Source organism: Catharus ustulatus, unplaced genomic scaffold (assembly GCF_009819885.2).
Source record: "Catharus ustulatus isolate bCatUst1 unplaced genomic scaffold, bCatUst1.pri.v2 scaffold_92_arrow_ctg1, whole genome shotgun sequence".
Classification (NCBI taxonomy): domain Eukaryota; kingdom Metazoa; phylum Chordata; class Aves; order Passeriformes; family Turdidae; genus Catharus; species Catharus ustulatus.
In genome coordinates this window covers 1-53,061 of record NW_024879556.1, presented here as the reverse complement: position 1 = coordinate 53,061, position 53,061 = coordinate 1, and the positions used below count along the sequence as shown (strand labels likewise).

Below are 53,061 nucleotides of genomic sequence, written 5' to 3'. Positions count from 1 at the left end.
AGCGCTGGGTACCACTAGTCTGGTGAACAGTGTTTGGCTGCTCAGTTTTTATTCTTTTTCCTCCTGTTTGATTTCTGTCAATTTTTGTCACATTTCACTTCTTTCTTTTCTTCTTTGATCTTAAAAAGCCTGATCCTTCTCCCTCTACAATGAATTTTCATACGCCTTCAAAAGCATCAGACCTTTTTTCCCCCTTTTTAGAGCATCAGTTATGGCACAACATTAAAAAAAGTTACTGAAAATTCAGCACCCTATACCACTATCATCATTCTTGCTTGTGCTGTGAAAAGACAAATCACTTTCTCGCTCATATTTAGTACTCATTCACTCATCTGAAGAGCATCTCACCTTGTTCTGTTGCAGCGCATCATCTGTTCCTCACATACTCTTATCCCCAAGTCCTTTTAGTTGCTGCCTTCCACTAATTTCTCATTTGAAGTAAGCTCACACTCCTTATTTCTATAAGGCTCACTTTACATTCAGTGTATTTAAAGTTTGTTTCTGTTTCAATGAATGCCTGTTTATTATTCTTTCAGTTGCTGATTTATCTAAATGTTTTCTCCATATTGATTTTATAGTTACTGTTGCAAAAACGTTATAGCTGAGTCATGATAAACTTAATAGGATGATTCCATATAATCAATCGTGAGTGTTGGAGACTGCTAAAATCCATTATAGCACAGCTGGAAAAGGCCATTCCATCATGCCTATGTACTTACTTGGGTGGAAATTTGGAAGCGGGGAGCAAACTTGCACTTGATCTTTGCTGTAACATAAAGTAATGGCAAGAGAGCACTCTATTGCACAGTCGACAGTGGTACATGAAAAATAAAGAGAGATTAGGCTACCTAAAGTCTTTGCAGGATTGGCAAAGAGCCCATGGAACCCTCAGCTGCTGCACTGACACTAGCTTTACACAGTTAATAACAAGAATTATTTGAATTACGTTTTTTTCCCCAAACAACTGCATAAGATTTCAGGCTGGATGGACACACTTTGTCACCAGATGAAGCCATGAAATGATTCAAGGGGAATGTGAGGAAGATTAGTTTATGCTAATCCTCAGTCCACCTTGCAGGAGAGGGAGTGGGTGATATCCTCAGACTCAAAATACAGTAAGCCACCAGACAAGCCAAGCACCGTTCTATTTGCCATGTCTCTTTGACAGAGATGAAGAGTGTTGCTTCACAATAGTTATATTTAATTTCATGATTCATAGTCACACAGATACCTTAGATTTGCTCTGCCCTACAGAAAACACTACATCAATATATTGTTTCCTCTGCTTACTAGGGATTTTGGTCAAAAAAGAGAGACCTACACTGTGCTTGAATATAAGTTTGATGAACTGGCTTTGCTCATTTTTACTGTGCTCTTAGTAAAAATAGCAGATAGAGGAGGATCCTTTAAAATGGTCATTAAAAGTCCCGAATTTCTCTGGGTCAGCTGCGTACCTGGAATCACTGCCGTACATTATCTATCTGACCCCCTACTAAACAGCTAAGACTTACAAATGCACTAAGAATGTACTAAAAAACTGAAAAGCATGTAGAAAGAAAACATACAGACAGCAATCATTTATAAACAGACATTGAATAAAACAATTGTTACTTCCAAGGTGGGAACATTTTCCTCATTGCAAGACAGAAAAGTGAATTTAGAGATTAAATGCTTCTGCATGTTCACCAGAGAAACTGATTGTCTTGACACATGTTGTTAAGTTTTTACTTATATCTAACAATCAGAAGCTCAAATAAGCAAGTTACCAATACTTTACTAAAACTATGGGTTAATGATACCAGTATTCAGAAAGTTTAAGAAGACTTCTAGCTTTCTGATGCACACAAACTCTTCTCTGTGATTTAAGGAACTTGATATACAAAAATAGAACATCCAAGAAGTTTTATTATTTTTTTTTCAATACCAAAGCTAATCTCTTGTATCAGAATAATGGAAGAAATAAGATCATTTCATCATCTGCTGAATATGAATTTGTAGTGGTTCTTGTCTCAGTGCATAAAACCCTATCAAGCTTTCTCCAGAAGTGAAGGATGAAAGTTGTAACAAATGCCTACTCACCAGTGAGGTTAAACTATTCTGAAAATGGGATCATGAACCACAGTGTCAAGTTTACCCTCCTTCAAAATTCACTAGAAAAACATTTTTATTTTTTCCCTGATGTTAACGTACAAAGAAGTACTCCTTTCATAACACGCTCCTTCCCATTCTTTATTAAAACACATATCACCTTTTCCCCCTTTCTTTAGTGAAAAATGCTGTTGTCTGACAATCTTTGAAAACATCTTATATATAATGGAATTCTCTAAATCCAGTTTTGATACTTTGCAATCACAGTAGTTAATACTGGCAAGACTTGTTCATGACACCCCTGCTGTTGTCCTTGATCTTGTTGCAGGCTTATGACATATTTACATTTGCCAAATATTTAGCAGGATTCCTTAGACATGCTCAAAGTTCCTTTTCTATGAAGCAAAGAACATGCCATGACAGGTAGCGTGAGACACAGCAGCAGTCTAGCCACAGAGATACATAACTGATTGAACTTGACCTCAATTTCTTCTGGCAGAATTTCCCCTCCTAGTGGAAACACTAGACCTAGTCTTTTAAAGGCAGCAAGAACAGGGTGAGTGAGCTAAATATTATGGCTGAGGTAGGGAATCTCCAAATGATGCTATTTTGACAGCTTTGAAAATACAACGGACCAGCCAGGGGCTGCATGATCATGCCAAAACTATCACTACTGCAGCAGTAAAAGGTCTTGGGTATATGGTCTCTTAACAAAATTACCAAAACACCTATAACATGAACAGTCAATTTGCTTATAGAAGTAGTAGTGGCAGCTGGCCAAAGATAAGGCAGCAGACATCAGCACTCACAAACTTCAACTTGCAACCAATTTCATCTTGTGACAGCTTAAAATGCCTGAGCTGTGCAGGTCCCACAGCCAAGGCCAAGAATCACAAGGTAAATGTTCTGTGTCACCACCATAAGCCTGGACTAACAGTTCACACACAAAAGATGTTATCACTGAGCAACCTGATCTAATGAAAGTGTCCCTGGTCAGAGCAGGGGGACGAAAGTCAAACAGCTTTAAAGTCCCTTCCAACCTAAACAATTCTATGACATCTGAGGCATCTGAGTGACGACAGACATGTAATGACCACACTTCATTTTTTCCTCTCAAAATAAAATTCCTGCCTTTTTGATTACCAAGTCCAAATCCTCCACCAAAACTTTAAAACTGGATGCGTATGTTCCTCCAGAATCAATGTCAGGTACAAGAGCGTCCTTCCCACCACAGTTCCTTGTCTCTTTCCAGAGAATCACAGAATATCCTGTGAAAGGGACCTGCAAAGATGATCAAAGTCCAAGTCCGGGTCCTACATAGGACAACCCCAAGAATCACATCATGGATGACCACCAGAATGGGATTCATAGCAGGAAGAAAAGATGCAGGCTCACAGGTCTGACATTTTCCCTACTTTTCTGGAAGTGGCAGAATAAGCCCAAGGTGCAGGCTCTGCAGTCTCCAACATTAATGCACACTCATAGGTAGCACTTTGGCAAATGTCTCATTGCAGCCTTTATTTCATGAAGGCAGTTTTTGTGGCACAGAGCTGGTTGGTTTCAAAGAATGCTACAGGAATATGTCTACCCTTTGACTGACTTTGTCAGAAAGGTTAACACATTTAGTTTTGAAACCTGCCAATATTTCACAGCCTCTGGAACAGACAAGTTGTCAGATTTCCTTCGGGAGGAAGAAAGGAGGAGATGTACATCCACTGAATGAAAATTAACACAGAGTTGGATCCAGGCTCACATAAGCCAGTCTTTCACTGAATGAGGGCTAAGGGTTTTGCCTTACTGATTTTAGCTGAAAAACAGTTCAAGGACTTGGCATTCACATTTAAGCATAAGGCTATTTTATTGGACTTACCTGCCTAAAACCAAAAAATGACTGAAAATCTGCATGAGCACAAGATCCGTAGAGAAAATCTTCAACATGTGAAAAGTAATTCTGCAGTGCACAATACGCAGACCAGCAATGATTGCAAGCTTGTATTGTTCAATACAACAACAGCATAATTTAAAAAAAAAAACTTGCAATGGAGTAAAATATGACAGAGCTTTGTAGTTATTCCTCCTCTGACTTTTGAATGCAAAACAACAATCAGTAGTTGTCAAGCTGAAGTTTATCAGCATGAGACAGCACCCTGACACAGCTGTTTCAGGTTTTTTGACAGAACCAACTGAACAGCAACCAAATGAACAACATTGTAGCCACAGGAAGAGGTGGGATATATCTACATCATACATAGGCAAAGAAAAATAATTTCAGCATGTGTTTTAGTGCAGTGTTTGGAAAAGCAAGTCTCCACGTTCACTGTAAAACTCACCTTTCTTGTCCAGGAATTGTGGGGACTGTAGGGATATTCTTGAAGTATGAAAAATAATTCCACAAAGACAACCAAGAAATGAGCTGCTGAAAGAAGTAGCCACATCAAGGTTTACCACAGTCTCTCAAAAACCATATGCTTACTTACAATTCCACCACTCTTAATAAAACCACATCACCACCAACCTTTTAAACTGACTAACCACACCCCAGGAAAGGAGGATAGAAACCCAGTAGCTGTCAGGCACAGTGTTACATAAGAAGGAGACTATTCCAAAGGCTTCTACTAAACAGAGGAAGAGTAACAATATTTTTTCTCTCACATAAAAATAAAGGTTATAATAGTGGAGGGTTGAATAATAGCAAGAACAGTTACAGAAGAAACTGATGAATCAGGAGAGATGTGCTGCTGGGGCTGTAAATTTAGAAAATCCTGCATGGGGCAAAAATTTGCTACAGTGGAATATCACTCACATATCTATATAGCTAATGCCATCAGCCAGCCATGTGTGAGAAGTGAGAGCTAATGTGCACCATCCAGAGAACTCCCAAAGGCACCCAGAAGAAAAGAGTCTTTTTATCTTTCTTGTCTTTTGCTGGAGGAGAGGGATAGAGGAACACAGTAGAAGGCCAAAACATTCAGTCCGAAATACTAAATGCTAAGCAAATGTCTTGCCTCTGTAGTCACAGGTGATTTCCATTAAACTGAAGTACAGTAATTTCACGATTATAAGCCGCACTGAGTATAAACCACACTTCCAAGTGCCAGCAACTTTTCATTTTTTGTCCATACATAAGCTGCACCTGATTATAAGCCGCAGGTTACAATACAGGGTGTGATAAAAGGTATCTATTCTATCACCATCTGTTGAGGGTGGGGGCAGTGATCATTATCTCAATGGTAGATATTCTGCTAATGGGCCATCCATTGAAACCAGGCAGGGCATTGTTCTTTATCTTTTCACAACCCATCCTTCCTCCAGAGAGTCATTTTCTGCTAATGGCCATTGAGTCCCACTGTGTGACTGATAAAATTACTGCATCCCATTGGAAGTTGCTCCAGCCAGGGGGAAGAGCCCAACATTTCTTACTAAGATAAAAACAGAAGTTTTGGGACACTAAGGACTCCAGAGGAAAACTGGATTTCTCCACATAACTGCTGGACCTTTAGAGGGAAACTGCACCTTGCACAGGAGCACTGCTTCAACTGAATCACATCTGTCACTGCAAGAGGATGCAGCCACCATTTAATGGGACTGCTACCAACACCCTGCCTTACAGGGTGTCAGGTTGTATCTGACTTTGTCAGGGTTTGGAGTTTGTTTCTTTGTAGTACTGTATTTCTATTTTAATTTCCCTAGAAAAGAGCCGTTATTTCTAATTCCCACATCTTTGCCTGAAAGCCCCTTGATTTCAAAATTATAATAATTTGGGGGCGGGGGGGCAGTTTACATTCTCCATTTCAAAGAGAAGCTCCTGCCTTTCTCAGCAGACACCTGTCCTCCAAACTAAAACAGCAACTTTTCGTTCTTTGTCCATATATAAACCACACCTGATTATAAGCCGCACTTGGGGTTCAGACCAAAATTTTAGTCAAAATGGTGTGGCTTATAATCATGAAATTACTGTAATTTAGCTGCGAAGCAGTGTAGCCTACTTGGTTGACTGCCCCCCTGTAGATTCAAGTATGAAATAATAGATACTCTGAAAATAATGAATTCTTAGCTCAAAGAAGCCTGAACTACTTCAAATTTTTCAAATTCCTGGTTTTATGATATATTTCTGTAGGTATGTTCATCTGGTGTTACCTGTAGTATACAGCTCTTGAGCCTTTTTTCAAAACACAGGGTCTTGCATAAAGAAGTCTCTTCCTTATAATGGCAGAATTGTCAAGATAATTACAGGACAAGGAAGCAAAGGACAGTCCAGAAGCAAGACTGTTTGTAGCCCCAGGCTTTGAGAGGATGCAGGCACTAAAGTAATGTCATGGAGGTATTAAGCATTCCTTTTGCTGGATACAGTGCTAAGTAAGAGAAAAGAGATAAATATAATCCATTTGTTCTAAATCAACGCAAAATATCAAGAGAATTCACATTTGTATCTGAGTACAATATTTAAATTATCAGTAAGCATATTTTCTTGACAGATGACTTATTGTAAGCCCTGCTCTGATTCAATGTGCAGTCACTGGGGCTATTCATATGCTAAAATACTATGATGCATTGGAAGATGCATTGGAAGATGCATTGGAAATAGCATTTGAAATAAGAAATAAAATATGTATTTTTGTGTCAGAAAGGCTACATCACACTCTCAAGAATCCTGATCGCTCAAATTTCCCTCAGCAACTGAGCCAGTGAGACAGCCCCCACCCATCCCTTTTGTCTCAGGCCATTAAAAGCTAAGGGAGCCGCCCCAGCCAGCTTCCTTAGCATAATGGGAAAAATTCTCCACCAAGGGAAAGAGTAAAACCCCCCCAACCCCTATCAATAACATAACATAACATAACATAACATAACATAACATAACATAACATAACATAACATAACATAACAAACATAACATAACATTACATTACATTACATTACATTACATTACATTATATATATAATATGTATTTATTATGTTATTTGAACTCTAAAATACATATTTTATAAATATTGGATACATATATTTATGTGTGTGTGTATCGTTTTCACACAACCTCGTTTGGAAGACATTACTATGCAAATCCTATGGAAGGGATACACATCATACCAACACACCAACTGAGACCTGCGGGACATCTTCGTGTGTGCAGGAATTTTTAACTTTTTTTAAGGAGTCAGCATGAGGCAATCATGCTTGCTACTTACTCTTCCACTTTTTCCACTGCATAGCTTTTTCTGCACAACCAGTCATGAAATGTCCCATATGCTCTCAATGCCAAGGAGCTGCCAAGGGCTGGCTGGCATCTTAATCACTGCATAAGTCCAGTGTTGCCCTGGAAAGGCTCACTGTCTGTTGGGTTGTTTTAAAGCTGGTAATGAACAAGAATACATTTGATTCACTGTGAATGGAGAACAGAGGACAATAAAATCTGGCAACACGAAATCCTCTTCTCATTGTCATTCTCTTCTAGTATGGGATTAAAACACTAACATTCTCAGACAGTGATGTGCCCTGAAAAATATGGTAACCATTTTTAGAAATGCCAGTGAATAAATATAATTTACTGCAACAAGATTTATTGGCAACACAGTACATCAGCAAAATTCTGGAAGTTCATCTTCACTTATTTCCTGATTTTCATTATGGTCAATGGGATGAAACCTATATGGCCTGTGTGCTGATTTCTGTTGAATTATTCTAAGAGCCTACACTAAATATAGTCAGCCACAAGGAAAGTAGAAGTTTTACATAATTTTATGAATTTTTTCTTCAAATTATGCTATTTCAAATAGAAAAACGAAGGTATTACATAGTTATGTAATAGTTAACTTACTGTTAACCGACATACCAGAATTCTGTTTGTTCAACAGTGTGTCAAATGTTCTTGTTCTTCATTATCATATTATATAATAGATTTTTACCTTTAGTTTTCCACTTTCTATTCTCTATTGATTTGACTATGATGTGGCATTTCACTGTAAATGAAATCCCAAAATCATTAGGCATGTATTTATCACTAGATATAGACCATGTGTCTAGGTAAAGTTTAGGTATGTACTTTTCTTGTTTCAAGGACACAATTGAGGGAAAGAAGTATTGGTATGCTCCCGGAATCACAAATTACCATACATTTCTTATACATGTCAGAACATGCCCTCCCTGGTGACAGACTAATCTAGAGCTTTTGTCCCACCGGGGCAACGTATGCATAACACCCCAAATATGCTCGGTACAGCCTAGAGTAGAACAACGCCCCACATTCCAAGGTACCCTGACATTAAAAGGACAAAAGTTATCCCTTGTCAGTCTCACAGACACAGAGGCTGTTACTGTTATCTCCCCAGCCCAATGGCCCTCACAGTGGCCCTTTGCTGAAGTGCCCCAGGCACTTTCAGGCACTGGGGGAAGCAGCCTTAGCTGTCAAAGCCACCACTTGATCCAGATCAATGGCCCCAGGAGCACCTCGCCTCAGTCAAACTGTTGGATTACCACTTGCTTGGCTTTTACTCCAAAGTTTTAACAAGTTTTTATTGTGAAACTTTCTGTACAGCTATTTAGTAATTCAAGTGCAATTATTCTTCCTTGCTATGTTTCAGTATATGAAGCACCACAAATAAACGGCAGCTTACTCTTTAGAATAAACTGAACTCTTAACTTTGTAACTGTTTGTATGCAAGGATCAGTCTTACACACCCACTAAGCTAACCAAGTTACTTGTGTAAAACTCATTCTAATTGTTACAGCCTTCAGTATTTATATCTCATTGCTTTTATTAGGCCGAACTCAAATCTGTCGTACAAGCTGCAGCAGTTGAATTCCTACAGTAAATTCATGTTGCTACTATCTCAATACAGTTGTTTACTTGCATGTTTAATTGCTGTACGACAAATTGTCAATAACTTTTTGTAATGATAGAATCAAAATGAATTAAGATTCTGTTAAGGTCAAATACTGTTAAGTTAATTTTTGTTAAGATTAAGTATTAGACTAAGCAAAATTAAATTGAAATGCTATTTAATTTATGTGTTTTTTATTTTAAGTTCTGTTAAGTGCTATTAAGATCAATTCAGTAATGTTAACTTTGAGTTCTCTTAAGTGTGCTTCTATTATATCTAAGTAAGGTTAAGTTTCAGGGAAATTAGTTTTAAATTCTGTTAAAATATAAGATGCAATTCTAATGATATAGAGATGAGTAATGTGAAGTTTGTATGGAGTTAACTTCTGTTAAAATCTGTTCATTTGAACTACAAGATAGTTATTTTATTGTAAACATAAGACAGAACCAGTTAGTTAAGCTGTTTAGTACAGTAAATTCACGAATACAAGCCGCACTGAGTATAAGCCGCATCTCTGGGTGTTGGCAAATATTTCGTTCTTTGTCCATAAATAAGCCGCACCTGAATATAAGCCGCTCTGTCGTTGGCAGCGAGGACCCGCGTGCAACAAAGTTGCCAAATACTAACAGAACCACGGTATGGCGGGGGGTTTACTGGCTCAACTAAGGCTCTGCAGGCTCATCCCGCTAGGGGCTGCTGACGGGGCCAGGTGGCCCAGCTCGGTGGTGCCACTCAGGGCTGGCCACTGCCTCTGGGTTCGCTCGCCCTGGCCCCGCTCCCACCACGGTGCTGGCCGGGCACGGAGAACGCGCCCCGCTCACACCGTGGCGCCGGTCGGGCATGGAGCACCGCCTGCTCCCGCCACGGCGACGGAGGTCGGGGTAGAGCCCCCGCCCCAAGTTGTGGCAATGGCAGCGCGGGCCACACCTCCTCCTCCCCGAGCCGTGGCAATGGCGGCGCGAGGTCCCCCCGTCTGTCCCCCGGGTTGCGGCAGGGGAGGGAAGAAGAGAGCTCTCCCGCCTCTCTCCCCACCCCCCATGCTGCCTGCAGGGAGCCAGGGCAACAGAGTAACACTTTGCAACAATCGCGAAATGCCAGCTTTTACTGGCAGGTGCTTGGCTCGGTGCCCTGGCTGGCATGTCTGGGGTTGTAAATGTCAGAAAATTTTTCACATATTAGCCGCCCCCAAGTATTAGCCGCACTTCTGGGTTTCCACCAAAATTTTTGTCAAATTGCTGCGGCTTGTATTCGTGAAATTACTGTACTTTCTTTTTTGCTTTTTTGCGTTAATGTCATGATGGATAAATGTCTAAGAACATATTACCTCAATTTCTTAAAACAGTTATTTCTGATATATTAAAAATCCTGATTATGTTATTAATCTCATGATGTGAATTCATTGAGTTTTTGTACCAGGCATTATCCATTAAGATATTATTACATTACTAATTTGCTATTTGTCTGTGGTACCATTGACTTTAACTGAAGATAAATTACAAAGTTTGTTGCTTTTCAGACTTTAATATATGCTTGTTCAGCTATCTAAAAACTTCCTAACTACTATTACTAAGAAGATTTTAGAATATGTTAGGGAGACTCTTGCAGTTAAGGCCTGGACCTTGGCCACATCCCAGCCTTTCCTGGTCGAGGGGTATGCCAACAACCTGGGTTTCTTCTGCATCAAAATGATACTTAAGTCATTTTGAGTTGCTGAATTTGGACCTATAATAGCTGGAACCCTTTTTGGATTGAACTTGGAAAATCTTACCTGGGAATGGTTCTCCAAGCCCTCACTCTAAAAGGAGGCTTGCCAGTTACTGCAGACTCTGGGTGATGGTACAATCTTTAGGGAACTGATAATACATTGTTTTAAATTACCGTGCTGTCTTTCACGTATTACAAATTGTGTGTTTTAACTAATTTATTTTTGCTTGTTGTGAATTTATGGTTTTGCCACGTGGGTTTGTTTTATTTTGCTTTTTATGTTTCCTTCACTTTCAATAACAGGAGACACACTGTTGTTTAAAAACTAAAGAAGAGGGAATAAGACCCCTCAAAAATGTTTAAATAATGCAATATTTATACTAAGAATTTTAAAATTAAATCAAATCAAATTTAATCCCTAGCAGAGTGAGACTGCTTTGAAGATTTACATGTGCAGAGGCACTTTCTAAAAGTTTCTATGTAAAGATCCCTAACTGAGTGTACAGCGATGAAGACTAACTGATTTACTGACCTAGGGAGAAGGTGAGCATGTGTTTTATCACCAGAAGGTCTGAAGTAGTCACCTGCTTGTCTGAACAAACATGATTGCCTTCAAAAGGAATGTGGCCTAGAGAAAAGAAAAAATTAGCTAATTGCAATCCAGCCCTGACACTGAAGAGTTGTGATTTCACCCTCTGGGGATGCCTGTGAGAAGAACCTCATCAGCACCCGTTTAACCTGTAATAGACTTATGGACTTAGTAGATGGATAAGAAATTTAGTTAAAATAGGCTTATATGTATTAGGCATTGTATTATGTATTGTTATAGTCATTTCTTGCAATTTACAGTGTGTAAAAAAATTAATAAACAAGTCACTTAAGAGTGTATTTTTAGTTGAAAGGAATGGGGGAGATGAGGGAACTGAGACTGATAGCACTGTGGATTTAATTGGCATATGCAGTTTGATAACCAGGATGCCTTGGCCAGAGCAAACAGAGCTATGAAGATTACAAGAAGATTGGATCAAGACTGGTGACAGGAAAGAAGATTGAACTAAGTAGAAATATAAAGGTTGTCCGTGTGATGTTCAGCTGAATGAATGTAGTAAAAATTACGAGCCTTCCTAAAAATGGTGTATATGCATGTGTAGTTCACAGTAAATTCGGATTCTGATCACAAACAGGTAGTCCCCCTCTCTCTCTCAGTCATCGATATCTGACTTTGGTGGAGTTATGCCCCACATATTCAGCCAAATAAAGAACACCTGCTTTCTACAGGAAAACACAGCAGACATTCCTCAAACATAGAGTTGAAATGCACAAAAAAGAAAATGCTCACAAAATGTCACCGAACCATTTCCAAGCCACTAAAATCCCTGAAATGTAATCAGACAATTTAATTTAAACAGCAGAATGGGTCAGACTCCTTATCTTTGCTTTGCAAAGAACAAGAAGTACAGTATGTCCACTTAAGACAATTCCTTCTGGAATAAAACATTCCTCAACTTCCCCTGAAGCTGGGATTTTGTACTAAATTTTGTACTAAGACATGATGAAGACTTTTTTTCCCAACCTTTCATGGCAGTTCACTTGTGCCCTGTGAGTCTCACCTTAAAGAGCTTTTGAAGAGATTGTTTTATCTGCAATGACTTTGTGCCTGTAATCAGGGAGTATTTTAATTATTCTTTACCCATTGCTGCCCTCACAGTGGGCTTGCCTGAGGAGAATAGAAGCTCAGACATGTGGGTGTGAGCAGGCTGCTACCCCTGGAGAAATCAGAGCAAACACAGAGCTCACATCTGGGATTTGAGAGGTCCCAGCTGGCTGGAAGCTGGTGAATGTCATCCCAATTGTCAAGAAGGATAAAAAAGAGGACCCCAGACACTCCAGACCAGTCAGTCTCACTTTGATACCTGTGATATATGTTATAATTCGTGTTTATATAAAAGGATTGTATGAAATAAAATAAAGTAAAAAGAACCTTAAAACACCAAGCACCCGGGGCCATAGACAACGGCCGTAATTAGCATATCAACAAGACCTAGCTCAGCGATCTCCACAACGGACGGGAGAAGGACCTGTTAAGTACCACACATCAGACAGCCGATCACCTCCGCTGGTTCCCATAAGCACTCCCAAGGAAAATTACACATCAATGCAGAGCAGAAACAGCCTTCATCAACATGCAGGAAAGACCTTTGTCCAGGGCAGCACCAGAAAAAAGATTTAATCTAAATATGAGAATCTGCAGCAGAAACAAAGGAAATTCTCGCCTCAGGCCAGGAAAAACTGTATAAAGCTGGACTCTCTGCGATGGCAAAGGGTGAACACAGGGGGATCTGATGCGGTAGAGATCAGATCAGCGTGTGTGTCCATCCAGTGCCGACCCCGGGCTCGGCGCTGTCGTGTTTTCGCTTGTGGCTTCCCAGGACCGTATTTTCGGTCGCAAAAATAAAAATTGCTGTTTTGCTATTTAATTCGACTTGATTCGGTTATTATCTATAACAATTTGATGACCCCGACGTGATCCTGATTTGGGGTTCGGGGGGGACCCGCTTTCCGTCCAGGAGGCGCCTCGCTGATTTCAGCGACCTGGCGGGAGCGGGGAACTCCCCAGCACCATTCAGGAACCCGAACTAAAACCAGAAGCCACAAACGAAAAGGGGGGAAATGGGCCCAGAGCTCTCGGATAACCGCGGCAACTTTTCACTCATAAAACTCGACGTGTACGAAGAATCCACGCAGGAAAAGGAACCGTAAGTATTGCGTGGTTGAGTGAGGTGTGACTGAGCGCATGGGTGAGACGTGATTTATCACGAAGCGAGTGCGGACCCCGAAATCGCAGTTCCACCATCCCGCGAGGGACGTGGTCGGTTGAGGGGGAAGCGAACGTTACGTGTAAAAACTCTTTCTCATGTGTCAAGCCTAAAACTAAGGGTGTTTTGGGGGTCGGTCACGGGGGGATCGGGAGGGAGGTACGTTTCCTAGGATTTGGAAAACTGGTAAACCTCTCGATCGGGGGCTAGTTCAAGCCCAGGAAAAGAGAGCTCGTCTCCTTTCGAAAAGCTCCACGGAACGGTTCTCTGTGTGAGGTGAGTATATTGGAAAAATTGAAATAAATAAAGTTTAAACTGCAGTTCAATACTCCTCAGATTCGGAAGGTCCCAGCGTGAAACACGGTAAGAAGATATACTAAGGTAGCTTGAGATTTTTTTGTAAAAGAAATGGGACAGAAAAAGAGCAAACCCCGGAGAAAAACCCCGGAGAAAATGAAAAAGAAAAAAAGGTAAGTTGCCCGAAATAACAAGGGACAGCCCACTGGGTTGGATGATAGAACACTGGGAGGGGAGTCCCGATAAGAAAAAGTAAGTCTAAAAAAAATTAATCCATTATTGCATAAAGATTTAGGGAACGGAGGGAGCAGCTGCGAGTCCCCTGTGTCTTCCACTCCCAGAGCGAGTGCGGGCGGGCAGTGAAGGCGATCGGGAGCGTGTATCGACAGTGGCGAGGGGGAGCGAGTGGTGTCTGTGTGTTAAGCAGCCAGACCGAGCGCGGAGGTGCGGGTCTGGGAGCGTGGCCTGTGGGGGCTGGGGAGGCTGAAAGGCCCCGGGGACTCAGCGTCCGAGCAGGAGCGGCCTGGCCGCTGGTCCCTGTGAGGCTGCGGGATGCCCTGGCCCTGTGCTGCTGCCCGTGCTGCTGCCGGGGCCGTGCTGCTGGGAGCACTGGTGGGGGAGGAGCGGTGTTTAGACTGTAACAGGACAGAGACTGGCCCTAAAATACAGTGTCTGATAGAGAGAGAACAAGGGTAGAGAAATATCTGGGAAATGCAAATTGTAAGCTTCTGTTTTCTTGTGAATTCTGCTAGAAAATGAGAGTAATACAGAAAAAGTCGTGAAAGTTTGCTGAATGTATGAAATGAGTTTAAAAAGCATGAGTTTCTGATTGTGTTTGTAATTTACCGGGAAAGTATTTAACGGAACATTGAAGAGTGTGGTGAGGAGGTGGAAGAAAGGGGGAAGAGAAAGATTCCTTTGTTCCATGTTGGAATTTTGAGTGCTTGGGAGAGCGGTTGAGGCAATCTGGGGAGATGATGTGGAGTTCGCGCTTCTCATGTGTACTGTTCTCTGTGAATCAATCCTGCTCCCCGGCACGCGTAAAGAGAAATGCCTGAAAGAAAAGAGAGAGAGACCTGGTCCTTCCCAGGAATGTGTGCTGGTGCTTTATGCTCAGGGAGAGCGCTGAAGTGATTTAAGGTTGTGAGCAGAGCAGCTGGAAAGGGTGTTACTGTTTTATTTTGCTCCTCTCAGAAAAACTCAGCCCCTTTTGAGGAGAGGGGCGTCCTCACGGATGGTGCTCGGAAATGTCCTGGTATTTAAAATGAAAACCGATGGTGCTGCTCCACTGTGACCAAGTGTGGGGATGAAACCTCATTCCCAGGTGTTGTGTGAGTGCAGGGTCCCAGCTCCAGCAGCTCTTCCCAGCCCTCTGGAGCTGTGTGTGCAATGCTGGTAGTGACACTTGTGTCCCTGTACTCCCCAGGACTGTCAGAGCCAGTGGGACACTTGGATTTCTAATATAGTCTAGTTGAATTAACTTTGTTCATTAACAAAAGCTGAATTAAGATGTTCTTAGGAGTGTTTCACATGTGTAGCTATTCCTAAACCAATGAAGTTGCAGTTGTTTTTGATATGTGTGAAAAGGATGTAGAAAAGAGCATTCTGCTCTGTGTCTACTTCCTCCCACCATCCTGAAGGAATTTCATCTTAAATCCAGAACTGTCTGGATGTGATGTGTGGCAGGTGCAAAGCAAGTTGTAGAGCTAAAGTTTTTACAGGAGCTGTTGGTGTGTGAATTTTCCCTTCTCAAAAACCTGTGCTTTGGTTTTTCCTTTTCTTTAACCTGTTTAAGTTAAGAAGAGATGTATGTTTTAGTAAAGTAAGATGGCCCAGGAAAAGATCTGGTGGGGCAAAAGTCAGAAATAAGATGTTTGGACCTGGGAGAGAATGTAGTGTCTGTGTAAAAGTAGAAAAGTTTTATCAAGATATGAAGTTTTTATCTCTCTTCTCTGGGAAGGTCTTTTTCTTGTCCTTTTAACCACAGACACAGCAGTCCGGACAGCAGAAAAAGCTGGACACACGCCTCCAGAATGAAGAGGATAGAGACAACTGAGGAAACACCCAAGTGGAAAGTGGTTTCCTCCCCTGGAGACCTCAAGATGAAATTGCGCCGATAAGCAACCTAGATCAAACATGGTGTATAGCTTCCGGGTGCAAGTGTTTTCCTTTTGTTCATTTCAGGTGCCAGATCTGTCGTGGGGTTTGGGTTACACATTGTGTATGGGGAGGTCCAACCTGGAGGGCTCTGTACTAAGTGTTTTGAAAAGAGCTGTCTCTGACTGACCGAATTCTAGTACTTGCCACTGAATTGAATATTGTTGAACTAAATTCTGTAGAGCGATTTCTCTTATACCAACACGGGATTAGTGGGAAACTAAATTGCAGAGCTGAAATTTTAAGAGTGCCAGAGAACAAATAAAATACCTCGTTAGACAGACACGATAAAATTATTGAAGTGGGATGTCTTTAAGAGGCAACATGCAGCTCGGACTTTGCTTTGGTCCCCTGAAGAATACCTCTGCTGCCAAGAAGATGGTTTCCCTCGCTGCTAGCAGCAAACTAGTGGGCGTAGGCAGAGGCAGAGAAGTACACCTGTGGGGAATCCTGGTGAGCCTGAGCCTAGTCATGTTCCCACCGATTAACGCATACCCAAGGAATTCTGCGAACTCTGCGGCACAAAGCCGTAGCAATGAGTGTGGGGGATGCCCATTAATTAGCACCCCGACTCGCTCTGTCCTGGCCAACTGCACCCGTAAAGGAAAGAAAGAGTACTGTACCTTTAACAGCACTCAGTATGTGAAGTGTAAATGGGGAAAGAAAATGATATGCTATGATCTCAAGGCAAGACATGGGAAAGGGCAGTCAGAGACATTCGCTCACAATATCCAGAAGAGAAATGCCAATCAAACACCTCTTCCCACTTGTGGACAATGTAATCGCTCGGTGTAGGTAGAGGGAAAACAGAAGTCTGTGGCTTATTTTCGAGTGAATGAGTTATGCTATGACAATACCCGATTAGGTATGTGTGTCATGGAAGGGAAAACATATTGGGTGGGCAAAAATCTTAAGTTTGAGAATAGATTAATCTCGGATGGTAAACCAATCATCATCGACCTACTTGAAAAAAATGATGAATGGGTTTGTGCCCAATTCAATAACACTTTTTGTTTCTGCAGAAACAAGAAAAGCATAGAGCCTAAAAGCAAAATAGATCAAATAACCTTAGAAAAAATGTTGTATTGAAATTGATTATGGAGAAACTATAAGACATCTTGATACAAAAATAAAAAGGGTGGCACATGTCCCTGCCCAGAAGTGGAGTTTCATTCTCCAGGCATCTTAGTAGGAACAATTATTCTTGGGAGCATGGTGATCAGTAGCTAGAGTCATCTTCCTACCATGCTTGATACCTTGTTTCATCAGATTAATACACTCAGTGGTGCATGGCATGCAAATAGCTACTATGCCCATGGACCCAGAAATTGCATCTGGGAGAGCAAATGGCAAGGCATCCAAATTGCTGAAATTGGAAGAACGAGAGGTAGATACTAGTGCAGTAGAGGCACTTGCAAAATTTGAAGAGCAAATAGGGAAAAATAAACGCCCTTACATAGATTATCGAGAAGAGTCAATAGAGTAATGGGATAGCAGTGATGAGTCTGAAGAAAACTGAGAGGGGAACATGAATTAATTTGGTTATATAGAAGGGGAGGGATTGTGATATATGTTATAATTCGTGTTTATATAAAAGGATTGTATGAAATAAAATAAAGTAAAAAGAACCTTAAAACACCAAGCACCCGGGGCCATAGACAACGGCCGTAATTAGCATATCAACAGACCTAGCTCGGCGATCTCCACAACGGACGGGAGAAGGACCTGTTAAGTACCACACATCAGACAGCCGATCACCTCCGCTGGTTCCCAGTAAGCACTCCCAAGGAAAATTACACATCAATGCAGAGCAGAAACAGCCTTCATCAACATGCAGGAAAGACCTTTGTCCAGGGCAGCACCAGAAAAAAGATTTAATCTAAATATGAGAATCTGCAGCAGAAACAAAGGAAATTCTCGCCTCAGGCCAGGAAAAACTGTATAAAGCTGGACTCTCTGCGATGGCAGGTGGTGAACACAGGGGGATCTGATGCGGTAGAGATCAGATCAGCGTGTGTGTCCACCCAGTGCCGACCCCGGGCTCGGCGCTGTCGTGTTTTCGCTTGTGGCTTCCCAGGACCGTATTTTCGGTCGCAAAAATAAAAATTGCTGTTTTGCTATTTAATTCGACTTGATTCGGTTATTATCTATAACAATACCCAATAAAATCATTGAAAAGTTTATTCTGGGAAGCATTGAAAAACACCTGGAGGACAATACAGGCATAAGTGAGAGTCAGCACGGCTTCATGAGAGGAACATTCTGCTTGTGAAGTCTGATTTCCTTCTACAACAGGGTAAAACCCACTTGGTGGATGCAGGACAGCCAGCACATGGAATCTTTCTGGATTTCAGCAAAGCTTTTCGTACTGTACCTCCCAGAATGCTTCTGGACAAAGTGTCCAGCACACAGCTGGATAAACACATTGGAGGATGGGTGAGCAACTGGCTCAGGGGTCAGGCAGTGAGGGTGGCAGTGACTGGGGTGACACCGCGCTGGCAGTGGTCACCAGTGGGTTCTGCAGGGCTCCACTGCCAGCCCCGGCTCTTCAACATCTTCCTTAAGGACCTGAACACAGGACCTGAAGGGATAATCAGTGAATTTACTGATGACACTAAACTGGGAGGAGCTGTTGCCTGCCTGGAGGGCAGAGAGGCTCCGCAGAGAGACCTCACAACTGGAGATGGGCAATCACCAACTGTGTGGAGTTTAACAAGGGCAGTGTCGGGTTCTGCCCCTGGGATGGGGCACCCCTGCCTGGATGTATGCCCTGGGAAGGTGAGGCTGGAGAGCAGCTGCGGGGAGGGACCTGGGGGTCCTGGCCAAGGGCAAGTTGAACATGAGTCAGCAGTGCCCTGGCACTCCAAAGTGCCACCGTGTCCTGGGGCAGCAGGCCCAGCAGCAGCAGCCAGGCCAGGGAGGGGATGGTCACACACTGCTCTGCACTGGGGTGGCCTCTCCTTGAGTGACAGCACAACATAGAAAAGACATAAAGCCATTGCAGAGTGTCCAGAGGAGGTCACAAGGATGGGAAAGGGGCTCTGTGAGGAAGAGCTGAGGACACTTCGTTTGTTCAGCTGGAGACGAGGAGACTCCGGTCAGACCTCACTGAGCTCTTCAGCATCTTCCTCAGGGGCAGTGCAGGGGCCAGTACCAATCTCTTCACTCTCATGAGCAGGGACAGGACTCGAGGAAATGGCTGGAGCTGAGTCAGGGGAAGCTTAGGTGGGATATCAGGAAAAAGTTTTTCACCTAGAGAGGGCTTGAGCACTGGAACAGGGTCCCCGGGGAATTGGTCCCAGTCCCAAGTCTGTCTTGGGACAAGAAGCATTTGGACAGTGCTCTCAGGCATTGTCTTAGGTGGAATTGTTGTGGGGTCCTGTGCAGGGACAGGACTTGGACTCAGTGATCCTGATGGGCCTTTCCAACACAGCACATTCTGAGCTTCTCTGAAATTGCTTCTACATCCAGCATTCAGCTTTAATGCAGCAATGTATTGCCTTAGTTAAGGCCATAGTTTATAGCAGGTGAACCAGCCAAGCCATTTTTAGCTGTTTTTCTGGTGTTTTATCAAACACTCTGGAATTCATCAAGGCTACTGAAACATAAATTGTGCTAAATTGGGAAGAAGAAGCCGAAAAACAAAACACCAAGATTAGAAGAACCAAGACAAAGGTGGGCAGTGAAGCGCTGGACTGTAATCAATCATATTTATCGCAAGGTGTGTGCAGAGCATGTGGACAAGATAGAGGCACCAATCAAGTGATGCGTGAGCTCATGGACAGTAGTTTTAGAATGTATAAGTAGGGTAAAAGTCAACAATAAAGGGCCTTCTGCATAATCACATTGATTTGTCTTTCCGAGGTCCTTTTTTCCTGCACTTGCACTCCAGAATAAAGCTGTTCCAGCCTGGTGAACTCAGTCATTCCACTCCTCCTAAGTACAGCACCTACAATATTGCTCAACTTCTCTAGATGAATGAAAGAAATAAACTGCATTCAAGTGTCATGGTAACAATTCCATTCTCTTCCTTACTGGCTGCTTGTAAGGGAGGCCATTTACAGGGCAGCTCGGCAGGGGTCGTGGTGTGCCCTGGCCATGGGAGGGGACAGAACAGGGTGTGCGTGCCCCCCCGTGTTCCTGTCACCCATGAGCGGTGTGGCAGTGACAGGGGACATGCAGCCTGGCCACATAACCAGGGGTGCCAGGATGGGGGACAGGTGGCCATGGAGATGCCACTGTGCGTGCAGTGACACCAGGGGACAGGCAGCCATGGAGCTGTGTAAGGGTCAGTGCAAAGATTCCCTGATCTGCCTCACGACCATCATCAGACACTGAAAACCCCAGGACCCCACCCCTCGTTCTGGACAGGAGTTCCTGGCCTGGCCAAGGTGGATGTTTGCCAAGGGACTGTCTGTAGGTGCGCTGGGTGCTTTGCCATGGTACGCTGCTCTCCAGCAGAGCACTGGTTACAGCGTCCTCTTCCTGCACCTGTTTCTTGCAGCAATGGGCCTCTGCACACAATAGTCCATAAATCTCCCCACCTTTTGGCCAGAGGCCACTCGCCTTGGAAAAGGACTATAAAAAGTGACTTTCTGAAGAGATTTTTGAGATCTCTTTCTCCCCACGGACAGAAGACGTGTCTATTGGCGGACGACTCGAGGACGATGTCCCATCTGTTGGCAGCTATTCCCCCATCCTTTCTCTCTCTCCCTCTCCCCTTTTACTTTGTTTCCTTTCACTCTGTCTCTCCTCTATAATAAACTAGGTTGTTGACACTCAATAAAGTGCATTGCTGCTTGCTGCAGAAAAAAACTTGAGTCCCTTGCTGTTTGTCTTTTGCACCCTGGGGCTGAACAAACCATCACGACCCCCTCTAAGGTTGGTATGGTGACACCAAGGGACAGGTGGCCTTGGAGGTGCCACCTCAGGTGCCAGGATGCTCATGGAGGTGCCACCACGAGCATGGCAGTGCCAGGGGACATGTGTCCATGGGGTGGCAAATCCAGTGAGCGTGGCAGTGTGACAGTGACAGGTCAGGCACAGGGCCAGGCTGGGGTGGCTCCGTGCCTGCCCCATGGGTGGTCCCACCGGTGCCGAGCCGGTTTGGCAGGGTCCCGGTGTCAGCGCCGGGGGGCATGGCCCGGTGCCACCGTCAGTGCCAGCCCCGGCACAGGGACACATGGGGACATGGGAGTGATGGGGGGACCAGGCACCCTGGGGGGTTGTGCTAGGCAGCACCTCCCCACACCCCAAAATTCATCACTCCCCAATCATCATCATCATCATCCCAAAAGTCATCACCCCACCAAACCATGACCCCCAAACCACCCCCATCATCCCCTACTCATCATTGTCACCCCAAAATTCATCACCCCCAACCCCCATCATCACCCCCCTCCCATCATCACCCCAAATTTGATCACCCCCCACCCATAATCATCACTCCATCACCCACCACCCCCAAAATCATCCCCATCACACCTCACCCATCATGACCCCCCCACCCACCATAATTACCTCAAAAGTCATCAATCCCCTCCCATCACCCCAAAATTCCCCCCACTCTCCCAAGCCCCCCAGTGTGACAGCTGGGGGACCAAAGATGCTGCGGTGACAATTTGGGGGCTGGCTGCACGTTTTGGAATCTCCAGGGTGGGTCCCAAAGTCCCCTCCTATCACTGCAAAGTCACCCCCCCAGGCTCGTGCCTCAGTTTCCCCCTTACTCCGCAGGGACCACCTGGAGCCAATGTTCTGATATTGGATTTGTTTTGGGGGGTTTTGGGGTTGGGGCTACTGGGATGGGTTGGTGGACCAGTGGGGTGGGCCAGGGTGTGGTCAGGCTGGTGGTCTGCACCACCCCCATCTGCGCTGGGGGCTGGCCAGGCTGGGGGTCTGCAGGGCCAAAGGCTGTCCACACCAGTGTCCAACTGGGATCAATCCAGACCAGTGTCCATCCAGAGTGGGATCCATGGGTCTGGTGACCATCTGGACCAGTGTCCAACCTCTCCTGCCCCTGTCCATCCCATACTCCCTGGCCAGGGCTGCTCCTCACTTCACAGTGGACAAGACTCACGGTCAATCCCAAGATGACCCCAAACCCCCTCCCACCAGGAAATGCTTTGCCATGGCCAAGATGAAGGTGCTGGTGGCACTGTAGTGGCACATGTGGTGGCACTGATGCCATCCCACTTCATGTCTCCATCCACGTCCAAGTCTCCTCATGTCACTCTCAAGTCTGTGTCCCCCCATGCCCACATCCATGTTCCCCATGTCCTTACTCATGCTCATGTCCCCACCCAGGGCTGTGTCCTTACATGTCCCCACACGTCCCCATGCATGTCCTGTCTTGTCCCCAACCATGTCCAAGTCTCCACATGCCGCAACCCAAGTGAGTGCTGTCCACATGTCCCGATCCATGCCTTAGTTCATCATCTTTATTCCTACTGCATTTTCAGGGCTTTCAAAGGGATGAACAGAAACCTTGACATTTCAAGGCCAAAACAAAAAGATTTACGTGTTCCTGCTGGCAGAGCATCCTTGTGCTTGGCTGGGTGGGAAGAAGCTTTTGTGGAGGGATTTCCAACCATCTCCAGAATCGTGGGGTTTGACTCCATTTGTCCCCATTTGTCTGTGGAAGATGACGGTGGGCAAGAGAGAATTAAAATGCAGGACTTATGTTGGAGAAGACCTCCAAGGCTATCCAGTGTTGTTTGATGCTCGCAGAAGATGAAAAAAGTGAGATTTTTCTGGAGTCAGAAGCCAACAAATCTGCTTCCCACAATGGATTTCTGATGTTGGTCTGAGGATGTGACCAGGTGCCCATGGCGAGCCCAGAGGATGTGGAGCCCCCCAGCCAGGTGTGTTCCCAACACGGATCAGCAACACCAGAGATCACCAGGGCTCTGCTCACCAGGGGTCACTGGGAATCATCCAGCGCAGATCCTGCCACGGGGGATGGAGCTGGAGCAGCACACGAAGCTCTCCCCACACTTGAGGCACTCGCAGGGCTTCTCTTAGTGGTGCCTCCATTGGTGTTGGATCAAGGTAGAGCTCTGTGAGAGCCTCTTCCCACACTTAGGTCTCTCGTAGGGCCTCTCCCCAGTGTGGATGTGCCAGTGGGTGATGAGGGTGGAGTTTGCTTGAGGCCCTTCCCGTAGTCGGGGCAGCCGTGTGAATGCTAAAGAGCAGGAGGAGATGGGAGCTGCTCTGAAACCTCTTCCTGCATTTATCACCCTCGTAGGGCCTCTCCCCAGTGGGGGTCCTCTGGTGGACAATCAGGTCAGACCTCCACCTGAAACACCTCTTAGACTGCCCACACTCGTAGGGCCATTCCCCTGTGTGGGTTCTCCTGTGTTGGATCGGCTGGGATCTCCACCTGAAGCTCTTCCCACATCTCGAGCACTTGTGTGGCTTCTCCCCATCATGAAGCTGCTCATGGAGCAAGGGAAGGGGAAGGAGATGCCCCCAGCGCATCCCCGGCAGGACAGCGTTGGCAGCGGGTTGTCCTGCAGCCGGGGGCCGTGCTGGGCTGGGAGATGGAGCAGGAGAGAGGGGAAATGGGCAGTGACTTCCACCTCCCCTGCCTGGGGCTCCTAGGCCATCTTCCTCTGCCTCACAGCCTCCTGCTCCTCCATGGGGCCAAGGTTTGGGAATGGGAAATCTTGGTTTCAGAGGAAAAACAAGGGCTGAGAGTGTTGGGTTTGCTGATCCCACTGCCCAAGGACAGCTGGACAAGTCAGCGCCCCTTTCAGCCTCAGGGCGCCCAGAGCCCGCTCATCACCAACCTCACGCACCCCTCCAGGCTGCCGGGTGTCCCCCGGCTCCGGGATTGCCCCTCTGCGCTCTCCCTGCTCCAGGGCACCCCCGCATTCCCCTCTGGCTCTCCCCGGGATGCCCAGACCTGATATCACTCCCTCCCTGCGGCATTGGGTGATCACCACGTGGAACCTGCCAAGATCCCTCCAGGGCCATTTCCGGGGTCTTGCAACATCCCAACAGCCCCTGCCCCGCAAAAAAACTCTCCTGGAGCGTCCACCCCGATGGATTTGGGGCGAGCTCCCTCTCCTCGCTCCCCTGCGGGTTTTGGGGCAGGGGGGCAATGCTGCCGCAGCCAGGGGAGCTGCGGCCTGCCTGGGCGGGAGGGGGAAGCGCGTCCTTCTGCGGCGCCTCCCCTTCCTCTACTCCTTTTCTTCCTTTCACCTTTCATTCTCCTCTGCCCCTCCTCTCCCTCCCGCTGCTTCTCCTCCTTCTCTTCCCACTCCTCCTCTTCCTCCCGCTCCTCCTCAGCTCCTGGCCCGGCAGGTGCCAACACCCAAAAGCAGCCGCGCTCTGCCCTAGGGGGTTCCGAAGAGGTTGTGCCCCACGTGGCACTGGGAGTGACAATGGGAGCACTGGGAAGGACAGTGAGAGCACCAGGAGCGATCCTGAGAGTCCCGGGAAGGAATTGGGAGCGCTTTCCCTCCCAGTACTGCTCTTACTGGGAGCACTGGGAGGGAACTGGGAGGAAACAGAACCTGGATGGGGCTACAGCCGCCGGTGGGCGGGGCCAGACCCAAGGGCGTGGTTATGCAAATCCAGGAGCGATCGCGCGCTGCCATTGGTGGGTGGGAGCAGCGCGGGGTTACCTCGGTCACGTGAGGGCTGGGGGGGCTGGAACGATGGCGGCGGCGTCCGGTGAGAGGGGACAGGATCGGGAATGGGGACAGGATCGGGAATGGGGACAGGATCGGGAATGGGGACAGGGATCAGGAATGGGGACAGGGACCGGGAATGGGGACAGGATCGGGAATGGGGACAGGGACCGGGAATGGGGACAGGATCGGGAATGGGGACAGGGATCGGGAATGGGGACAGGATCGGGAATGGGGACAGGGATCGGGAATGGGGACAGGAATCAGGAATGGGGACAGGGACCGGGAATGGGGACAGGATTGGGAATGGGGACGGGAACGGGGACAGGATCGGGAATGGGGACAGGATCGGGAATGGGGACGGGGACCGGGAGTGGGGACAGGATTGGGAATGGGGGCAGGGACCGGGAATGGGGACAGGGACCGGGAATGGGGACAGGGACCGGGAATGGGGACAGGATCGGGAATGGGAACAGGATCGTGAATGGGGACAGGGACCGGGAATGGGGGCAGGGACCGGGAATGGGGACAGGATCGGGAATGGGGACGGGGACCGGGAGTGGGGACAGGATCGGGAATGGGGGCAGGGACCGGGAATGGGGACAGGGGCCGGGAATGGGGACGGGATCGGGAATGGGGACAGGGACCGGGAATGGGGACAGGGATCGGGAATGGGGACAGGGACCGGGAATAGCGATAGGGATCGGGAATGGGGACAGGGACCAGGAATGGGGACAGGGACAGAGAATGGTGACAAGTACTGAGTATTCGTGAACGGGAATTGGGAAAGAGACCGGGATTTTGGGTTGGGACCAATACCGAGAATGGGACCGGGAATACGGGACAGGGACTGGGAATATGGGAACAGGACAGGGAATACGGAAGCGGCAAGCAGAGAGAGAATATGGGATGGGAATTAGTGTTCAGAAGTGTTCAAGAGAAACACGGTGGGGCTGTGAGCTCTGCTCTGCAGCTGGGCCTGCCCTGGGCTGCTGCGGCGCAGGGCCCAAAGGCTGGAGCTGCAGCCTTGCTCCTGGGGCAGGAACAGGAGCCTGGTGCAGGCCCATGGCCCCTGCACGGCCCCAGCAGGAGGGAGGGCTCTGAGGCACAGGGCTGCTGGCAGCATGGGCTGCTGTGGCCAGCTGGGGACCTCTGAGAAATGCCCAAAGCCTTGTGCTCAGTGCAGCTGGCCAAGGACAGCAGCAGGGCTGAAGGGTTCGTGTGGCACAGGCAGCCCGAGCTGTGGAGCCCTCAGCCCCCATGGGAGAGGTGGTTCTGGAATGGCACACGGAATGGGGATAGGAAATGGGAATATGGGAACCAGACAGAGCATATAGAAATAGCAATTGGAGAGAGAATATGGAATGGAGATTAAGAAGATGCAACTGTGATTGGAAATGGGAATACAGGAACAGGATGGGGAATGGGAATATTGGAAGAGAAGAGGAAATATTGAAAAGGATATATGGGAGTGGGAGTGGCAATACAAGAACGGGAACAGGACAGGGAATATGGGACTGGGAATATGGCAATGGCAACTAGACAGAGACTATGGGACAGGGAATGAGACCAGGAATGGGATCTGAACTGGGATGGGAGCAGGATGGGACTGGGGTGACATGGGAGTGGGCTGGGGGCAAGGGGAGTGACAGCAATGAGGGGGATACTGCACAGGGGACAGTGGGAGCTGGAACGGGAGGACATGGGGACGGTTGCAGGACAAGGAGTCCTTGATCATCTGCCCCAGAACCTCTGGGGTGCCCAAAGCCCTGAGCAACTACCAAGTTTCTCCCAGGAACCCTCAGCTCCCTCAAACCCATCATCCCCTACATCCCCTGGAAGATTCCCCCATGTCCCCATCCATGTCTTAGTTCAACATCTTAATTTTTACCCCGCTTTTGGGTGTTTGGAAAGGACAAAGACAAATGCAAAGAAAATCCAGCCCACAGGGAGCCAGTAGGATGTAGAACCCCCACCCAGGTGTGTTCTTGACATGAATCAGTGGCACCAGGGATCAGCGGGGCTCTGCCCACCGAGGGTCACTGGGGATCATCCAGCACAGATCCTGCCATGGGGGATGGAGCTGGAGCAGCGCACGAAGCTCTTCCTGCAGTTGGAGCACTCGCAGGGCTTCCCTTGGTGGTGCCTCTGTTGGTGTTGGCTCAAGTTAGAGCTCGGTGAGAAGCTCTTCCTGCACTCGGGACACTCGTAGGGCCGCTCCCTGGTGTAGATGTGCTGGTGCTTGACAAAGGTTCAGTTTTGCTTGAAGCCCTTCCCGCAGTCAGGGCGGCAAAAGGGCCTCTCCTGTGTGTGAATCCAATAGTGCTTGAGGAGAGTGGAGCTGGTGTGAAACCTCTTCCTGCATTTACCACACTCATAGGGCCTCTCCCCCGTGTGGCTCCTCTGGTTGACAGTCAGTTCAGAGTTCCACCTGAAGCTCTTCCCACACTGCCCACACTCATAGGGCCATTCCTCTGTGTGGATTATTCAGTGGCGAATCAGGGAGGATCTTCACCTGAAGCTCTTCCCACATTTCAAGCACTTGTGTGGCTTCTCTCCATTGTGAAGCTGCTCATGGACCCCTGGGTTCGAGCTCTGGCAGCCTCCCTGTCCCAGGCTGGGTCTTTCCTTCTGGGATCCCCAGGATCTGCGTTTGCAGCCCCTCCTCGTATGGGATCTCTGGGGCTTTTTCTCCCCGTTGGATTCCTGCACCGTGGAGCCGCTCCAAACGGCCTCTTCCATGGTGTTCTGGCACAGGGATTTATCCTTCCTGGTCTCTGTCCTCTGCTCCCTGTCCAGGGGAGGAAGGACAAGGAGAGGATGGGATTTGCCTCCGTGTCAGAGGGAAGGGGAAGGAGATCCCCCCAGCGTGTCCCCGGCCGGACAGGGTCGGCAGCGGAGTTGTCCTGCAGCCAGGGGCCGTGCTGGGCTGGGAGATGGAGCAGGACTGAGGGGGAAAGGGACAGTGAATTCCTGCTCACCTTCCTGGGGCTCCGGTGGAATCTTCCTCTTCCTCATAGCCTCCTCCTCCTCCATCGAGCCAAGGGTTGGGAATGGGAAATCCTGGTTTGGGGAAAAACAAGCGATGAGCACATTGTGTTGGGGGTTCCTCCTGCCCAACTCCATCTCTAGAAGGCCTGGGTATCTGGGGTCCATAAAAGCCTCCCAGACACCAAGATTCAGCCCTGAAAATGCCTCCCAGGAATTCCTGGGAATGGTCTCTCCCCTTTGGTGTTTGGGGCTCCCCTCTGTCCCAGATGTTTGGGGTCACACTTGTATTGGGGGTCCCCAATCTTCTCAGTCCCTGCCCTCCCCAGGGATACTTAGGGATACTGGGGGATTTTGGAGTCCCAGGTTCCGTTCTCCCCTTATTCTCTGCTTTGGGGTGCAGGAGGTCCAAGGAGTCCCCCCTGCCCCTCTCCAGGCTGTTGAGGGTCCCATGAATGGCGGCGCTTCCCCCTCACTGGGCTCTCCACTTTGGGGTCCTGGGGGACACAGGGCTCTGCTCCTCCAGGCTGCCTCTGCCAGCTGCTGCCACAGGGACCCCCCAATGTCCCCTCAAGGGGCATTTTCTGCTCAGCTTTGGAGTTCTGCATTCTTCAAACATTCCCCCTCCCTAAAACAAAATAAACAAACCATGCTGAGAGGATAAGAGGGGGCCCCAGGAGCCGTGTATGTCCTCCCCAGAGCATGTGTGACCCCCCCATCCCAGTGTCATTCCCACAGGGCTATTGCCTCAGCTCCTGCTCCCCCCAGGAGGGAATTTGGGGAGGGGGCAGAGGGGGCACACAGCCCCTGCTGGGCATGACCCCAGCCCAGCCCCTTTGTTCAGCACCAAGCTGGGCTTGGGGCCACAGGAGGAAGAGGCCGAGGGAAGCAGATCCTGCAGGTGGGACAGTGCTTGGGCTCAGGGCAAGGTCCTGCCCTGCACACCTGCTCAGGTGTGACCCTGCCCCGGGAAGGGAGCAGGACATTCCCATCCCCATGGATCAGGGCTGGGAGCAGCACTTGGAGCACGGCCATGGAAATACTGGGAGTGACTGGGACCACTCTGAGGGGGTGAATTATCCTCCCCACACCTTTCCAGGCCACCCTGCCAACTGAGAAATGCTCGCTGGGCCTCGGCCTTGGCCAACAGCCCCTGGGCTCAGCTCCTCTGGAGCTCAGCACAAACCCTATCTGCTCCCAGGCCCTGCTGCTGCCCAACCAGCTCCTGGTTCCTTTAGGAGCAGCCCTGGATCTGTTTTTGTTCCCTCAGTGGCACACCATCCCTGTTCTCACCCTTCCAAGGAAAGCTGTGGATACCAAGTGACTGAAGCCCCTCTCTTGGGGCCCTACAAACAGCGCTGCACAAGGAGCCCTTGGAGCTCTCCTGGGCCAGCACCTCCCTGTGAGCGGGGCCTCTCCGAGCCAGGAACTCTCCCGTTTGCTGCACTCGGGGCATCCCCGAGCAACGACGGAGCCTGGGCTGATCCCCCACTGCTCCAGGCTCAGCCCTTCAGCCGCTGGGGAGATGCCAAAGCATCGGGAGTGAGCATTTCCCTGCCCTGCAGGGGAGTTCCTCACATGCCCTGGCACTGACTCTGTGTGCACACATGAGTGCCTGTGCCCTGCCAAATGTGGCAGAAATGCTGCTCTCGGAGGGGTTGGAGTGCCTTGGATATCTGAGTCAGGCTGTAAGTAAGGTTAGGTCATGAGGTCTAAGCTGAGTTAAATGCTGCTAAGAGTTGTTCTTTTGCTAAGTTGTTACGTTTAATACAAGTTTTAAGCTAAGTTAAATACTGTTAAGTGTTATTCCTGTGTTAAATTGTCGTAAGTTGTGATTTAGGTTAAATACTCTTAAGTGCTTTTCTTTTCCTAAATTGTGAAGTTGAAAGTGTAAGTCAAGGTTAAGGCATAAGTTAAGTCCTGTGAAGTTTGAGCTCTGTTAAGCTGTGTGAAAAATAAGTCTTACTGTTTTGGTAACATTTTAAAAGGTTTAATAAAAAGACAATAGGAGATACACATAAAGTAAAGGGTTAAAATGGCTGGATGTTTGGCAAGCTGTTAGGAGTACAAGGTTGGTTTGTGAACACTTCTTTAAATACACATTACAATATATTAAATTGTTTTGTAGAGTAAAAAATTTTTGGGAATTATTTAGGATGGTTACTTTTTGGGTTTGTTTTTTTAGAACATGTGTGTTTTTTGGTTTCTGGCTTTAAATTTTTTTTATTATTTTTTAATTTGGGGGGTGGTTTTGGCTTTTTGTAATTGGTGAGTGTTGATAGTTGTTGTGTTAGCTGCAGGGTCCCCATCACACATTTACGGGCTGTTATTTTAATTAGACGGGGAGTATACTATTAAGTATACTATTTTTAAAAAACTTATGTCTAATTTTAGCTATTAGAAGAAAAGAAAAAAACTGATATACATACAGAAAAGCTATTTTAATATTATACATATAGCATTTCTCGTAATAGTTGCGAAAAGCCAACAATATGTCATGCACTTATAACAGGCGTGTTCCTTTTATCCTTGCCCTCACTGTCCTTTTTACTTTACTTAGTACAGTTCCATCAGGAAGGTAAATTACACTGTGGGTTTCAATAACTTTTATATAAGATTTGTGCAGAAGTGACAGAAAGGGAAACTGTCTCCTGTATTTTTTGTGAGGGAGTGCTCTGAGGAGAATAATGAATGCTGTGGCTCGGCAGTGTGGTGGAAGTGAAGGGAACAAGCCCAGACTGAGTATAAAGAAAATGGTTATCCTGTGTATTTTTTGAGCTGGCGGCCACATACTATTGGAAAATGTGACAGGATTTTGTAAGGCAAATAATTCTCCATTATCCAATAGCTAAAATGAAGCATGAAAAGTAATGATTATGTCTAAGCTAAGAAGCTGAAAAGAAAAGCCTAAGTGAAGGTTGCCGGTCGGTGGCAAACATGCTGTACAATTGTATGTCAGGCTGTAAAAGGCCTTGCTGCTGTGGAGGTGTGTTGCAGTCATTTGGGGAGCCTGGTACACCCGTGCTCTTTTTTGACTGGCAGTTCTTACTGTTGTTCCCTCTGTGTCACAGAATCCTCAACCCATTGTGGTTAGAAGGGATGTGAAGGTCTAGTCTGTCCTGCTGCTCACAGCTGTGTCTGCATTGTATTCACACCAAGAGCAACCTCTTGGAGTTCTTTGTTCCAACATCATTCCAGGCCACATTGGCTGGACTCTGCTTGTGTTTTTTCCTGCATTGGGCTTATTCCAGCATTTTTACCTTTTTACTCTTTGAGACAAAAAGAAGTACACAAGATGTTCTCATCCATTTTCCGTCTCAGCTTTGGTAGTGCCTTCTTTTCACGTGCCATTCTCTTGGCCTTTTATAGGGAGTGTGTTAGACCCTCCTTATGTGCCCTCAGTAGTTCCCTAGGTTCCATCTTTTCAAAGAGTATTGGGCTTGAGACTTGATCCTCCAGAGAGTTATCTCCAGTCCTCACTTATCCTGTATGTACCTCCCTTGGCTTATACTGTAGGTACCTGTACTGTGTGTGCCTGTCTTGGCTTACATTGCATGTACCTTTATTGTACGTATCTATGCTGTATGTACCTATCCTGCATGTACCTATATTGTGCCACTTAGACTTGGAGCTGCCCCTGCTCTGGCACGTGGTCACCGTTACATGGAGCAGTTACAAAACTTTATTGTTCATCTCTGTTCTATGGGGTTTGGGGTAGAAAACGTGTGGGGATAACCTCTAGCTGTCAGGGAGCCACTTGCTGACCACTTCCTGCTGTCTTGCAGGTCCCTGAGGTGGGTTCCTATCTCTGCAGTCACCGATGCTACCAATTTTCCTGGAGTCTACCATTTGATGTTGAAGAGCAGCAGCTGGAAGATGTGTTGAAGCATCCTCTTCGGTGTAGCGTTTCAAGCAGGGCTTGCAGTCAGCATGTCAGCTGAGGAGTGTGTGACAGTGGGAGCGCGTGAGTGTCCGTGTGTGTCTGTGAGAGTTTGTGTCTGTCTGCTGCTGCTCGTGTCTGCCTGTGCGAGTGTGTGTGCTGACTGCTTCTAGCCTTGTGAGTAGGATTTTTTTGCCTTTCAGGTGTTTTAACTAATTTTTAAATTGAGAATAAAATGTCCCCAGCCTAGGGGTTGGGTTTTTTGCCCTCAGCTGCATTTTTTTTCCTCGGTCCCAGATGATGAGGTGCCGTTCATCACCAAAGTTTGGTAGTGGACAGTCCCAGTTCTGGGGTTTTTGTCAGGCATTGTGGAACCCAAAGAAGAAATTTTGCCCACCATCCCCATTTCAGAGCAGCAAGGTGGCAAAACAGAACAGCCAGCCGTGCCTCAACCAGTGCCCACTGCCTGAGGGGTAAGTGCCTTGGAGTAGTGCGAGGGAGGTGGGCTGAGGATCCATGGAGAGAAGGTTTCAGGCCACCAAAGCCATGGGAAGCTGGGATTTGGGGAAGACAAGCTGCTGTGTTGTGACCAGCACAGTGACCAGGGCTGGGTTTGAACATTGCACTGGGTGAAGGGGACAGGGTTCAAGGCATGTGGCAAAGCAGCTCAGAGCACTCCTCTGGAGATGATTGATCTGTCCACATGCCTTGTTCCCTGCTGTGTTCTGCAGCATGGATTTGGAGACCTCAGATTATCACACTGGGGGTAACTTGGGTTGGGTGCCTTGGAAGTGTTGGTGTTGTACCAGATGCTACCAGTGTGCAGCTGGCAGCAGAGGGAATATATTGCTCATATATCCATCCTGTCCTGTCCCAGGATGCAGTCTGGGATAGCCTTAGAAGCCACGTGAGAACAATTTGGAGGCTGCTTTTGTAAGGAAGTAATCACAGTTTGAAGTCTTACCAAGGAATCTGGCCTTAGTGGGAAAAAGAGGGATCATTGGACAAAAAGCAGGATATGAGTAATGCAGTTTAATTGGAAAGCTTGGTTTGTTCTTTGTTTGGGAGGTGTGCTTTTTTGACTTTGTGGGTCTTTTTTGTTTTGTTGTTGTTGTTGTTTCTTTTCTCAAGATGTACTCCAGGATGACCTTGCTCCCACTTTTGGTGTGTGAAAGGATTCACCAGATCCCGATGCAAACAAAGTGGGAATGGAGCACCGGTGGCTGTTGTACATCTCAGTCCCTTATGCAATGCTTGCAGGAGAGGGAGCGTTTTTGGCAGTATCCAAGCCAATGCAGCTCCTGTCAGAGTCAGGTAACTCTTGGGTGTGGATTTGTGGGCTCAGAGCAAAAGTGATGCTCAGGATTTCAAACCTTCTGTCCTGAACTGTGAGGTGGGACTTATCTGGTGGAAGTCTGGTGCAGGAATGGGAAGAGACAGGCATGTCATTGAAGATAATGTATGTGCAGGATCAAGGAGTTTAGATTTGGAGGAATTCCAAGCCTGTTGCATGCAAACTTTGTTGTTTAGGAATAGCTTTCACATTCACATTTCCTCTTTTTAGGATGTTGCTCTGCAGGAACTAGGCTGGCAGCTTAGGAACTGGAGTTTTGAACTGCCCTGAGTGGGGAGCCTTGGCTGACCTTGCTGTTTCCGGCTTCTGTGGCACATCTGGGAATCTGATGAAGTTTCAGAAACAAGATGCGCCTTCTTAAGGTGTCAGTGAGTGATTTGAGGTTTCTGTGCACACCATTCAATGCCAAGATTTAATTAGTTAAAATAAATTTTTTTCTAATACCAGTTTGAATTCAGAAATCATCTACAAGTATAAAATATGACCAAGCAGCTCTGTCAGATCATAGGAGCAGGAAATGTGTGCAAGTGGGAAGATCTGAGGCAGTGAAAGTCAAACCCAGTTTTGCATGTTGTCTGTAAATTCTTGACCTTTGCCATGTGGTAGATGGTGATGGTTAGAAATCTCTTCTGCTACCTCCCAGGGAGGGCTGGATTTCCTGGAGATTGCTGCACTTCTTCCCGGTTAAAAGCTCTCCAAACCTGTCCATTACTCTGGTAATCTCCCAGTGCTGATCACTGGTAGAGTCAAGAGAGGGGTGAGTAATGGGGAACAGAAGACTCCAGGGAGAGCTCAGAGCCCTTCCCAGGCAGTTTTTCCCTGTGGCCAAAGGACTGCACAAAAAGCAAAGGCTGGAGGTGTGAAACAGCATCCGAATGGCCACGGCGCCTTTGTTCCCAGTGGCTCCTGCCATGCCAGTCTTGACAGTATGGACAGAAGCATCCCTGAACTAGTGAAACAGCTAGGAAACCTTCCAGGAGCCTGGCACAGACAGCTCTGGGAGGGACAACTGGGCTGGGAGGGAGGGAGACGTTGTTCTCCCAGCCACAGGGCAGTTTTCTACAGTTGCAGCAGTCCCGGAGCAGTAGTAACAAGATAAAACCTCAGCTTTCCCAACTTTGTGCAATCCATGAGGCATTTGAAAACTCAACTACAAGAACTTCAACAACTGTTTCCCCAGAAGGCAGAACAGCTCCTTCAGAGCCCCAGAGGTTTGTGTGTTTGGCACTCAGTCTTTCTGTCCATGCCTCGCTCGTGTTCCTGTTAAGTACTTCAATATAGCTTAAAAGGAATGCTTTATTGGTATTTATTTGGTGGGGGGGGGGGTGGTTATATAGATGATATAAATATAAAATAGTAAAAATAGAAAAATGGAAATAGAAAAATATCAAGATATTTGTAGAAATGTAAAATAGAAACATACAAGTAACAGACTCATATGAAAGATATAGTACTTAAAAAATGCAAATATAATATATAATGTAAAACTAGAAATGTGAGACTAGAAATATAAAAATATTTTAGTGTAGTTTAAATGTTTAATTGGTTTTATTTGTTTAGAGGCAGATGTTTTATAAAAAATATAAACAAAATAAAAAATATAGAAATATACAATAAATATATACAATAAATATATACCATTATAAAGGTAAATATGCATAGATAAAGATATGTAAGTATATATAAATATAAGGTATGAATAAATATATATGGAGGATATAATAGAAATAATAGATATCCTTTTGTTGTAATATATATAATATATGTATATATAATATACATACATAATATAATAATATATATTATATACCTATAATATCCTATATATTATAGGATACTTCTATATACTTATATATAAATGACATACATAAATTTACATACATAAATATGAAAAATATAAATTGAAAAATATATTTACTAATAGCTGAAAATTAAGGTTTGGGGGGTTTTTTTTCTGATTTGGTTAGAGGAAGCGCCTTTTATGAAATAGAATTATAAACATACAACTATAGAAAGATGTAAATAGACAGAAAATAGAAATGAGTATTTGTAGTATAAAGATTCGGTATATAATAAATAGCAAAATAATATTGTGTGTGTATGGTATAATTGAAATTAAATAAATATAATATATGTCTACATTTTGAGTGGAAATTAAATATGAAAAAATTTTATATAGGTTTTTTTTTATATTTAATGGGGGTTTTTTGGTTTGTTTTTATTTCTTTCGAGGCAGGTTTTGTTTTTTTTAGTTTTGGTGGGGGTTTTTTTGGGCATTCCTGTTGGAGGAGTTTTTGAAGGACTAGGGACTCTGGTTTGTGCACCCTCAGAGCCCCGCAGCCCGGGCTGAGCTTGGCGTCAGTGCTGCCGCCGTGTGGACACGGAGCGGTACTGCAGCCATCCCCCCAGCCAGCGCCCCGGCAGCACAGGCGCTCGGTGGACGCGGCGCTTGTCAGGACAGCGGGAGCCACCGGGCACTGGCACCCTGCCATGAGGGACGGTGGCACACTCCATCTGGCAGCCCCAGCAGGACCCTGGCCGAGAGAGGCGGTGGCGTTGCAGAATGCCGCCGCTCAAGCGGCGGCTGGAGCCATTTCCGGCGCCACTGACCCCGTCGCTCGCGCCCGTGTGCTGGGAAAGACAGCGGAAAATCGCGCCAAGAGCGTGGGATCGGCGTCAGGTCCGGATTCAGGAGGGTCACTTAGAGAAACGACGTCGGGAGAGACCATCAAGGGACCACAACAAAGCTGGTATGGAGGCCAGATGTGGCCTCTGCCAGTACCAAAGATGGTGCTGGGAAGGGCGGAAACGATGTTATGCCACTCCCAAGATGGCGGCACGGTCACCACGCGCCCGACCTTCTAAAGACGGCAGTAAAAAGGGCGGGAAAAAGCAAGGACCCCCAAAGCATGTCTAGTGGACTGCCTGAGCGTAACCCCGACACCGATTCCCCCCGGGGCAATTTCCCGTGGTGTTTCCAAGCATACGGACACAAGGTATGGGCTCAGCGGCACCTCGGGCAAGCAGGATTCGGGCGGGCGCTGACAGGCAGCGACGTGGACGCCTCTCTCTGCCGGGACCCTGCTGCTGCAGGCACTTCAGAGCAGCGGCCCTGGCTGTGCAGGAGCTGCTGTGCTAAAGGTGCCGGACCGGGCCAGGGTTCCCGTGTTGGGAGCCGGTGCTCCCTGCTCCCCTTCCAGGCAGCACCATGCCCATGGAGACATCTTGGAATGTCTGCAGGCATGGAAGAGGCCTTCCGGGGCTCGGCCCCAGGGTGAGTCCGTGCTCTGCCGCCCTATCCTGTGCTGCTGTTCCATCAGGCTTTCGCTGCTCCAGCACGTGTGCCTCTGTTGGTGTTGGTAGTCTTACATTCGCCTCTTTTTCGGGTCGTTTTGAGAACTGGCTAAGCAATGCGCAAGTGAGGAAGCTCAGTGATGCAGGGTTTGGCATGAAGCTGCTGTTAATGTTTCCTTTTTCTTTAAATCTGTGGCCTGGTCTCATGCATTGAGAAGTGAAAAGCACGTGAACTAGTACATTTTCCTTTTTATGAAAAAGTGATCTGCTTCATGCAAGAAGTTTTTTAGCTGAATGCACTGTATGTATTGCATGGAAAATGTCTGTGCATGCAATCTTTTGATAGAAGTTGTTTCACTTACCCATTTATGGCACTTCTAGGGACCAGCAGCAGCTGCAACATCGATTCCGCAATTGGGTACAAGGTGCGTTCTAGCAACAGTTTTTTATTTTGTCTTTACCCTTCTGTTTCCAGGGAAGAGCACGTGTCCCCATGGCCTGTATCAGTTTGCTCTCCTTTCTCTTTGCTGGTGTTGATGCACTCTTGGCACAGGTGCTGGAGTTGAAAGGTACTTCATACTTGCTTGTTGGGTTTTTGTTTTTAAGGCACAGACATTTATCGGTGGTAATAAATGTGACCTAATGAAAAATGTGCATCACGTAGAGAGCACTAATAAGAAGCAAAATCTGCTTTTTCATCTTATTGCCTGAGAAGCTTTGAACTTCTTTGATAGTGTAGTAAACAAGCCTCTTCTGCTTGAGAACAATATGCTGTCTGCTAAACCTTTGCAAAAATAGAAAGTCTTTGGTGACAGAGATTAACAAAAAGTAAGTCTAATATGAAAGTTTGAGTCAGTAAACAGAAAGGAAATGAATGGCCTCCAGCCTTGCTCATAAGCCTTGCTCAGTGGATATGTTGCATTAGTTTTCTTTTGAAAAGGGTGTACTTCAGTTGCCTTTCTTAGCCCTGGGAATTGTGACCCTTGGTAAAGTTATGAGAGAATTATCTACTTCTCTTGCTCCTGCTATCCCGGGGCTGCTGATTTCCTTTAGGGGCTAGAATCCCAAGTTCTTACAGGGGAGCCAAAAGATGATGCATGTGGTTGGAGCTGGAACCTCTGAACATCACTCAGTGAAATAAATACAAGTGCTTCTGTGGGAAGGATATGAATTTACTTGGATTTTTAGCATGGCATTTCAGGGCCCAAAATGTATTTGAAGGTGACAGATGCTGTACCAGTGTTAATCAGCAAGTTGGCAAATTAGCCAGGTCAAGAGCAGAGTAGGTTTGGCAGCATGGCTTGCTCATCACTGTAGTCACATCATCCTTCTGAGCTCTGATTGCTGCCTTTTGGTACCTCCTGGAATATAGCAGCAAGATAAACAATGTGACATGGAAAAGGAGTAGGTGTGAATTTCCTGAAGCCTTTTAGTATGAAAAGAGCTTTCACATTTTGGCTTAAATTTGAAATGTCCTCTTTGATTTCATTCCAGATCTTCTTCACTCTGAAATACAGGGAGACAGAGTTTCTGCTGTCAATCTTCTACTTTCCACAAGGAGCACTGAGGTAGGATACAGCCTTGAAACTGTGTTGTTTGATGTTTCCATTGCTGGTCCCGCTGTAAGTGAAAAACACATCACCTGAGTGTTGTTCTGGCACAGATCCTGCTAGAGAAAGGATCTGGTGTGCATGGGCTGTTGGCTTATTTATGTGTTGTGTTGAACCGGGAGAGAGGAGCAGCCCAGGAGGATGGGGGTGTTTGTAGGCTGTGGCAAGGAAAGCCTTAGCCAGGCCCTTGAAGCCTGCAGTAGGGGCTGGGAGCATGGAGTGAGGCCTCAGGAGGGCAGCAGAAACCTCCAGGACCAGCAAGGGCATCATAGTGTGTGCTGCTGCTGCTTAGATCTTTGCCTGCGGCAGAAACAGGTGAAAAATTGCAGTTTGTGTGAGTGACACGGAATATGCTTGAGCATGTCTGTGAGTCCTGCTTTTTCACCAGACCATTTCTGCCTGTTCTTTCCCGAGGCACAGAAGGGATTTTCAACCTCCATGTCCCTGTCTCTGTAACTCTTCTAAGGCTTATCTGTGCTCTGTCTGTTCAGTAACTTGTTTTTGTGTGAAGTTGAAAGCTTGCTGTTGGCCTCAGCTCTTCCTTTCTTCAGCTGAGACCACAGCACAGCTTATAGATGTTATGGAAAATAAGAGGCATTGGTGTTTTAATGGTGATGGTTTTGTTAGCAGTCCCAGAGGGAATGCTGAACTAATTAATGGTAATTTAGTAGGGCGTGGTTTTTTTTTCTTGTTGCTGTTTCGGTAGGGATTTTCTAGAATATACTTAAAAATGTACATGAAGCAATAGTGTCATGCATGTTGAACTTTGTGATGTCCTTCCCCTCAGTTTATAAATGTAATCCATAAGTGTGTTCACCTTACCAAATATTCAAGGACTGTAACTGTAGTGGAGTTAGACTGTAGTTGTTCCAGTTCCACTGCAGCTTTATTGCATCTCTCTAAAGTTTGGTACATTAATTCATAGTCCATAAGGACTTTCTGTTTTATATGCATTACATTATAAATTGGACTAAAGATTTACTTGGACATAAAATCCAATAAACAGAAGGTTAATGGCATTAGTATCAGTTTTACATTGTAACTTTAGTGTGCAGGTAATTTGATCATTACTGGTGTATTTAGACACTTTTTATGCTTTTTATGTTGAACACCCTTTGCGGTCTAGTCCTTAGACTATAAAATTCCCTGGAGAGTTTTCTTTATGCCTGCATGTGCTGGGAAGCTGTTCTGTAGCTGTGGGTGTGTGATGTGTGCTGGTGGCTGCATGGCTTGTCCCAGTTGGATCAGCAAACCCAGCTGTCCCCAGAGGGAAGAAGTTTTATCCCAATGTAGTTGGTACTGCTGCTGTGCTGTGATAGAACCTTTACACAGCCTGAGAAAATGTAGAAGAGGTTTACATCTCTAAAAAGCTTTGCTGCACGAAGACACTTGGAACACAAAGATAAATACGTTTATAGTAAACTGCAGGTAGCTGAACTCCAGCTCTGGATGGAGCACTGCTGAAGATAAGACTTCCACTATGTTTTGTTTTGTTATTTTATGCTCAGAACCATTATAAGCAGAACTCAGAATATTTTTTTTATTTCCTTTTCTATGTATCAGTAAGTCTTGAGGTTTATTTTAACTTTCCATTTTAAGAATATGCTTATCTTGAAATCAAAATTTGGAGAATGCATTGCTCAAGGTTTGATAAACTTGGGTGGAGTGTTCTGTCACTTTCTGAGTAGAAATATGTTCCCCATGTATGCAAACTGTGGCTACAAGAAAGTAGTTGTTTAGTTAGAAGATTCAAACTGTAGCTCAAATTATTTAAAGTAATTGCCCAGTGCTAGGATTTACTGGATCCCAGGTGAGATCCTGGATAATGGGTGTACAGCTAATACAAAAAATACAGTTGGAGGAGCAGTGTTTTTTTGGTTGAATCAAAAACTGCACTTTCAGTTCTTGAAATAAATTAGGGAATTGGTGCAACCCACCCCCAGACCTTTGAATATCCTATCCAAAAGATTCCCTGGGTTTCTTACAGGCGCTGTATTCAAGAAGACAGAAACAGAAATGTTTATTCTCCTTACTTGAGTTTCAGTAGTGCAAAATAAAGAAAGTGAAAGTAACTGAAATTCTAGTTCCAAACAAGACACCTGAAATCTGACCTGCAAAAAAAGCCCAAGGGTTTTGTGTGCTTCACTTGTCAGGTCAAGTGGGTGAGTTCTGGGAGGAAAGTGCTCTTGGATGCATTTAAGAATCAGTGTGTAAGTGTTCAGCCTGTTCTGTTGTCTGTCTCCAAAAAATAGTGACTATCCACCCAAGTGGAACTACTGAATACCTGACTGCATTGCCAGCTCTTCTGTGCTTTTGTGATGTCTCAAAAGATAATAATGGAATTGTTTGTTTTGTTAAAGATAACCGTGTGCCTTTTCTGGAGAAGGGTTCCAGATTTGTTCAGCAATGTGCATATAGTCTCTGTGTAAAGCCAAAATACAGATGTGTAGAGGGGTTGGAGGAGCTTTAGAGGACTGCTTGGTGTGTGTGGGTTTTTTCTGTTTTGTTCCTGAGGAGTGCATCGTGCCTCTCAGCAGGGCTAGGCTGTGTTGGAAGGTTTGCTTTTGAGTGAAATGACACAGCTTGTTTTTTTAATAAAATACAACAAACTTACCCTGGTGTGATAATGACACATTTCTGTGTATCACTGGCAGCCACACCAGGAGACAAAGCCAGGCAGAGTTTTGTCTAATTTCTTGCCTGGGTCAATAGTATTGGTAGAATTGCTGGTAGAATTGCTGGGTTACTCCTTTCCCACAGTTCTGTTTGTTCTTGAGGGATTGCTTTACCTGTGTGCTGTTAATTTAGTCACAAGTTTCTTGACCAGTGGCTTCTAATAATGACAAGAGAAGTTTACTCTTCCTTTAATTGTTGGACTCAAGAAGGCTTTTGCTAGATTTTAAGGTGAGATAATCTCTTTGTTCACTGATGTTTTCTGCAGAGCTTCAAGTTGCCTCATGTTCTCAGAACAAATAAACTCATATTTAACTTATCCAATTTATTACCAAACCTAGTCAAGTATGTTCACTGTTAAGCCATGTTCCTTGAGTGAGATCCTTCCTTCCTGCTTTTTAAATTGTGGGAAAGGAGAAAAAATCTTAGTAAGTTCTCGAAATACTGGTTCTGCCAAAGTAGAGATTGCAAATAGGGCTTTGGAATTTTATCTTGGATCATAATTTGTCTTAAATGTTTTCACAACCACATTTAGCATTTTAGGGGTTGCTGACTTCTTATTGTGTCATTGTTTCTTGTTGGATTTTGGAGTCAGTCTCTGAAGCAGTGTCTTAGTTTTTTGAACATAATGTGAAACTTTATGGTCATGTACCCTCTGTACACTTATCTCCCCATAAATGTCAGGCCTAGATAATACTGCAGAAGTGGCATTTTCAGGGATGTTGTGAGGAGAGGAGTGGGCTGTGGATGGAAATTGTCCTATGTTCAGAAATGGATCAATGTTTCCTGTGGGAGTACAGTCTTGCTTTGTCTTGATAGGTCACTTTTGATCCAATGATTAAACAATCTCCCTTCACTATACATCTCCTTTCACCTGTTTTCATTGGGGTTTAGAGTTTACCTTTTGAATTTACAAAACAATTCAAGTCAGTTTTATGAACAAATATTGCCAGTAATTTATTTGCTACTTGAATACACTTATCCCTGGGTAGAATGTGTCTGTATTGTCTAGAACTGTTATCAACATGACCTCAATTTTATTTATTTATATTGACTGAAATGCATTTTATGATTAAATATTTTGCATACAAGGTAGTCAGCTTTCAAAACTTTTAAATTGTTACCCGTTTTTCATATCTATGTCACTGCAGTCACTTTACAGGCCAGGTACCAAAGCAGCAGTGTCCCATATGCTTGCACTTTTCTACCATTAGAGTGGGGTTTTTTCTGTTCCAGGTTTGTTTCTTTGACTTAGTAGTAAATAGTTACTCTTTTTGCAGAGCTTGGGTATATCTGTATATTTAAGGTCCCCCGCTGTGTTAATAGAAGTACAAGGCGCAGCTTGATAGAAATAAGTTCCCCACGATTTTGTGCAGAGTGCCAGCATGTTTCTGTGGTTTCTTTAATAGAACCTTTGTGTCCTAGTAGTGACCTAGGAAATCCTGTCATGGTGGTGTTGCTTTGTTTACATTTTTATTATCTTTCCTGTATTACCCTGTGAAGTGTCACTCTTGCTCCAGAAGGAATTGATGACAGTATTTATCATAGAATTACTGTGTAATTTCTGCATTTCAGAACAGCAGCACTTCAGGTAGGAGGGGACCTTAGATGTCTGCAGCCTTTTGCTCCCTGCTGTTTGTTTGTTTCAAAGCTTAGTTTCTGAGCTCTGACTGTTCTCTAAATTTTGACTGGTCAGGGGTTGAAAGTTTAAGGGCAGCGCCTGCACAAACTGTTTTGGCAGCTTGTTGCACAGCTTGACTGACCTTGGTGTGAGATTGCTCCTGTGTGCCTACGTGCTGTCTCTCATTGATACTGAAATCACGAGAAAAAGAACTAATGTAGATATAGCAATAGCAGTAGTTATGCTAAGGCTTAGAAAGCAACAGTTCACAAGCAGGCCCTGGGAATGTACTAAGAACCACAAACAAATAATTAAAGGATCTAGTAGGGCATGCAGAACACAGTGAAATAAATAATTAAAGGATCTAGTAGGGCATGCAGAACACAGTGAAATAATAAATGATAAAGGTTAATGTATAATCAATGATAAAGGGTTCTGGTGGTGGGATGACGAGCACGGGAGATTAAAGGGGGGTAACCTATAGTTTTGAGTAGACAAGCGTGTAGAATTTATGACTTTTAGAAATAATATCTACGAGATTATGTAACTGTATTGTCTTGAAGAAGGTGTACTATTGTATGTAAATCACTTTGTAAAAGGATATAAAAACCTGTCAAAAAAGGGGAACAGTGGGCTCTGACTTTGGATGCTAGTCCTCAGACCCCAGGGCCCTCAATAAAGCACCGCACTAAACAACCTAGTTGTTTCGTGGCTCTCTGTCGGGCAACAGTTTTCTGGCGACCGCGGCAGGACTCCGAGGGCTGCTGGGGTGGTTCACGTCCTGATCTACTCCACGCTGGCACCGAGTGATTCTCGGGGAGTCATCGGTTCGTGCCTGACCCCGCACCTGTCGGACAACTGCAGGAGGTAAGCCCAAAGGTGCTTTATTTTTTTTTGGTATTGGGTGCCTGCCCGTAAGACGAAGCATCGGCTCCGCTGGGTTGGGCTAAAGATGTCTTGGGTAATTGGGTAAAGCCTAGGCGCCGGCTGTAAGACGCGGCGAAAGCTTCGCTGGTCCGGCACTTGTTCCCCCGCGGCGTCGGAGGGTGACAAGTTGGTTGGTTGGTTGGTCTATTCTTCTATTTGCATAGATTTTCTTTCTTTTCCTGTCTATTCTGTTTAGGAATGATGCCTTTGAAAACATTTAAAACTCTAGCAAGTTCCGGGATAGAAATCCCGGACGATTCGCCTTTGGGCTATTTATTACAACATTGGAATGCAGGGAATTTTGGTCAAGAACTAAGTAAAAGGAGATTGATTGATTTTTGTAATAATGTGTGGCCTTTATATGAACCCGATGGTATGCAATGGCCTAGAAATGGTACACTGAATCCTGACATTATTACACCTTTGATGCATTTCCTACAAAGTAATGAAAAATGGGATGAAATACTGTATTTAGACCTCTTCTATTATTTGAAAGACAAACCAGAGTGGCAAAAGGAGTGCGGAATCATGGTTTTGAAAACATTAAAGGTGAATTGTGAAGGATGTAAGGGATGGCAAAAAGAGAAGGAATGCTCGGTTAGGTTTTCGGAACCTGAGGAGGATGTTTCTTTGTTGGTAGCCCCTAGTGCCCCTCCAATGGAGGAACGTGACTTTGGAGAAAGTATGCCAGAGGTAGAAAGGGAGGATCGGGAAGCAAAAGTAGAAATCACAGATATACCACGAACCCCCTTAAGTGAAAGAACTCGGAGAGGGCAGTGGGAGGTAGAAAGAAAGAAAAAGGAAGAGGGTGCTCATTTAATGGTTCAGCTGCGTGAAGCAGTCGGGCCGCAGGGGGAACGAGTCGTAGTGAAAGTTCCCTTTTTTTCCGAATGATTTGCTAATCTGGAAACAATCAGTGGGGGCGTATCGGGAGGATCCTGAACGGACTGCGCGGGTGGTAAAGATGGTAATTAAGTCTCAGAACCCGGACTGGAATGATTTACAAGTTTTGTTAGACACAATAATGGATTCTACTGAAAAGGAGATGGTGTTTAAAGCTATGACAGAGAAAGCACAAGAAATGATTAGGTTACGGCTTGTGGATGGTACAGTAAATGATTTAGTACCTAGGGAAGATCCGGAGTGGGATCCCAACTCGACGGGCGGGTCTCGGAGACTTAAAGCTTATCATGAATTATTAACGGAAGGAATACGGAATGGAATACCAAAAACTTTGAATTGGTCTAAGTTGTATTCGGTCAGGCAGGAAAAGAATGAGTCTCCGTCAACCTTTTTAGAGCGGCTTAAGGAGACAGCTCGTAGATACACCAATTTAGAAGTTGAAGGAGAGTCGGGAAAATTACAGCTAGCATTAATTTTTATGGGGCAGTCCCAGGAAGATATTAGAAAGAAACTACAGAAATTGGAGGGAGAAGATACTCGGAATTTAGATAAGCTATTGGAAGTTGCGTGGAAGGTATATAATAATAGGGAAAAAGAAACGGCCAGGAAACAACAGGCTACTATGTTAGCAGTGTTACAGCAAGCGGCTGGAAACAATATGAAAGGGGGGAGCCGAGGACGTGGACTAAGAGGGGGAAAAGGGATAGCAAGGGAGGGGAGGCTGATGGGTACGGGAGGACTCATGGGTCAATTGAATATGGGAAGAGGAAGAATGCAGCTAGGGATAGATCAATGTGCTATATGTAAAAATAGGGGGCATTGGAAAAATGAGTGTCCTCTCAACCAAGGAATGGATTTTGGGGGAGGAATTATAGCTAGTGGGGATGGAAATCAGGGAATGATGAATAATACAGGTGTTTTCCCGGGAAATCCACAAGGTGTCGCCCAAGCCTTTATGATGGGGAATTATCAAAATTCAAGTTGACTAGATGAGGACCTGAAAGTAGTAATGGAAGTAGATGGGGAACAGTTAGAATTTAGAGTAGATACGGGGGCATCACACTCAGCTGTTAACACTAAGCTAGGACCTTTGAGTGATTCTACTATCCAAGTAGTGGGGGCTACGGGACAAGTTGAGGAATGAACGTTTTTGCGACCATTAGATATAAAATTTGGGGGGAAAGAATTTGACCATCAATTTTTATATATGCCAAATAGCCCAGAATCGCTATTCGGGAGGGATTTATTGTCAATGTTAGAGGCAAAGATAATATTTGAAAAAGGTAGAGTAAGATTGAAATTTCCCGAGGAGAATATAGCTAAGTTGTTCGTAATAAAAGAAGTTGAAGCAGCAGAAATACCACAAGAAATAGAGCAAGCTGTAGTACCATGGGTATGGGAAACAGGGGTACCTGGAAAATCAAAAGCGGCACAACCGGTTGTAATAGAACTAAAGGAAGGAGCCTCCCCAGTAAGGGTAAGACAATATCCTTTGAAATTGGAAGCACGAATAGGAATAGCCCCCATGATTGAACAATTTCTTAGCTTGGGAATTTTACAGGAATGTGAGTCAGAATTCAATACTCCGATATTCCCAGTCAGAAAGCCAAATGGTAAGTATAGATTAGTTCAAGATTTAAGAGCAATTAATAACATCACTAAAGATATACACCCAGTTGTAGCTAATCCATATACATTGTTGACAGCTGTGTCGGAAAAGTTTAAGTGGTTCACAGTGATTGATTTGAAAGATGCATTTTTCTGTATCCCCTTGGCACTTGAAAGTAGGAAATACTTTGCCTATGAGTGGGAGAACCCAGACACAGGACGCAAGAAGCAGCTCACCTGGACGCGTCTACCACAAGGATTCAAAAACTCACCAACTATTTTCGGAAATCAATTGGCTCGAGAATTAGAAGAATGGAAGACGACTCAGGTAAAAGAATCACCTTTCTTATTTGCTCTCCTACAATATGTTGATGACATCTTTATAGCTTCCACAGAAAAGGATGTTTGCCTCAGACTCACTATTGGATTACTTAATATGCTGGGACAAGCTGGATACCGAGTATCGAAAGAAAAAGCTCAGCTGGTAAGAACCCAGGTAATTTACCTAGGCTGCGAAATTTCACAAGGGGTGCGAAAGTTAGGAGTTAATCGAATACAAGCAATTTGCACCATACCCACACCACGAAATCCGCAAGAGTTAAGATCCTTTTTGGGCATGGTGGGGTGGTGCCGCTTGTGGATCCCGGAATTTGGACTAAAAGCAAAACCCCTGTATGAGGCAGCCAAAAGCCCTGTGTTTCAGTGGGGACAAACGCAAGAAAAGGCATTCCAGAGTTTGAAACAAGCCTTAAAGGAAACCCCAGCACTAGGATTGCCAGATCTTACAAAACCTTTTCAACTATATGTAAATGAGAGACAGAGACTGGCAATAGGGGTTCTCACCCAAAAACTGGGCTCATGGAAACGCCCGGTAGGGTACTTCTCAAAACAGCTAGACACTGTAAGCGCCGGATGGCCTGGTTGTCTTAGAGCTGTGGCAGCAGCAGTGCTCCTAATTCAGGAAGCCAGAAAATTGACTCTGGGAAAAAGGATGGAAGTATTTGTTCCCCACATGGTCATTGCAGTTTTGGAACAAAAAGGGGGGCATTGGCTCTCGTCAAACCGCATGTTACAATACCAGGCACTTCTCCGAGAACAGGACGACATTGAATTAAAAACAACTAATCATCTTAACCCAGCAGAATTTCTTAGGAGCAGCAGCCAGGGAGAAGGAGGCGAATTGACGCATGATTGCGTGGAAATCATTGAACAGGTGTATGCCAGCCGGAAAGACCTGAAAGATGAGCCTTTGGAAAATCCGGAATGGGAACTGTTTGCAGACGGATCCAGCTTTGTGGAAAACGGAACCAGGTATGCGGGATACGCAGTAGTGACTTTGACACAAATAATAGAAGCTCGAGCCTTAACCCCGGAAACTTCAGCCCAGAAGGCCGAGATACAAGCTCTGGTAAGAGCCTTAGAATTGAGTCAAGGGAAAAGAGTAAATATTTGGACTGATTCAAAATATGCCTTTGGAGTAGTACATGTACATGGAGCTCTGTGGAAAGAAAGAGGACTGTTAAATTCTCAAGGATCAGAAATTAAGCACAAAGAACAAATATTAGCACTATTGGAAGCAGTGCATAAACCTCAGGCAGTAGCAGTGATGCATGTAAGAGGACATCAAAACGAAGAAGGAAAGGCGTTCCAAGGAAACCAGTTGGCTGACAGAGTTGCCAAACAGGTTGCCCGAGAAGTACGGACACAATTAGCTTTATTACCAGCACGATTTAACCCTGCCACTTCCTTTCTTGAGCAGAAACCATGCTATACACATGAAGATGAGAAACTTGCTCAATTTCTCCAGGCCCAGAAGAATGAAAAAGGATGGTATGTCACAGCTGTAGGTCAAGTTGTGTTGCCAACAAAGGTAATGAAAACAATTTTAGAAATCGAACATAACAAGTGCCATTGGGGGGCAGAAGCATTAGTACAATTTTTAAAACATGAGGTGATTTCCAACCAGATGTTAACAATGGCAAAACGGATTAATGCCACATGTCCAGTCTGTATTAAAAACAATCCAGTGACACGAAGGCAAATACAACTAGGAAAGTTACGAGTAGGGCTGCAACCAGGAGACTATTGGCAAATAGATTTCTCAGAGCTACCAAAAGCACAAGGGTACCGTTATTTACTGGTGTATGTGTGTACTTTTTCAGGGTGGCCAGAAGCTTTCCCATGCAGGACTAACCAGGCAAAGGAAGTAATTAAAACCTTACTACGAGAGATTATTCCTAGATTTGGGATCCCATTAGGAATGTCCTCAGATAGGGGACCTCACTTTGTAGCTGGAATAGTCCAAGAGGTAGCTAGAGTATTAGGGATAGCTTGGGATCTCCATACGCCCTGGAGACCACAATCTAGCGGCCAGGTAGAACGGATGAATCAGACATTAAAAGGGCAGATTAAGAAAATTTGTCAGGAGGCGAAGATACAGTGGCCTCAGGCACTACCTCTAGCCTTGCTAAGAATCAGGATTAAACCCAGAGAAAGGATAGGAGTAAGTCCATACGAAATTTTGTATGGCAAGCCATATCATGCTGCAACCTACAAAGGGGACCCTCACTTAGTAGGAGATCAAGTATTGCTAAGTTACATTTTGTCTCTAAATAAAGTCCTTACAGCACTGCGAGGAGCATTGCAGTGGAACCGGCCTCTGCCCTTGGAAAATCCTGTCCATGACATCCAGCCAGGAGATCAAGTATATGTGAAGAACTGGAATACGGAACCCTTGAAAGAAGTATGGGACGGTCCTCACCAGGTGATCATGACTACCTACACGGCAGTGAAAGTCCAAGGGATCGAAAATTGGATTCACTACACTCGAATCAAGAAGGTCCCGCCAAGATGGGAAGTACAGCCTCTGTCAGCAACAAAAATGGTGTTCAGGGCAAGGCCTTAGTTCTTTTAACATTAGTCTGTATAATGCAGGTGGGAGAAGCGTTTGTTAAAATTATAGTTACGGAGCCAGATGTAATAGTGCCGGAAGGTGCGGGAGTAAATTTAACCTGTCTGTTTTCTAGCAACCAGAGAGCTGGATTAAAAGAAGTAAATGCAGTTTGGAAACAAATCACCACAGACGAAGTATTTACAGAAGGGATCGTGACACTTTGGGATATGGAACAGCAAAGAGGTAGCACCACATTGATGATATCTAATATGCAAGCTGATCAGGTAGGACAATTCTCATGTGTTGTGTGGATTAGAGAAAGCTTTGACTACGGAAAAATAAATGTAGATATTCTAAAAGAGAATAGGAGAGTACGACAGGTGACAGAAGTTGGAAAAACACAACAAGAATTGGGACAAGAAAACTTAATAGTGGGATTAGTTAGAGATTTTGGGCAAGTACAAAATACTACGTCCATCACTGCATGTTTACCTTTACCTAAAGCGGCAGGAGATCCGATACCATGGGGCATCATTCCCGTTGGGGAAATGCCTCCAGAAACCATAAATGGGACAAAAAGATGTAATAAAGTAATGCAGAACCATACTAAGATGATAGAGGAAACTTATACAGTTCGAGAGAAATGGTCATCGCCGGGACAAAGGAGTGAATGCCTAAAATTACCAAATGCAGTTTATTAAAAAATTGGGCAGTTCAAGGATGTAGGATGGTGTTCTTATGACATAAAGAAAAAAAGACAAAAACCAGTCACTGAATATTCTTATGAGATAGTATGTCAAGAAGGGAGGGAAGAATGGGAACAGTGGAAAACGATTTGGGGTCCCAGCTTGTTAGAATCTTATAGCTACATAGGACCAGTACATTGGTGTATCGAATGGTCAGGCCAAAGGGAACAAAAACATTTAAGAATGTTAGGGACTGAAGTGGTAAGATGGGATCGAATGACCCCCACACCTAGCTGGAATTGTAGCAAAATCATCACATGTGATACCCCTGAATCCCAAATTGGTTTAGTGCCAGTCCGGATACTACTAAAATGGGGCTGTGAATGTCAAAGATATAATCATACAATAACAGGAGAAATAAAGGGGGCTTGGAAAGATTGTCAGGCGACTACCGTCAGGAGTCCAGGGCATTCGGTGTGGGTAATGGGGCACGGACAATGGACTACCCATATGCCCATTAACGGCCCAGTCACGCAGATTACGTTAGGGGTCCCTACGCTCTGCCCTCTCTGGAAACAGTCTAAATTAACACAAAGAGAGATACAGTCACGAACAAAGAGAGAAACAAATGAGGTGGCAGAAGAACTAGGATTGGGAGATGAAGATGAGTGGCATGAACCCTCATCAGGAGTTAAATTTAGATGGGTACTGGAATCCCTGTTTGCACAAATTTCTACATATAGAAACCGGGAGATGCTGTACAAATTATTGGGACAAACTGAGAGGTTAGCCGCAGTTACAAAGAAAGGATTTAGGGATCTAAACTTACAGTTGCAAGCAACAACAAGAATGACAGTCCAAAATAGAATGGCATTAGATTTGCTCTTATTAAAAGAACACGGAGTCTGTGGATACCTCCAAGGAAAGGTTGATCATTGCTGTGTACATATCCCAAATGTCACAGAAGAAGTAGAAAAGGACATAAGTCAATTGGAACAAATTGAAACATAAGTGCATGAAGTCCAGGAAGAAGCTGAACATAATTGGGTAGGAGCACTATTTAGCTCCCTAGGAATCCAGGTCTCTGGTTGGATATCATCAATTGTACAATATGTAATAATGATTGTATTGATTATTGTAGTCTGCATGATTATGTATAGATGTCTTTTAGGAATGATTGCCAGAGAAGGAGCTCATACTCGACGTGTCATGAGAGCACTAACCCGGAAAGAAGTAATCCTACCAAGTCAAAGAGAAGACTCACCATCCTACTTAGAAACCATTACTTGAAGAATTGAGCATCCTTGCAGAAAATCTGAAGAATGCTCAAAAGGGGGGAGTTGATACCGAAATAACGAGAAAAAGAACTAATGTAGATATAGCAATAGCAGTAGTTATGCTAAGGCTTAGAAAGCAGCAGTTCACAAGCAGGCCCTGGGAATGTACTAAGAACCACAAACTAATAATTAAAGGATCTAGTAGGGCATGCAGAACACAGTGAAATAAATAATTAAAGGATCTAGTAGGGCATGCAGAACACAGTGAAATAATAAATGATAAAGGTTAATGTATAATCAATGATAAAGGGTTCTGGTGGTGGGATGACGAGCAAGGGGGATTAAAGGGGGGTGATCTATAGTTTTGAGTAGACAAGCGTGTAGAATTTATGACTTTTAGAAATAATATCTACGAGATTATGTAACTGTATTGTCTTGAAGAAGGTGTACTATTGTATGTAAATCACTTTGTAAAAGGATATAAAAACCTGTCGAAAAAGGGGAACAGTGGGCTCTGACTTTGGACGCTAGTCCTCAGACCCCAGGGCCCTCAATAAAGCACCGCACTAAACAACCTAGTTGTTCCGTGGCTCTCTGTCGGGCAACATCATCAGCACCTGTCTGTGTCTGGTGGCTCTCAGAAGACCCTTCCACCAGGCATGACTGTGAAGAGCCTGTCTGTGCTGTTTTTGTCATGTCCTGCCTGTCCAAGAGATGCTCTTGGGGCCCTTGGAAGCCCCCTTTTCCTTTTCCCCGGGCTGAAAAAGCTCAGTTCTCTCTCCCTCCTTGCAGGGTAAGAGCTCCAGCCCATAACCTTCTTGGTGGTGCCTTCTGCTGAATGCCTTATTTATTGTTGCCTCTGTTGTATCAGACAGCCCCAAAGGGGACACATGGACATGGTTTTCTGGGTGTGATGCAGCAAGTGTCACCTCTTCCTCGTGCTGTGCCCGTGCCCTTGGAGCTTGTTGTGCTGTCAACTTTCATTGGGAATGCTGCTGGCATGGAGCAGGGTGCCAGCTCCTTTCCCAGCAGAGCTGTGCCCCAACCAGCCACTGCCCTGTGCCATGAGGAGTCTGTTACTGCACCCCAGCTGCAGGACTGGATTTTAGACAGTCAGGGCATCATTTTTGAAAGAAGGAAGGAAAACCTCAGGTTCTCTTCCATCAAAACCACCTGGATAGGAGTTTTCTTTCTTACTGTCCCAAGCAGTGCAATTTCTTTGTGGTGAAGCATGAGGTACTTAGAAAATATCCACTTTCTGAAAGCTCTCAGCAACTTACTTTGTGTGTGTTATCCATGTACATAGCTTGATTGATCTTGTTGAGTATGCTTAGAAACTGGCCACATTACATAAATGAATTGGGATCAGTGTAAGATGCATGGAGTAGTTTTGATCTTAAACAAAGTCATGAATTCTGATCTCTAGAAATGTCAGGCTCAAATTGCACGTTGATGTACTGTTAACCTTGAATATGACCATCCTGTCATCCTTCCCTTAGCAATAAAATATGGAGCTACAAAGTTTCACCTTTTAGTGTACCAAAACTCTGGTCAAGTTGTAAATGGTGTTACCCTGGGGTGAGCTCCTCTGGCTTTGCTGTAGTACCTTACACTGAGGCAGAACTGGTCCTTCAGTTCTTGAAAGTAAATTTATCAAGCATATTTGTGGAATATTTGACTGAACTTGCCTGTGCTGTTACTGTGTCAAGTTGATGCGTTTGCCTACGTAGTTGAGTTGGCAATTAATCTGCCAGGTGTGCAAGTGAATGTAAAGCTGGGGGGCCAGCTCCTGTTCATTTGAAAAGAAAGATAATCACCAAGCAAAACGTGAGCTTGTTTCTTGTTTTGGTTAGAGGGACTAACAGTTTTGGGTATTCAGAATATCCTTATATTTAATTTCTAAGAAATGTCTGGTTTTCTTCTTCTGTAGTCACTGCCATAACAGCCATTTGCCATTATTTTTTTCCTTGTTTTTTTTTAATTGAGAGACTGTAAAAAGTATTCTCTTGTAATGTTAATCCAACCCTGCATAGGCACTTTTTCCTCTTGGGTTCTCTCCTTTTGCCTGACCTTGGGCTGGATGATTCATCCTTTCCTAAAGGCACCTGACCATGGCTTCCCTGCCTGGTGTGGCAGGATGGATGTCTGCTGTCCCCAAATTGTCACTTGTGCAATGAAAGAGTAACCGTGCCAGTCCTAAGCTGACTGCACGAGCAGTGTCCAGGTCTGGGCTTGTGGGCCTGTTGTGGTCTTGGTGTTTTGTTTTTCTGCCCCCACGTGCCCTGTTGTAGCCACTGTGCACAGGAGTACGTCGCTGAAAGCTGCGTGTCCTGTGCACGCCTCGCATTTCATTTGAACGTAGCTGTGTTTTGATGGAGCAGCCAGCTGTTCAGAAATTAGTAGAAAGCAGGATAATTTTATTACTGTCATCATTTTGCTGTGTCCTCAAGCTTCTCTCAACTTGTGTAATCACTGTAGTTAAACTTCAGAGACTGCCTTTCATTTGATGGAATGCATAGAGTATGATGTGTGCTGTACTTGATGAGGACATATGATATTACTGCTGTGCATTTACTAGTAGCAGATGGTCTCCTCACCTAGGTTCTGCTCATAAGTCCAAGGATTGATTTGAAAACTGGTAGTTTAGCTCCTAGTGAAATGCCCCAGCAGTGAGCAGGAGTAGTAGCAACTTTGTGGTAGCCTGAACTGTGATATTTGTGTGCAGAAATACAAATGGGGAAAAAGTAATACTGGAATTTGAACAGCCTAATAAGGCTGTGATAAGATAGAATAAGGCTATATTTAATTAGCCAGTAACGAATGTTAGCCTTATTTG

General features: G+C 45.2%; 1 protein-coding gene across 2 annotated transcripts; it reads left to right on the top strand.

Annotated features, from left to right (window-relative positions):
• The first annotated feature begins 22,973 nt into the window (after nucleotides 1–22,973).
• LOC117011557 lies at nucleotides 22,974–29,118 on the top strand. Of its 2 annotated transcripts, XM_033086981.1 has the most exons (3): nucleotides 22,974–24,554; nucleotides 26,492–26,688; nucleotides 28,770–29,118. In XM_033086981.1, the coding sequence occupies exons 1-3, from the start codon at nucleotides 23,980–23,982 to the stop codon at nucleotides 29,090–29,092; spliced, it is 1,095 nt and encodes a 364-aa protein (XP_032942872.1). In that variant the 5' UTR covers nucleotides 22,974–23,979; the 3' UTR covers nucleotides 29,093–29,118. The 2 variants fall into 2 exon arrangements, with proteins under 2 accessions (XP_032942872.1, XP_032942873.1); XM_033086982.1 differs by lacking the exon at nucleotides 26,492–26,688.
• Nucleotides 29,119–53,061: the final 23,943 nt, after the last annotated feature.

Excerpts from the sequence above, each read along its gene's own strand:
- LOC117011557 (XM_033086981.1), top strand. The coding sequence starts at position 23,980 with ATGCTGCCGCAGCCAGGGGAGCTGCGGCCTGCCTGGGCGGGAGGGGGA. Across the intron at positions 24,555-26,491 it reads AACGATGGCGGCGGCGTCCG|GTGTGTTCTTGACATGAATC; the intron begins GTGAGAGGGGAC and ends ACCCCCACCCAG. Across the intron at positions 26,689-28,769 it reads TTGGCTCAAGTTAGAGCTCG|TGGCACACCATCCCTGTTCT; the intron begins GTGAGAAGCTCT and ends TTGTTCCCTCAG.